At 38.4% G+C, this 72,089-nt stretch overlaps 5 protein-coding genes across 6 annotated transcripts; 4 read left to right on the top strand and 1 right to left on the bottom strand.

Moving 5' to 3' along the window:
• Positions 1–8,307: 8,307 nt before the first annotated feature.
• LOC137718312 (long chain base biosynthesis protein 1-like) lies at positions 8,308–14,195 on the top strand. 2 transcript variants are annotated; one of them, XM_068457835.1, is made up of 13 exons: positions 8,308–8,509; positions 8,957–9,152; positions 9,273–9,367; positions 9,990–10,081; positions 10,364–10,457; positions 10,547–10,619; positions 10,715–10,847; positions 11,392–11,572; positions 12,658–12,798; positions 12,899–12,994; positions 13,205–13,346; positions 13,507–13,637; positions 13,724–14,195. In XM_068457835.1, exons 2-13 carry the CDS (start codon positions 9,047–9,049, stop codon positions 13,898–13,900), a joined length of 1,461 nt encoding a protein of 486 aa, XP_068313936.1. In that variant the 5' UTR covers positions 8,308–8,509; positions 8,957–9,046; the 3' UTR covers positions 13,901–14,195. The 2 variants fall into 2 exon arrangements, with proteins under 2 accessions (XP_068313936.1, XP_068313937.1); XM_068457836.1 differs by lacking the exons at positions 8,308–8,509; positions 9,273–9,367 and having other exon boundaries at positions 8,963–9,152.
• A 16,238-nt stretch (positions 14,196–30,433) lies between these two features.
• On the top strand, positions 30,434–32,325 carry LOC137718175 (SUMO-conjugating enzyme SCE1-like). The gene is made up of 5 exons (XM_068457676.1): positions 30,434–30,637; positions 30,753–30,836; positions 31,557–31,709; positions 31,793–31,906; positions 31,998–32,325. Exons 1-5 carry the CDS (start codon positions 30,569–30,571, stop codon positions 32,058–32,060), a joined length of 483 nt encoding a protein of 160 aa, XP_068313777.1. The 5' UTR covers positions 30,434–30,568; the 3' UTR covers positions 32,061–32,325.
• Positions 32,326–33,509: 1,184 nt separating this feature from the next.
• On the bottom strand, positions 33,510–36,574 carry LOC137718838 (uncharacterized). The gene is made up of 2 exons (XM_068458371.1): positions 35,438–36,574; positions 33,510–34,296 (listed from the first exon to the last, which is right to left on the bottom strand). Exons 1-2 carry the CDS (start codon positions 36,372–36,374, stop codon positions 33,809–33,811), a joined length of 1,425 nt encoding a protein of 474 aa, XP_068314472.1. The 5' UTR covers positions 36,375–36,574; the 3' UTR covers positions 33,510–33,808.
• Positions 36,575–43,594: 7,020 nt separating this feature from the next.
• On the top strand, positions 43,595–45,232 carry LOC137718465 (uncharacterized). The gene has a single exon (XM_068458022.1). It carries the CDS (start codon positions 43,708–43,710, stop codon positions 44,956–44,958), a length of 1,251 nt encoding a protein of 416 aa, XP_068314123.1. The 5' UTR covers positions 43,595–43,707; the 3' UTR covers positions 44,959–45,232.
• A 6,487-nt stretch (positions 45,233–51,719) lies between these two features.
• On the top strand, positions 51,720–52,960 carry LOC137718163 (ethylene-responsive transcription factor ERF011-like). Its single transcript, XM_068457664.1, has 2 exons — positions 51,720–51,910; positions 52,033–52,960. Exon 2 carries the CDS (start codon positions 52,136–52,138, stop codon positions 52,616–52,618), a length of 483 nt encoding a protein of 160 aa, XP_068313765.1. The 5' UTR covers positions 51,720–51,910; positions 52,033–52,135; the 3' UTR covers positions 52,619–52,960.
• Positions 52,961–72,089: the final 19,129 nt, after the last annotated feature.

Genomic DNA, 72,089 nt, shown 5'->3' on the forward strand with positions numbered 1-72,089 from the left:
GCTGGGCCCCACGCTCTCTCCAGTCAGATGGCTCGGGCTCAGAACACAACACACATTCATAGACCCCGATGATGATGGTCCCAACATTTTACAGATTTTGTGGCAGCTAAGAAAAAAAAAAACTCACTTCAAGGGAGCATGTTCCGGTGTGACTTCTTAAGAAAGCCAGCGCATCGTCTCCTATTTATAGTTCATACTTAAATGGCTTAATGGGATTAATATGCGTAGTGATATGATTGTCAGAAAATAGTCTTTATTATAAAAATATATATATTAGAATTTAAGCTCATGCGGTGAGTTCAGTTACGATTTAGGTTAAAAGTTAAAAAATTCGTCAACTCTTTGTTAATTATTAGCATATGAAGTTCACATGTGAGGCTAAAAATATAAAGTCAACCTCACATGTCAGCCCACGTTCTAATAATTAATGAAGAGTTCCGGTTTAGGCTCATCTGTGTGGCCGGCATGCTAATAATTAGCAGAGAGTTTGACAGAATTTTCAACTATGAGTCTAAATCAAACAAATTTCACCACAAAGGACTTTATGGCCCGTAGGTCATGGCACAAGGTTAAAATTCAAGCTCTTCCAGAGTGATATCTCACTGATGGCTCGCCGTCCCCTGCCCCCCCGGGGAAAAGGGGCCTTATTCGCCTTCCACCTAAGTTGTGCAGGAAAAGCCCAAAGCCAATCCCAGAGATCAGTGAAGCTTCATAGGCCTACTTAAATCTCTTTGAAGAAGCATTTAGTCATGCACGTATGCATCCCCCCCCCCCGGCGGGGGGAAGGGGGCCTTATTCGCCTTCCACCTAAGTTGTGCAGGAAAAGCCCAAAGCCAATCTCAGAGAACTGTGAAGCTTCATAGGCCTACTTAAATCTCTTTGAAGAAGCATTTAGTCATGCACGTATGCATCCAAGATTTTGTATTTAAATCTTTTTTCGTGTGATGGAAAATACAAAAACAAGACTCGAGAGAGTATGAAAAAAAAATTAACACATTACATGCAAGTTTCTCTTTGTACTATTAGCGATAGCGTTTGCATGATCGTGGTCGAACAGCTTCAGCAGTCTAAAGTCTGGTAAACAGTAATGCACATTACTTAGGCAGGGGTTAAAAGCCCTCGGGGTGGTTGCATTGTTGATTTATAAATTTTGATGGATTTAAAGAAACTGTTCCAAAGTAGATGAGAAAGAGCCAATGGCTTCAAAGGTAAGAATTATTGAACGTTTGCATTCTGATTTTGATGGTAGATATTGATTAATTATCAACGGTACATTTAAAAATGCAAATTTGTTGTTAGTACATCATTGATATTAGGATTTACGCATAAACTTCGATATTAGGGTTTAAGTCTCAACTTATGTCGATATTAGGGTTAATGACACAAAAAATGTCGAAATATAGTCAATAGACTCAACTTTACTTTTTTAAAAGCGCAATCAACCTTAACGGAAAACTGAGATTGTGATAGTTGTATTATTGGGTTAAATTGATCAAATCAAAGAACCAAACATGGAAATCGGGATCAAAATATCCAATACATATTGTGATAGTTGTATTATTGGGTTAAATTGATCAAATCAAAGAACCAAACATGGAAATCGGGATCAAAATATCCAATACATATAAAACATAAAATGTTTTAGACAAAGGAGGTCGGCTAGATTATCCTAGTCAGAAATCCATGGCACCACCCCATATTCTGCAGCGTGCGAAACATTTTTTTTGGTGGGCCAAAACTGAGATATAATGTCATTTTTCCATTTTTGTAGGAATTTGCAGTACAGTAGTTTGAACACAAATGTGTACAGTCCCATGGCATAATGTGGACAAATAAGAGGGATCCTAAGCCAACAAGGATTCTCGCTTTTCGTCGGGGGAGGGAAGGAAGGAATTTTATTGTACATATCCTTATCCTTACTTTGTAAAGCGGTTGTTTCCACGACTTAAACCCGTGATCTTTCGATCATAAATGAATAGCTTTTCCGTTGCAACAAAGCTCGCCCTCATAATGTGGACAAATATTTTTGCTAAAACATTATTCTGTATTATTAATCGGGATGTCACGATTGTGATCGGTGTAGGTACATTCCTTTATCTTTTAGACTATTTTTGAAATTACCAAAAACAATTTCATACAATCAAAAGCGTTTCTTACTAACTCAAAAGTACTACCGAATCATAGAAGCGTTTTTTTACGGGATCACCTAATTCAGCACTTTGTAGCAGCAGCGTTGGTGCTTTTTTCTGAAATGGTAGACTGCAAGTTAAGCAAAAGCAGTTGTTTCTGCAGTTCCACAACTTCTCCTTTAGTGAGAATGAAGGCAAGAAGGGGAAAATAATAAAATAAAATAAAATGATCATCACAACACACAAGTTTGAAGTTTCCTCTATCTGTTCCAAACCTAACTTCCCAACTATTCAATTTTCTGAATTCGACCGTTGGGTTTGGATGCAGACCAAGCAACTAGAACAAGGTCCCACTAGTACAGTTTGTTGATTAACTGTGGTGATCTTAATCTCAATATTCCTACCTAGAAGATGATCTTAATCAACATCGAAAAATATGGATTAAGGTAGCTTAATTACCTCACTCTAACGAATTTGAAGTCTAAACAACTTTACTTTTGATGGATACTGATATTTTGAGTGCTAAACCAGGAATTTGAGGTAACAAGAACTCAACTCACCTGCCAATATGGAAATGAGTCTGTGGATGAAACATGATGTGTTACTTGCATTTAAACAAGGCACCTAACATGCATCCCCATCAAAATAAAGTTTCCAACACTAGCTAGCTTTTCGTTGTTATGCAACGGACCTACATTGATTTATTTTACTGGTCGGATAGACCAAACCAGTTTTCAAGCGTAAGGTTTTATCATAAAAGATGTTGAACCTTTTAGCAATGAGTCACCAACATCTACGGCTTGTATCAATCCACGAAACTCCAACACTCTTAAACCATCATAAGAAAACAAAATTACAACGAAAAGCACCATTAAGACAAGCAATCTCAATGGCAAGCTAACTCAGCTGTCTCCGGAGACTGCAACCACCTAAAAGCACCATAAGCATTTTGACCAACGATCGCAAGAGTATCAACAATAAAATTCGCCTCTCTACAGATATGAGAGAAATGAATGAACTGAAATTGGCCAGCCACATGGTTGGAGAAAACTAAATGCATTCTTTAATTATTTCAATAATTTTTAACATTTTTTTTTTTATTTTCACACAAATTGTTCCTAAAATTGACTCACACAATTAAGATGATATCTAAAATTGAAAATCGATTAATATAATCCTTGAAAATAGGTGTTGCAAATCAATGTGATCATTATGTGACAATTCAGTAAAAAAATTTGTTATGTGCTGATATGGCACATAAATGAGCCCCGTAAGTTTTTATTTTTTATTTATCACAAATGGTCCTTGAAATTGACCCACACCATCAAAATGATCTCTGAAATTGAAAATCAATCAATGTAGTCGTAGAAATAGGTGTTTCAAGTTAATGTGATTCTTCCATCACAATTTTGTAAAAAATTATGTTATATGTTTATGTGACATATAAATGGGTCCTACAAGTCTAATTAAATTAAAAATACATTTAATGGGCACTCCCCGGGAGATCTTGGTGACAAGAAGAATAGCAAGCTTTGCCTTGAGATGATTTCATTGTGCAAAAAGGTCTTTTGACAACTTTTTTAATTAATTATTAAATTATTAAAACCACATTAGCACATAACCAAATTTTTGATAAAATTGTGACAGAATGACCATATTGATTTGTGACACTTATTTTCAAGGACTACATTGATTGATTTTCTGTCACATCCCGGCCCGGGGCGGATCACTTCCCGGGCCCGCTCCACCACTGTAGCACGATATTGTTCGCTTTGGGCTTACCATTCCCTCACGGTTTTGTTTTTGGGAACTCACGAGCAACTTCCCAAAGGGTCACCCATCATGGGATTGCTCTAGCCCCCTTCTCGCTTAACTTCAGAGTTCCTACGGAACTCGAAGCCAATGAGCTCCCAAAAGGCCTCGTGCTAGGTAGGGATGAGAATATACATTTAAGGATCACTCCCCTGGGCGATGTGAGATGTTACAATCCACTCCCCTTAGGGGTCCGATGTCATCGTCGGCACACACGCGGCCAGGGTTAGGCTCTGATACCAAATTGTCACATCCCGGCCCAAGGCGGATCACTTCCCGGGCCCGCTCCACCACCGTAGCACGATATTTTCCGCTTTGGGCTTACCATTCTCTCACGGTTTTGTTTTTGGGAACTCACGAGCAACTTCCCAAAGGGTCACCCATCATGGGATTGCTCTAGCCCCCTTCTTGCTTAACTTCGGAGTTCCTACGGAACTCAAAGCCAGTGAGCTCCCAAAAGGCCTCGTGCTAGGTAGGAATGAGAATATACATTTAAGGATCACTCCCCTGGGCGATGTGGGATGTTACATTTTCAATTTCATGGATCATCTTGATAGTGTGGGTCAATTTCAAGAACCATTTGTGATAACACCCATAAGTCTTGTGGGACCCATTTATGTGCCACATCAACATATAACAGAATTTTTGACAAAATTGTGAAGGAATGACGACATTGATTTGCAACACCTATTTTTAGAAACTACATTGATTGAATTTCAATTTTAAAGAACATCGTAATAGTGTGGGTTAATATCAGAAATCATTTGTGATAAAATCCCTTTATTTTTCATCCATATGCTTCATAGGTTGCAGCAGCCTAATTTTACTGTGTGTCCCTCTCACCCCCTCACCTTTATATCCTTGTGCTTTCTACCATGTGGATGTGGGAGCTTTGCATCACATGCTTCCACCACCTTTACATCACATAGTATTCCCAATCCTTTCTTTTTATCCCAATCTCCCTATTTTTCTTCACCTCACAAGTCACAACCAATCCTCCTCTGAGTCCTCTCTTAATTTACAAAATCATTAACCACAATAATTATCCTGATTTTGGACTATCTTACGCAGTCTAATCAGTCACTTCTTAGTTGCTAAACAGTGAGATTATGTACATTAGTAGTTGAATTATGGTTTCATACATAGCACAATTATTAGTGTGGCCCTCTTGTCTTCTCAAAGTGAATATCCAAATCCTAATTGTGCTTTGCAATCCCATCATATTTTGTCTTGGATAAAACCTGCAATTTCATGCCCTTTAAGTTGTAAAAAAAAAAAAAAATGGAAAAAAAAAAGAAAAAGAGAGAAAGGGCATTTGGGAGTGGAGGAGGAGACAAAGCATGTGGAGTTTTGCAAATTTTTCATCATTAGCTTTCCATCAAAGTTTGGTCTTAGTTAGAAATGGTTAATGGATGACACTATGCATCTTTTTTTTTAGGTGGGTTTTGGGGTTGTGGGCAAATCCTCTTCACTGGTATCCATTCACGTTAAAATGTTAATGATTGGTGATGCAATTTGATTACTTTTTTGCTTGGATATGTTAAAATTGCATAGTTAGAATGTGTCAGAGTTTAGAAAGATAGATCAGTAATTTATTACTAATTATATTGATACTATATTTTCATTTGTATTTATTATAAGCACATCACGACAAGGGTAAATATTTTATCACAAAAAGAGCTTGGTGCAATTAGAAATAGAACCGCTGAGTATAAGTACATGTCATTCAATCAATTTGTGATTTGAGATCTTCGTATTCTTCAACCATAGTTGTGCTCTAACTTATAAGGCAATAGAAATCTAATCTTGTAAAAAGCGAAGAAAGTAGAGATTTCACTATAGAACTAATTGACAATATGAAGATTAACTCAATTACCTTATAAACACATATAAGATCTTTTTTCGATGTGTGATTAATACTCTCAACAAAAGACTTATAGCTCAATAAATTACGAACATTTAAGTGCAGAGTTCGTTTTCCAATTTCACAATATCACTAGGAATTGTGGTCCTTTTTCTTGCCATCTCTTCATGCCATGGTTTTCCAAAGTCAATTGTTTTCACTGGTGCCATGGGCCAAGGCTTGGGGAGAGGAGGCAGAGACAAGTAAAGTTGTATATTTTAGACCAAGAAGAAATCTAGTTCAGGCTTTTGTCATCTTAGCTCGCCCTATGCTATTGGGTCAATTAGCTAGGATGCAAGTTGATTACTTTTTTGCCTGGATATGTAAAAATTGCACAGCTAGGATGTGTCAGACAGTCGAAGTTTAGAAAGATAAATCAGTAATTTACTAGTAATTATACTAATATTATCTTTTCATTTGTATTTTTACAAGCACATCATGACAAGGGTAAAGATTTTATCACAAAAAAAGCTTGGTGCGTTAGAAATAGAACAGTTAAGTATAATTACATGTCATTATATCAATCTGCGATTTGAGATCTACGTATTCTTCAACAAGAGTTGTGCTCTAACTTGTAAAGGTAATAGAAATCTAATCTTGTAAAAGACGAAAAATGTTGAAGTTCCACCGTAAACCTGATTGACAATATAAAGATTAGTTCAACTAGCTTATAAGCACATACAAAATCTTTTTTTTGATGTGTGATTAATACTTTTAACAAAAATATTATAGCTCAATAATTTATGAATATATAAGTGAAGAGTTCGATTTCCCATTTCCCAATATCACTAAGAATTGTGGTCTTTTTTCTTGCCATATCTTCATGTCATGGTTTTTCAAAGGCAGTAGGATTCTCTCCCCTCTTTTTTTTTCCCTTCTCTTCCTTCCCCTTCTATTTGTATGGTCACGGTTAAATCACGTCAATATCTTATATTAATTTTTTTTTATAGAAAAAGAAAGACAAAATAGAGAATGTGAAAAGAGAGGATGAAGGGAGATGAAAAGATAAGTAGAGAGAATCCTAATCCTTTCCAAAGTCAATTGTTTTCACTGGTGCAATGGGCCTAGGCAAAAGTTGTATATTTTAGGCCGAGAAGAAATCTAGTTCAGGCTTCTTATCATCTTAGCTCGGCCTATGCTATTGGGTCAATTAGTTTTGGTGCAATGGAGGCCCATCCCTCATACTGCAAATCCAACTAATCAAGAAAAGCCCCTAGTCGATAACAGCCCACTGGAGAAATTTTACAGCAATTATAGTTATATCGTTGCGTGTTATTATTAACCGCGTCAAGACGTAGATAAAGTCGATAAGTGGATCCACGAGTTATGATATAAAGCTGCACTCTCACTTCCAATCACACATCCAGCTCCCATTGCATTGGGAAAAGCCTAGCATTAGGTTTTAAGGTTTTGTTAGGAATAATAAGTGTTAGTGCAATGTTGATAGAACAAAACTATGTGTTGTGGGATTCGTTCACTAAGTTACCGTTTGGTACGCAGATGAGACGGAACAGAAAGGAACAAAACGGAGGTTCCAAGTTACGTTTAGTGTACGCTCAGGTCGGAATGGAACAAATGATTAAATGACAATTGTACCCTTCATAGATTACCCATTACCAGTTTGCATCTCTTCCTCTTCTTCCTCCACTTTCTCTCATAACTCTTGTCGTTTCACCGGCTTTCCCTGGTACCCTTATGTTCTTCCTGTTTGTTTTCCCATAAAATTTCCTCTCTTAGGCTTTCTCAGGAACCCTTTATCCGATTTGGATTTCTTTGTTTTGCTGTTTTTCTTCTTTGAATATAGAAATCAAACGCACAGAAGGTTGCTTTTTGTTGGATTTTTGTCACTCAGTTTCCCAGAAAATTTGAAGTGCCATCAAAGAAGCTTGATATCATAGAAAAAACAAGAGAACTCAGTTTTTGAGTTTATCTGTTGAGGTAAATTTTGATTTTTAATGAATATTTTATGCTAATTGTGCATAAATGGAGAGATATCTGGAATTTGGATTAATTTTCAAAGTGAAATTAATGAAAAAGAGGAGGGGGTATTGTTGTTCAAAAAGTTATAATTTTGTGTTTCGTTGGCAAATTGGCGCACCAAACGTGGGACTAGTGCGTCTCGTCCCACTGCGTTCCGTCTCATCCCATGTACCAAATGGTACCTAAGAGACGTGACAAGGTACCAATGAGGGTTGACTTAATTTATAAGGTCCTTGCTTTATATGTCGCTTCACTGATATTCGAATCTCACTACCAGCAATTTTTGTAGTTGCGTAATTTATAAATTTCTACGTAAATCTACACTTGTGGCAACCGGTGGTTAATGTGCTACATGCCTGCTAATACAATGATTTACAAATTTAAATCATGAGATTAGTGGGGCATCGTCAACCTTTAATATATTTTATTCTTTTTCTGTCCTTGTACGCGCCAAACGGTCCCTACAAAAATACCAACGACGAAAAATAAAATCACAAAAAATATTGTCTGGCAAACGAATAATCAACTCGGTTGACCCCCGTGCCACTAATTTTCATCTGAATCTGAGAGAGAAAGAGAAGCGGAGGAAGAGGAAGAAGAACCACATCCGATCCTCGTCTTCCGTTGCTCCGTCGTCCCAACTGTCACCACCTCTGCCGTCTCACCCGCTCTCAATCATCGTCAGGTACTAATCTCACGCATCTCCTCACTGTCTCCGTCCATTGATTTACACACACGCACATATATATATATATATATATATATATATATATATATATAGATTACGCGAATGATATTCATATTAATCAGAACACAGCTCACAGTTTTGAGAATTGTTTAGAATTGCGAACCGAAAAGGCCCCGAATTTCTGGTTTATTTATTTTAGGAGGCGACTTTAGGGTTTTGTTGGCTGTTGGATCTAATTGATCACCGTGTTTCTGGCAATTCCGTGGACGATGATAAAGAAAATATATTTATATGTAAATTTGATTTTTTGCGGAGTTTCGAACTTTCAATTCTGCTAATGCTAGTTTTAGCTCATTAGGAAAACTTGGAAGGGTTTTAGTTCATAACATTGTAAATTTTTGTTACTGGATTAGTAATTGGTGAATAATCGGTATTTATGTGCAGCGAACTTGGTCTCGATGATGGAAGTGCTTTAGTTTCTAGACAAGTGATGTTTGAGGCCCATTTGTGAATTGAATCGAGATATCGAGTAAAATGTCATCAAGTATTCTGAACATAGTGAATGCTACTGTAGATTGGGTGACGGCAACTTTAGATGCTCCCTCTTCTCGAGCTGTTATTTTCGGATTTCCAATTGGCGGTAGCTCACCGGATCCTTATTACTGCCTCTATTGTTTGTCTCCCTTTTATGGCTATTATTGCTTACTATCGAAAACTAATGTTTGTGTTAATAAAGTTTTGTTTAACCTTTTTATTGCAGGACATTTATTTGTAGAAGTTCTGCTTTTCTTAGTCATCGTTTATTTATTTTCCCAGAACAGTTACAGACCGCCTAGGCGGCCTTTAACAGAGCAGGTTTGTGTTACAGATTGCAACCCTAACCCTTTGTCTCCTTGAATAGGACTCTCTCTGATAGATGATACTATTATTTAGTACTCTTTGAGATAATATGTCCATCTCTATTGATTAGGTTTATCTAGTCTTAGACTCCTTTTCCATGTATAGTTAACGCCTTACGGAGAGCATCTGAGGCTTAAACCCAAAATCTTTGTTTTCTTATGCAATCTTCTATGTTATATAACAGTAAATGTAACAGTAAACTTCTCTCTGGTTGCTCTTTCATGGTAAGTGGAGCCTAACTACTAAACATCCAGTTTGCATGCATGCCTCATTTTTATTTTCCATCAAATTTTTTTTTTCAAATGATCTGTCACGGTTTCTTAGTACCTTAACTAGTGAGGGAAATTCCAAGGCATTGTTATGACTAGATTGGACTCCCTATTTATATGAAAAATATGCGATTTACAGATTTGACAAGTTTACTCGGTGAATGGAAATGTAATGATACCTCTGTGCGTGTATAGTGCTTGTCACATTTTAACTTTCCTTCTAGTATGATGTGCTTGAGTTGTGATTCGTATCTGAGGTGTGTCCTTGTTTCTCAACTGAACTTTGCTGGTGTATCTGATATATGTAGGAAAAAGATGAGCTATGTGAGGAATGGGTTCCTGAACCTCTTATTCCTTCTATCACTGAAGAGAAGCTGTATGAACCCCCAGTGTTGGAAAGGTTCGTGAGATTAATTCTAATCTTATCATAAATTGATCCCATGTTTTTCTGGTCGAAATGTTTTCCCCATACAAAATGGTCCTGGCTATCTTCTGTATGTTTAGCCTGGAGTTCAATGATGGTCCCACTTATGTTTAGTCATTTTTCCCTCATTGTGGAAGATTTTGTGTTCGTACAAATATTGTGTAGGAAAAATCATTTTAGTGGATGTTTAATGATTTGTGTTTTAAGGTGAAAATTTACCAGTCCCTTCATTGTTCTAAATGAGTATAATCTATTCAGTGCTGCAGGGCCACATACAATAATCAATGGTAAAGAAGTCGTGAACTTTGCTTCAGCAAATTATCTGGGATTGATAGGACATGAGAAGTTACTTGTAAGACGGAGCTTTTCATAGTATCACTGAATACATTTTTCTATATGTATATTTTCTTAAATGGAGAATTTATAGCAGTGTCATCTCAGGAGTCATGTACCTCTGCATTGGAAAAATATGGTGTTGGTTCATGTGGTCCTCGTGGGTTTTATGGAACAATTGGTATTCTTCACCTACTTGAAATAAAGTTGATTTTTCTTCTTCATACATTTAATTGATTTATTTATTTCATTTCATTTCATTTTGTTTTGCATCAGATGTCCACCTTGATTGTGAGGCGAGAATAGCAAACTTCTTGGGAACTCCGGACTCAATTCTATATTCTTATGGACTGTCTACCATGTTCAGTGCAATTCCAGCATTTGCCAAGAAAGGGGATATTATTGTTGTGTGAGTAATAGTATGCATAATCTTGATCATCGTAATTATTGCAGTCTTTTCCTCCCAGTGTAGAACTTGTTTCGTTGCAAATGTATTATACGTTAAGAAAATGCTTGGATCGTTTAACAGTTATCTTTGATTATGATTCAAAATGACGATGAAATGACTTCTGAAATTACCGAAGTGGTAATCATGAAAGTTATGTTTTACTTCTGCCTTTATTTCATTACTTTTGTTCCTTTTTGCTGATGTAAAGCTGTGACAGTATTTCTTTTGTTTGATGTATTTGCATGACATGGAATAAATTTTAGTGAAATTTTATTCCCACACGGTTTGTATGACCTTGTTCATATTCATATGCATGGAGTTCAATACGCTAGCTCTTGCTTTCATATTTTTCAAATACTATTTATGTTTTCGTTCTATTTTTACACGAGTCTATACTTTTGATCTTGTGCCTTAGTATCGATGGACCTTATGCTGCTAAAAAGATTTCACGAAAATTTCTATTCACATATATTCATGTAAGGCGGTTTCTTTTTCATTTTTCTAGAGATGAAGGTGTCCATTGGGGAATACAAAATGGTCTTCATCTTTCTAGGAGTACAATCAAGTATTTCAAGCACAATGACATGGAAGATTTAAGGAAAATTCTGGAGGAACTCACTTCAAATAAGAAAAGTGAGCGAGTTAAGAAATTGCGGCGCTACATTGTAGTTGAAGCTGTATACCAGGTATCCCATTCTCTTCGATAATATCAAAATTTATTTGATTATTATTTTTATATGTTGTGAACTCTTTTATGATTCAATCCAGCATCATCCACTTTCACAAAATAGGTTGCTTATACTTCAGCACACACAATTTAACACAGCTAATGGTCTTACGCAGTGGCGAAGCCAGGAATTTACAGCAATGGGGTAATAAAATAGCTTTCAAAAATCGATCATACTTTCATTTAAAAATAGATTTCAAACTCAAATCCCAAATCCCAAATCCCACATACACCCATAGCTCTCACTCAAACAAAGAACAAGTAGATACGAAAATACATAACAAATTTCTCTAGCACTAATATGAGTGATTGCTCAAGGGAGAGCAAAAAATGAAGCAATCAGCTGCTGCCTTCTCTAAATGGTGCCCCATGTTTGTCTCACTCTCTGCGTCTGCTTCTCTCTCAAAATGGTAGACCCGACTGCACTCTTTTTCAAATGGAAGAGCTGAATGCTCTCCCTCGTATGGCTCTCATCTCTCTCCTCTGCTCACAAATTGGAGCTGTCGACAGACAGCTCTTCTCTCTTCTGCTGCTGCTCAAAACCAAAAGGCATTACAAATGCCTTAATACATATTGGATGCTGCCAAAACAAAAGGCTCTGCCTTCTCTCCCATTATAAAACCAAAGTCATCAGCCTTTCCTTTTTCTTTATTCTTCAAAAAACCAAAGCAATGCCTCTTCCCATTTATTCTCTTCTTTGCACCAAAAGAAAAATAGTGGCCGAACAAACTTTTTTGGGGTCAATGAATCCCATTGCATCCACCTTGGCTCCGCTAGAGGTCTTAGGGCTTATGAAACCTTCACCCTTTTAATAGCGGTGGAAGATGGTTCTTGAAATCAATCCTCCTGGTATGGTTGTAATTTTTTCAAGGTTTTACATAAAATCTTGGCGTCATGTTACGTTTTGAGGAAAACTTCTATCTCTACATGAAATTCATGAATCACTGGCAAATAGAAAAGCAAACTGTCTTTTCTGCCTTCAACGCTGTCATTAGCATGTTGATATTATATGACTTTTTTTGCTTCTTTTAATAAAATTTGCAGAATTCTGGCCAAATAGCCCCCTTGGACAAGATTGTTGAATTGAAGGAGAAATATAAGTTTCGTGTTTTATTGGATGAGAGTAACTCGTTTGGCGTGCTTGGAAAATCCGGAAGAGGTCTCACTGAATACTGTAGGATTCCGGTATTTTTAGAAACCCTTCTTTTTTTTTTTTCCAATCTCTCGTAACTATTGAGTATTGATCCATTACCTGTTTGTGATTTCTGGTGGTGTGGTTTTGCAGGTTGAAAAAATAGATATTATTACTGCTGCAATGGGACACGCATTAGCCACAGAAGGGGGATTCTGCACTGGAAGTGCTAGGGTCACTGATCACCAAGTAGGTTACTGAATACATACTACTAACAAGTTATTATATGATGTCTGTGTTGACAGATGGAATTTGTAACAAGAAAATCACTGTCTTATCCTCTATATTAATAAATTCTTATAACTATGTGCTCATGAACACTTCTATATACGTGCATATATTAAACAAAAATATTCAAAAGGTATCTAAATGATAAATTTTGGATATGGTATTTGGCAGCGATTGAGTAGCTCTGGTTACGTCTTTTCTGCTTCTTTGTCCCCATATCTTGCGAGTGCTGCCATTACTGCTATTGATATCCTCGAGGAAAACCCTGATCTGATAACGAAGCTGAAGAAAAACATTGCCGTATTATGGAAGGGTATGTTCTTGATCTCCTATTCATGTGCATATATGTCCATGTGTTGTGGTTTACTCATCCCTTGATCAATTTCCTTGGTATCTCCTTTACTTTGTCAGAGCACTTACCGCCTGCCTTGCATTGTGATGCTCTTGATTGAGAAATATGATGTGATGTGCAGGATTGTCAGGTATACGGGGCCTCTCATTTGCGAGCAGTCCAGAATCACCAATTGTCTTCCTCAGACTAGAGAAAGCAGACTCTTTGAAGAATGAACTGCAACTCCAGCTCCTTCAAAATATTGCTGACAGTGTAAGTAAATGGTTATCTTAATTACACTTTTCTGAATCAATTTCTGCTACTCTTCTTTCTTAACCGTAAGGGTTGCGGTTTTGCAGTTGTTAAAGGAGCATTCCATTTTCGTGGTCACCTCCCAAAAGTCAACACTTGATAAATGCCGTCTTCCATTAGGAATTAGATTGTTCGTCTCCGCTGGGCATACAGAATCCGATCTGCTCAAGGCAGCTGCATCACTGAAAAGCGTTGCAGAATTGGTACTGAAGGATCATATTTGACTGGTGGATCCCAGAATTCTCTCGCTCTCGCATCCACATGGACATGATCATGGTGCAGGAGCACGTCCAGCATCTTTACGAAGCCCTTCGATGGCTGATCATTTTTGTGATGCAGGCTAACAAAGAAAGGCAGCGTATTCGGGTGTCGATAGTTTATGCCATACTGATACGATTAAATTATAATTGCGTTTTGACTTGTGAACGAGATTAGCATGAAGTTTAGTCGATAACATGAGTGTATATTTGATTTGTTGGAAATGACTGTAGATGAAATGTGATGTGTTGCTTAAATTTATGTAAACCATGAATTTCGGATCCTAACACGCCTGTCCATCAAAATTGACTTTACCCCAACACTAACTGCGCATTATTGAAGGAATTAATCTGTCCACTCGGAACATCATCCCATGGTATGTATGATTTGTCCGTTACAATGTCAGACATGTGTTTGTTTTGTTTTATTAACTATTGATGTATCGTCACATGTAATATGAGCGGACGACGCAATTGATATCAAAACCTAAATGTAGTATCGACAAGTAAACCCACACGTTACAACATGAACATGCTCTTTTAGTGTTGTATTCATATTAAATTTGTTCGCTAAGGTGTTGTGATAAGGTAACATTTATCCAAATACGAATGGAATGTTATCATAATCCGGACATCCTTGGACTTGCTTAGTTATATCCTAAATTCAAGTCAGAGTTAGGGTAAAATTCGAGGAAACATAAGAACTTGAATTATACAAAACATAGTAATTGGGAGTTTGATACAGGCTAGAATTGCATGTTTCAGTAAAGTCCTGATATTTTGACATTATTTTTGTTATCAGAAATGCCATCGAAGAAAACAAAACACGAAAAGAAGAGAAGGGAGAGGAAGAAACAACCACTTGTGAGTCCTCTTCCGTTGCTCCGTCGCCCCAAACCGTCACCAACTCTGCCGTCTCACCCCCTTTCAATCATCAGGTTCTACTCTCTCTCCATCGTCTCACTGCCCATTTATATACATACATGTTTTTGTACTTGTCACAATTTAACTTCCGTCCCAAATGATTTAGTATGATATGCTTGTGATTTCCTGGTTTCTTAACCGACCTTTGCAGGTGTATGTGAACCTCTTATTCCTATTAGTGTATAAGCTGTGAGCTAAGTAAAGTTAAAGTAAATAAGCCTTGTTTCTAATTGTGTATTCACTTAGTCTTAGATTATGACAAGTGTAAGGCTGAGATTGTATTGTTGGTTGTGTGTGTATCCAGCTAAGCCTTGTTAACAAAGTTATTCCCTTTTGCACGAGTGTGTGTGCTGAGTGGAAGATATACTTTACAAAGAAAAAAAAGGTTCCTCTGTAACTTGCAGAGAGAATAGCAGCATTTCTATATTTTCAGTGCATTTTTTCCTTCTTCCATTTTACAAAACGCTAACATGGCCTCAGAGCCAGGATCGATTGTTTGAGATCTGGGCGTAAAACCAATCGAGCTACACTCGAACTCGTTCCGGGTTGGGTGACGTTGCTGGAAATTTACAAAACTCGATTTCGATTTGTATTCGCATCATCAAAGCTCGAAGATGGCTGGACCTGGAAGTTCTGAGGTGAGAACTCCGATCTTCTCCGGTGAGAACTACGAGTTCTGGAGAATCAAGATGGTGACGATCTTCAAATCTCATGGGTTATGGAAATTAGTTGAAAACGGGATTACGATCTCAGAAACAAAGAAGAAGAAGAAGGCTGAAGGAAGCTCAGAGGAAGAAGAAGATGATGAGAAAATGGTCGCAGCATATATGCAAGATGCAAAAGCTCTGGGTATTATTCAGAACGCAGTCTCAGATCAGATATTTCCTCGGATTGCTAATGCAGATTCTGCGAAGATGGCTTGGGATCTGTTATATGGCGAGTATCATGGTGGTGATCAGGTGAGATCTGTGAAACTACAAAATCTGAGACGTGAATTTGAGTATGCTAGGATGCGTGATGATGAAACTCTGTCTGGGTATCTTACTAGGCTAAATGAATTGATCAATCAGATGAAAACATTTGGTGAGAATCTGTCTAATGAAAGGCTTGTACAGAAAGTGCTCATTAGTCTCAGTAAACCATATGATCCCATATGTCTAGTTATTGAAAATACCAAGTGCTTAGAAACTGTAGAACTGCAGGAGGTTGTAGCAATTTTGAAGAGTCAAGAACAACGATTTGATTTGCATAGTGTTGATGTCACTGAAAAGGCTTTTGCCTCATTCTCTGTGAGTTCAAAAGGACAAACCAGTGGAAATGCTCAATCTGGTACATTCAAATCCTATAAGCACTTGAATTCGAAGGGAAAGAAATGGGAATCTAAGCCTAAGTTTCAACAGAGGTCATTCACTAATCCTACACAGAACTCAAACTCTTCTGGGTATGTGAAGCAAGATATAGTTAAACCACAGTGTAAAGTGTGCTATAAGTTTCACTTTGGAGAATGTCGATACAAGGGGCAATCCAAATGTCACAACTATGATAGGTTTGGACATTGGGCTAGAGAATGCACAGCAAGCAAGGTTGTTAAGAAGGCAAACTGTGCTGAAGTGACAGGTAATCTGTTTTATGCTAACAGTGCAATTACTGAGGTCAAGGTGAATGAAAACTGGTACATTGATAGTGGTTGTAGTAACCACATGACTGGAAATGCTGAGCTACTTAGGGATGTAAGGACAAATGTCACTGGAAAGGTACAAATGCCCACTGGAAATCTGGTAGATGTTACTGGAATAGGTTCACTTATGATTGATACAAATTCTGGTAGTAAATGCATCAAGGAAGTCATGTTTCTACCTGGTTTGAAGGAAAATCTGTTGAGTGTGGGACAGATGGACGAACATGGATATTATTTGCTATTTGGTGGAGGAGAGTGTTGTATCTTTGATGGTCCTTCACTTGATTGTCTGGTTATCAAGGTTAAGATGAAAAGTAATAGGTGCTACCCTTTGTTTTTAATGCAAACTGATCAAGTTGCATTGAAAACTAGTGTAGCTGAATGTACCTGGACTTGGCACAAGAGACTAGGACACCTAAATCTTAGAAGCCTCAAGCAGCTTAGAGAAAAAGAAATGGTTCATGGTCTTCCGCACCTTGAAAATGTTGATGGTGTGTGTGCAGGATGTCAAATGGGAAAACAACACAGAGATTGGTTTCCAAAAGGACAAGCTTGGAGAGCCAAGAATCCTCTAGAATTGATACACACAGATTTGTGTGGTCCCATGAATAATGAATCAATTGCTGGGAATAAATATTTCATGTTGTTTATTGATGATCACACAAGAATGTCATGGGTTTATTTCCTACGACATAAGTCTGAGGCACTAATCTGTTTTAGAAAGTTCAAAACAATGGTGGAGTTACAATGTGGATTTAAAGTGAAATGTCTAAGAAGTGACAGAGGGGGAGAATTTCTCTCAACTGAATTCAGCAAGTTGTTGGAATCTGAAGGCATACAAAGACAGTTATCCATTGCTTATACTCCACAGCAAAATGGAGTAGTGGAGAGAAAGAATAGAACAGTTGTAGAGATGGCTAAGGCAATGCTTCATGATAAGAGCATGCCATACTTTCTGTGGGCAGAAGCTGTACATACAGCTGTTTATATTCTGAACAGATCGCCTACAAAAGCTCTTGAGAACATGACTCCTTTTGAAGCCTATAGTGGGAGAAAACCAGGAATTGGTCACTTAAAGGTGTTTGGATCACTCTATTATGTTCATGTACCGGCTGAAAGAAGACAAAAGCTTGATGCAAAGTCTGTCAAAGGTGTGTTTGTGGGTTATGCAACTTGTGAGAAAGGGTACAGAGTATTTGATCCATGTTCAAGGAAGCTAATTCTATCAAGGGATGTGGTATTCGATGAAACTATGTCTTGGAATTGGAAGGAGAATTCAGAGAAGTCTATTGCAATAACTAACATTCAAGATCAGTATAGGACTGTGAATGATTTCAGTCTACAAGAAGTGACAGAAATGGTAGACAGTAATCAAATGGAAGAACAAGATACAGATGTCTCTGAAACTGTTGAGATCACTAGTCCATATGACCATACACCAGTTAAATGGAGAAATATCAGTGATATTCTAGCACAATGCAATCTTTGTATTGTGGAGCCAGAGAAGTATGAGGAAGCTGCACAAGATAAAGCTTGGATAAAAGCTATGAAAGAAGAATTGTCCATGATTGAGAAAAATGAGACTTGGAAGCTTGTAGACAGACCAAGTGATAAGCAGGTTATTGGTGTGAAATGGGTGTTCAAAACCAAACTAAATTTGGATGGCTCAGTACAAAAGAACAAGGCAAGGCTGGTTGCTAAAGGATATGTGCAGAAACCAGGACTTGATTACAATGAGACGTTTGCTCCAGTTGCCCGATTGGACACCATCAGAACACTAATTGCACTTGCTGCACACAGAAGCTGGAAGCTATTTCAATTAGACGTTAAGTCTGCTTTCTTAAATGGAATATTGCAGGAAGAAGTATATGTCGATCAACCTGAAGGGTTTGTGATTAGTGGCAAGGAAGATAAGGTTTACAAGCTGCACAAGGCTCTTTATGGCTTGAAACAGGCGCCTAAGGCCTGGTATGGAGAGATTGACAGCTATTTTGCTAAGTGTGGGTTTGAGAAAAGCTTAAGTGAAGCAACTCTCTACACTAAGACAAGGGGAGAAAAGGATATACTAATAGTTTCCATATATGTGGATGATATTGTGTATACTGGAAACAATCAAGATATGCTGGATGAGTTCAAAGATGATATGAAGGAGAAGTATGAGATGTCAGATTTGGGTTTTCTTCACCATTTTCTGGGGATGGGGGTGATTCAAACAGAATCTAGCATCTTCATTCATCAAAAGAAGTATGCCTCTTCTCTGTTGGATAAATTTGGATTGAAAGAATGTAAATCTGTCTCTATTCCTCTTGTGGCTACTGAAAAGTTAAGTAAAGAAGATGGAAGTGGTGCAGCAGATGAAGAGAAATACAGAAAACTTGTAGGCAGTTTATTGTATCTTACTGCTACAAGACCAGATGTGATGTATGCAGCTAGTTTGTTAGCTAGATATATGCATGGCCCTTCTAACAAGCACTATGAGATAGCTAAGAGAGTGCTCAGATATATCAAGGGAACACTGGACTATGGTTTGCATTATATGAAAGGCAAGAAGGCAGTTTTGGTTGGTTTCTGTGATAGTGATTGGGGAGGATCAATAGATGACAGCAAGAGTACCTCAGGCTATGCGTTTTCTTTTGGCAGTGGAGTGTTCTCATGGGCTTCTGTGAAACAAAATTGTGTTGCACTATCCACAGCAGAGGCTGAATATATAAGTGCTGCCGAAGCAACATCTCAAGCTATATGGATCAGGTTTGTTCTTGAAGATTTTGGAGAATTACAAGCTGAGGCAACTCCTCTGCAGTGTGATAACACATCTGCAATCTCAATATCCAAGAACCCTATGTTTCACCAGAAGACAAAACACATTGACAGGAGATATCACTTCATTAAGGATGCTTTGCAGCAAGGGATAATTGACTTGGTTTACTGTCCTACCAAAGAACAAGTGGCAGACATTTTCACCAAGGCATTACCAAAGGACAGATTCAACTATCTCAGGGACAAACTTGGAGTTATATCAGCTCAAAGCTTAAAGGGGAGTATTAGTGTATAAGCTGTGAGCTAAGTAAAGTTAAAGTAAATAAGCCTTGTTTCTAATTGTGTATTCACTTAGTCTTAGATTATGACAAGTGTAAGGCTGAGATTGTATTGTTGGTTGTGTGTGTATCCAGCTAAGCCTTGTTAACAGAGTTATTCCCTTTTGCACGAGTGTGTGTGCTGAGTGGAAGATATACTTTACAAAGAAAAAAAAGGTTCCTCTGTAACTTGCAGAGAGAATAGCAGCATTTCTATATTTTCAGTGCATTTTTTCCTTTTTCCATTTTACAAAACGCTAACAATTCCTCCTATCTCTTAAGAGAAGTTGTATGATCCCAGAGCGTTGGAAAGGTTAGTGAGAATATTAAGGTTTTCAAAACTAACGAGTATTAAGCAATTTAATTACCCCCGCCTTGGTTGTTCTAAGGGATCCCACTAAAGAGAAGAATTTATTCAGTCCTGCAGGACCACATACAATAATCAATGGCAAGAAGTCGTGAACTTCGCTGCAGCAAATTATCTGGCATTGAAAGGACATGAGAACCTGCTTGTAAGACGAAGTTTTATTTTCTTTTATGTATATTTTTTTAGCAGAGCATTTGTACCTTTGTCTGATCTCAGGATTCTGGCAGTCCTCGTGGATTTTATGAAACAGTTGGTATTCCTCACTACTTGACATGAATTAGGTTTTTCTTTTCATACATCTATTTACTTCATCTCATTTCATTTTATTTTGCATCAGATTCAGATGCCCGCCTTGCTTGCGAGGCAAGAATAGCAAACTTTTTGGGAACTCCCGACGTGATTCTCTATTCTTGTAGACTGTCTGCAATGTTCAATGCCAGTGCAGCATTTGCCAGAAAAAAAAAATGATATTATTGTTGTGTGAGTATGCATGCTCTTGATCATGTGATGGTAAAAGAGTCGCACATTGATGAAAGGAGAAATTTTGTAAGGGCTTATAAGAGGTTCGACTACTCTTTATATTGCCAATTGGTTTTATGGTAAAACCCCAACTTTAGTTCGACTGCTTCCCAAGTTGCTCCACATGTGAAGCTCAACTGCCACACATGCTTCACGTTACCCAATTTGTGTTGTCCACATGTTGTTAACCTATATCAGATGATTAACATATACTGTAATCTTGTATATTGAATCAAGAACAGAGGAGAAAGAAAGAGAGACTAGAGAGAAGTTAGAGAGAGAAGAACAATCTGTTATATTTCTTGATGATTAAGGTAATTACATCATGAGTTCTTATATATACTGTTACATATAACAGCTAACTAACTAACTATAGTAAGATTGTGACAAGTGTCACAATGTTAAAACACTATACTCTAACATCCCCCCTCAAGAACATGCGGTGATGAACCAAGCATGAGATTGCGGCAATGAGTGCGGAAAAGAGGACCACTCAAGCCCTTGGTAAGAATATCGGCAAACTGCTCTTGAGAAGACACAAATTGCACTGATAGTTGTTTCTGTGAGACCCTTTCGCGAACAAAATGGACGTCGACTTCGATGTGCTTGGTCTTTTGATGCTGGACAGGGTTGAAAGACAAGGCAATGGCTGACAGATTGTCACAGAAGAGGACAGGCACACTAGGTAAGGGAATGTGCAGAAAAACTAACAACTGTTTGATCTAATCCAACTCAGCAGATGTAAACGATAAAGCTCGGTACTCAGCTTCGGTTGAGGATCGTGAAACAGTTTGCTGCTTCTTAGAGGACCAGGAAATCGGACTATTACCCAAAAAAACCACCAAACCAGTAGTAGATCGCCTGTCATTAGGGTCCCCTGCCCAATCAGCATCACTAAAAGCCTTCAACTGCAAATCTCCTTTAGTATATGATATACCAATCTGCATTGTGCCCTTCAGATAACGTAATATGCGTTTAACCGCAGTAAAATGGGACACCATTGGATTCTGCATGAACTGACACACTTGGTGCACAGAGAAAGCAATGTCAGGCCGTGTGAAAGTCAAGTATTGAAGAGCTCCTACAAGACTTCGATACAACGTAGGATTGGAATAAGGTTCCCCATCCTCCTTCAGTAACCTGTTGTAAGGAAGACAAGGGGTATCACACAATTTGGCTTCAATCATTTCAGATTTAATCAACAAATCCTCAACATATTTGGTTTGGGACAGGAACAAACCATGTGCAGTCTGAGTGATTTGAATCCCTAAGAAGTAGTGGAGTAAGCCTAAGTCCTTGATATCAAACTCAGTGGTGAGAGCACTAATAACCTGTGTAATTGCACCAGAAGCATTGCCAGTTATAATGATGTCATCCACATAGAGAAGCAACACCACAATTTCATGACCAACATGCTTAACAAACAGAGATGAGTCAGAATATGTGGTCTCAAATCCCAAAGAAGGAAGAAACTGAGTAAAGCGTTCATTCCAGGCCCGAGGAGCCTGCTTGAGACCATAGAGAGATTTATGCAGCTTACACACGAGAGAAGGATGATTTGGATCTTCAAAACCTGGAGGTTGAGACATGTAGACCTCCTCTTGTAGAAGGCCATGCAAAAATGCATTTTTAACATCCAACTGGCGAAGAGACCAATTAAACTGAACAGCAAGAGCAAGAACTAACCGTACTGTAGTAGGTTTCACTACAAGGCTAAAAGTCTCCCCATAATCCAACCCGGGTTCTTGACTGAAGCCCTTAGCAACTAATCGGGCTTTGTGTCTTGCAATAGACCCATCTGAGTGTCTCTTAAGCTTGAAAATCCATTTACATCCAACCAGGTTCTTGTTTGCTGGTAAGTGAACTAGACTCCAAGTGCCTTGAGCATGTAAAGCATTAACTTCTTCTTTCATGGCTGCTAACCACACAGGTACTTTGATGGCAGATTTATAACTAGCTGGTTCAACCAAGGATAGATCAGTGCCCCCAGAATCCTGAACACTGGCTAAGAGAGCCTTCTTTTTGAAAATCCCACTTTTGCTTCGGGTTTGCATAGGATGCAAATTAAGTGGAGGAATAGGCAAAACCACTGACAGAGTATCAGGATTAAAAACAGGTATTTTCGATGCAGAAGTGGAACTGATATCAGGTACCACAGGGATCTGAGAAGAGACTTGGATTGGAGCAGTAATGGACTGAGAACTTGGAGAGACTTCAGGCAAATCCAAGGCAGAAGGTTGATGAGGTGATTCTGGGATAAATGAGACAATTCTATTTTCGGGAGTAACTATAGGGGCATGACAATTGAAACTAGAAGATGGACAGACAATTCTATGTGAATCTGTATAGGGAAAATGTTGTTCATCAAAGATAACATGCCTAGAAACAAACACTTTCTTTGTAGACACATGATAGCACAGATAACCTTTATATTTTGTGGCATACCCTAGAAACACACACTTTGTGGTTTTTGCTTGTAGTTTGGTACTATTATAGGGTTTGAGAAGGGGAAAACAAGCACATCCAAAAATTCGAAGGTGTGTAAGCATTGGATATGTCCCAAATAGGATCTCAAACAGAGATTTGTTATGAAGGACAGCAGTAGGCATTCGATTGATGAGATAGGTGGCTGTTTGACAAGCATAAGACCAGAACTGATGTGGCAACTTGGCTGTTTGGAGCAGTGTGATAGTGGTTTCAATGATATGTCTATGCTTCCTTTCAGCGACCCCATTTTGTTCAGGGGTATAGGGACAAGATAATTGATGTGAAATGCCGTTGTCAAGAAGAAAATGTTTCAATTTGAGGCTGGTATACTCTCCCCCCCATCAGACTGAAGAATTTTAATTGAGGCAGAAAACTGAGTAACAACAAAGGAATGAAAAGCAACAAACGTAGAGAACAAATCAGACTTGTTTATTAAAGGGAAAATCCAGCAGTATCTGGTACATTCGTCTATAAAGATGGTGTAATATCTATAACCATCCACTGATATACATGGTGCAGGACCCCACAAATCTGTATGAATAGTTTCAAAAGGAATGACTGACTTATTGACATGCTTTGGAAAAGGGAGCTTGCTAAATTTGCCTTCTAGACAGGTATGACATAGCATAGGTAATGAGGATTTGGGAACAGGTACATTAGATTTATGCAACATCAGAGAGACAACATTATTTGTTGGATGACCTAACCTATGGTGCCACAGATCAGATTGAACAAGCTGTCCAAGAAAGGCCTTAGCTTGATTATTCTTCTGGAAATTGGAAGTGGACAAAGAGTGGATAGGATACAGCCCATTACTGCACAAGCCTCTGTAGAGAATCCTCCCTGTGGTTTTGTCCTGAATCTAAAAACAGAAAGCATCAAATATAAGCCAGCAATTATTGTCAAGGCAAATGCGATGTACTGACAACAGGTTCTGAGTTAATTGAGGAACACAGAGCACAGAGTTCAATTTGATTGGAGAAACTGATGTATGAATAGTAGAATGACCAACATGAGATACTTTCAAACCTTCCCCATTTGCAGTGTGAATTGTTTCATTTGATGGATATGGTGATGCCAGGGACAGATTAGTCAAATCAGCTGTCATATGATTGGTGGCCCCAGAGTCCGTGAGCCACACTTGAGAAGGACCTGAAGAACTTGAGGACTGAGGTGCAGAGTTGTGCACTGTGTGCATGGCTTGCATAGGGGGTTGCGGTGCATGAAACTGAGAAGGTGGGAATGAGGAATGCTGAGGAGGAGCTTGATAGGAAGTATACTGAACAGGCGGTGGTTGCACAACATATGAGGACTGGGGAAAAACAGAAGAAGGGTTATGCATTCCCATGTAATTGGGACCCCTATCATTATGGAAGCAATACCAAGTTGTATGGTTACTTCGACCACAAATGTGACATTTTGTTGGCTCATGTGAAGAAGCTCCACAGAATGGGGCAGTATGTCCCTCAGAATTGCATAACTGACAAATGTGAGGCATAGGTGCAGAAGGACGACCAAACTGTTGACCAGGAGATGGACCAAGAACTCCAGGATTAGAGTGAGGAAACATATGTGCCATGGGGGAAAACACTGGTCTAGAATTATAAAATCTCGAGCCCTGATTGAAACGACCTTTGCCCTTGTTCTTATTCTCATTATAGGGTCTAAAGCCTCCAGTGGCTGCCTGAGATGGACCATGATGAGGAGAGAAACCCTGAGACTGAACCGAAGCCCCTTTTGTGTAAGTGGAACCTGTATTAGCAACCATAGCTGTCATAAGAGGATTATGACCTGAATTGTCAACAATGATTTCCTCTGCAAGTAACTGTGACCGAAAATCTTTCAGTGAAATCACACTTTCATGCCCCCTGATAACACACCTGAAAGTGTTATACTCAGCAGGTAAACCATTCAAAGCAAGAATAACAATGTCTTCATCTGCAAAAAAGACCCCAGCAGCAGACAAATAATCTCGCGCTTCCTTAATGCGATGAAGATATTGAGAAATCGAATCGGACCCCTTTTTGATGGTTTACAAATTGGATTTCATCTGAAAGATGCTAGTCCGAGAAACAGTTGAGAATTGTTCCTTTAACCTAAACCACAGATCCTTGGAGCTAGTACTACCAATCGCACAAGACATGGCAATAGGAGATAAAGTGGCAGTAATCAATTGCATAATAGCTCGGTCGTGCATTTTCCATACTAGGTATTCATCATTCAAAGAAGAAGAAGAGATACCAGATTCACCGGATGACGAAGCATATTGAGACGGACAGGCAATCGAACCATCAACATACCCCATGATGCCATTGCTATCAAGCAAAAGTTCCATCTGGAAGTGCCAATTGAGATAGTTCGAATCATCAAGCTTGACATTAACCGACGTAGAAATGGAGGAAATCAGGCCCGTAATCGGAGATTGAAGGAGTTGTAGTTGTGAAGCAGTCACCATCGTGAATTCAAGATCAACTTGTCAGTGAGACAATACAACAAACACAAGGTGTGCAGAATTGAGCACGTACCAAAGAAGAGCAAAAAAAAAAAAAAACGATAGGAAACCCTAGAAATTGCAGAAATGAGAAATAGGAGAAGACGAAGTCGGATCGAGAAAGAAAAATAAGAAAACCAATCCGAATCCGAGAAGGCGGAAGCAACAGAGGATCGTATCTTCAAGCGTAAGCAACAATGGCGATTGATACCATGTTAACCTATATCAGATGATTAACATATACTGTAATCTTGTATATTGAATCAAGAACAGAGGAGAAAGAAAGAGAGACTAGAGAGAAGTTAGAGAGAGAAGAACAATCTGTTATATTTCTTGATGATTAAGGTAATTACATCATGAGTTCTTATATATACTGTTACATATAACAGCTAACTAACTAACTATAGTAAGATTGTGACAAGTGTCACAATGTTAAAACACTATACTCTAACACATGTTTGGCTTGAAATTCGCTACACATGAGGGGGCGTGTGAGGATGTGAAGGTAAAAGAGACCTACATTAGTGAAAGAAGAAACCATGCAAGGGTTTATAAGAGGTTGGGGTACTCCCATATTGCCAATTAGTTTTATATTGGAACCCCAATGTTTCCAACTTCCTTACAATCAAACTCGATCGCACAAATTACCATTTCTGGCAAGCCCAGATGCTTCCCTTGCTTCATAGCTGGAATCTCGTCTTCTATGTCGATGACACTAGCAAATGTCCTCCTGTCTTTTTCAAGGATGTTGAGGACAATCTTACTGATAATGTGGATCCCGAGTTTGAAGCATGAATTCAACAGGACGCTATGGTGTGTCTTGGATCAATAGCTTTGTTCATCCCATCATGCTCGTTGTCCGAATTAGGAAAAATCAGTTCTCATTTTGAATGAACTTGTCTGCATGAACGTTATGCTTCACAGTCCACTAGTTGTCTTCTTCGACTTCCTAGTAAGTTGATGGACACTCACCCTAGTGACTCTTCCATTACTAAGTTTCTCGATCATGGCAATTGCCTTGCTGACACCCTATCATTGTCTGGTGCTCTAGTTTCTGATTAAGAAATTGTTGCCATCATTCGCAACAATTTTGGACCTGCTTATGATAGCACTGTGGTTTTTGCTCAGGCTTGTGAAGAAGCCATCTCTTACAGTCCTTCGGAGGCCCTTGCGCTTAGTGCTGAACGTCATAAAAAATCCATGCTTTCTTCTCTGCTGATACTAGGCCTACTGCTTTAGCTCCTGCTCGTGGCGGTCATGGCTTAGGTGGTTTCCGTGGTCGTGGCCCAGGCTACGGTGGTTTTTGTGGTGGTCATAGCCCCTATAACAGTGGTTGTGGCTCCTCGATTCGTCCTTGTGGCTAGCTCTAGTTCTCACTCCCGTTCCAACAGTGTTGGACTTCTTAGCGTTGCTCCTTCTCAGATATTCAATCGCCAGTGACACTCTACCATTGACTGATTCAATCACCTCAATATGGCGTATGAGGGCTGTGTTCTTGCACAAAGTCTTCGGGCCTAAGCAACTTCTGCTCCTCTTTCCACGCCTGCCAAATGCTCATGCCTTTCCAGAATTGGTTGTTTGATTCTGGTGCGGATACTTATATAACCAATGATCTTGCTCAAGTGTCTAATCCGCGAACCTACAATGGAATTGACACGTCAATGATGTTGTTGGCAGCACATGTTTGAGAATTTCTAAAGTTGGCACTTCCTGCATTCTTACACCTCATACATCATTTACCTTATCTAACACTCTTTATTGCCGAATTGCATCCACCAATATGATATCTATTCATCGTTTAACCAATGACAATCATTGTTCCCTAACCCTTTATCCTAATTCCTATCATGTTTAGGATCTCAAAACGGGGATGACGCTTTTGCAAGGCTGGAGCAAAAACGGATTCTACCCATTTTCAAGTGTTTCCTCTGAAAAATAATGGTGTTTTTTGCTTTCTTAGGAGCTAGAGTGTCGAATGCTCTTTGGCATTTTAAAATAGGTCATCCTTATGCTTCTATTTTAAGATTTTTAATATCTAGGAATAAATTACCAATCTCTGCCTCTCTGGTCATGTAACCCAAGATTTTTGTCATTCATGTCCTATGGGCAAAAATCACAAATTACCATTTTCTTTATCAACTTACCATGTCTCCATAGGGCAAAAGCATGTCCCATAGAGCACGTCTGAATGGATTAATTCCAATGGAAAAGATGACATTGAATTAATAAAGAAAATGGTAACTAGTGACTTTTGCCCATTGGACATGAATGACAAAAATTCTGAGTTACATGATCAGAGATTGGTAACTTTTTCTTATATGGGTAATGTTAGGAAGACTAAATTTGTAAACTAAATGACATAGAAGTTGATGATTAGATTATTCTTATTGTTGATTAACGTGCTTATATGTAATTGGTGATATATAATTTAGTTTCCAAATTTAGTCTTCCTAGCATTACTCTTCTTAGATATTAAAGACTTTAAAATAGAAGCAAAAGGATGACTTAATCTAGAAACAACATTCGACACTATAGCTTTTAAGAATGGAAAAACACCATTATTTTGAGAAGAAACACTTGAAAATGGATTTTTACTCCGGCCTTGGAAAGACGTCCTCCCCGTTTTGAGATCCTGAACAAGATAGGAATTAGGATAGAGGGCTAGGGAACAATGATTGTCATTGGTAAAACGATGAATAAATATCACATTGGTGGATGCATTTGGGCAATATAGAGTGTTAGATAAGGTAAATGATGTATGAGGTGCATGAATGCAAGAAGTGTCTACTTTAGAAAATTTCAAACCTGTGCCGCCAACAACACCATAGACATGATCAGTTCCATTGTAGGTTTGCGAATTAGACACATGAGCAAGATCATTGGTTTTATGAGTATTCGCACCAATATCAAACAACTAATTCTGGAGGGCAAGAGTTGTGGCAGATGCGGAAGGAGAAGCACTAGTTGCATAAGCGTGAAGTGGTGTTGTAGGAACACGAACCTCGTACGCCATATTGAGGCGACTGAAATAGTCAATGGCATAGTGTCCATGGTGATTGCATATTTGACATTGAATAAGTCCAGAAGGGGAAAACGTAGTACATCTCTAAGAATGAGCAATTGAAAGAAATCCATCACTGCTAGAATGGGAGTGAGAGCTAGAGCTCGAGCCACCAGGATGAAATGAGGAGCCATGACCACTATAATGGGAGCCACGACCACCACAAATACCACCTTAGCCTGACCCACAAACGGAAACCACCCGTGCCACGAGTAGCAGTTGCAGTAGGTCCTATATCAGCAGAGAAGGCAACGTGCATTTTTTAACGACATTCAGCACTAAGCAGAAAGACCTCCAAAGCACTGTAAGAGATGACTTCTTCACGAGCCTGAGCAGAAGCCACATTGCTTTCATAGGCAGGTCCAATATTGTTCATAATTATGGCAACAAAGTCTGAATCAGAAATTGAAGCACCAGACAATAGGGTGTCAGCAAGGTGATTAACATGATCAAGGAACTTATCGAACTCATCAATGGAGGAGTCACCACGGTGAGCATTCATGAGCTCACTACGAAGTTGAAGAAGACGACCAGTGGACTGCGAAGCATAACCTTCACGCAGACAGGTCCATGCAAAATGGGAACTGGTTTTAGGGCAACGAGCACAGTGGGATGAACAGAGTTATTGGTCCAGGACATAACCATAGCGTCCTATTGAATCCATGCTTCAAACTCGGGATTCACATTATCAGTAAGATTGCCCAAAGCATCCTTGAGTAAGGCGGGAGGACATTTGCTAGTGCCATCAACATAGGAGATGAGATTCATGCTACGAAGCAAGGGAAGCATCTGGGCTTGCCAAAGAGGGTAATTTTTACGATCCAGTTTGATTGTAAGGAAGTTGGAAACATTAGGTAGCGTAGAAAGAGGGATAGAGGAGGAAGAGTTGGAAAAATTAGATGCCATTTTGGGAAAAAGAAGGAATACAAATGATGTCATAAGAATTTAGCTTGTTGATTATATATAGATCCACGAGTGATGAGGTTGTTACAGTATTGCGTTACCTCTAATTACAAGTTTGTAATTTCTGATGGTGTGACTGTTAAATTGAAGGAGAAATATTAGTTTTGTGTGTTTAATGGATGAGAGTCGTAACTCATTTGACGTACTTGGAAAATCTGGAATAGGTCTCACTAAATCAATTTCTGCTTATCTTGTTTCCGTTGGACATACCAGATCTTTTCAACGCAGTTGCATCACTAAAAACCAAGGTTCTAAAAAATGTTACGCGCTAGTCGGGCGGCGGGTTAAGGCCTATCGGCTAAGCAGATTGAAGTAAATCTATTATATTTTGTATAAATAAGTGTTTGGTTATACTTAAAATATATATAATTTCATCATAAACGACAAAATAGAATGACATATATATTACGAAGTATTGGAATATAATGAAAACATAGGGAACAAGATATAATGTGTGTTCATTTACAATTTATGGAAGAAAAAATGTAAAATGAAAGTTGTTTATTTTCTGTCTAAGTGAGTCGCGACTTAGGCAGGTCTGGGCGGGCTAGACGGTATAGGTGGGCATCTCAGTAGGTCTAAACATCATTTCTTAATTTTCAAACGTCTTGATATTAATTGGGACGATGACCAACCACTTAAAACATAAGCGCTAGGCAAAGATTTTTAAATCAGTGCTAAAAACCGTTGCAGAATTTGTGCTGTAGGATCATATGACTGACTGACGGACACCAGAATTCTCTCGCTTTGGCATGCATGCGGACAACTGCTTTTAAAAGTAATGGGGGGGCTAGATTTTAAATAAACTTACTTTTGGGGTCGAAGGCGAAAAAAAGAACAGGAAAACGCGCTCGCCTTTAGAAGCCGCGTAAGGAATCTTGTAGAGTACGGACCAAATGCTTTGAGCGCAGCCTGGAAGTTTCTAGAGAATTTACTCAAATCTATAATTTCGGGATTTCTGACATCATTGACCGACATACAACATAGACTCCGTCGACAATCGAAAGACTGAGTCCATCTGATCTGATTGATTGCCATACGTTAGAAGTATCAGAAACCTACAGAAAGAGAATGTCTGGAGGAATCGCGCGCGGTCGTCTCGCCGAGGAGCGAAAAGCGTGGCGCAAGAACCACCCACATGTCCGTACCGACCATCGTCCTTTGCTTCTCTCCAATGTTATTTTCGATTTAATTTTCATTCGCCGTTAATTGCATCGCCTGACGTCGTCGTTTTCGTGGTTATTAATTAAATTAGGGTTTTGTGGCGAAGCCGGAGACTGCTTCGGATGGCTCCGTCAATTTGATGGTGTGGCAGTGCATCATCCCCGGCAAACCATCTGTGAGTCTTCTTCTATTTCTTTCTCCTGGTGAGATTTTTGTAGGACAATTGAAAGATTGGGGATTTCGGGATTTTAATTCGGAATTTGACTCGCTTGATCAGTTCCCCCCTCAATCGGGGCATTAGGGTTTTAGATTTTATGGGGTTTTTCTAATTTTTTTCTTTTTTGTTTTAATTATGTTTGACTGCATAAATTTCTATAGAGAATTGCATGTGGGTTTTTTTTCTTTTCCAGAAGTTGTTTGGTGTACTGCTTTTTCGTACTACTTTTTAGTTTTGCCTGTTGGCTTGCAATTCTGGTAAAATCGGCACTTGGATACAATGCGCAATTCGGATAGTGTATATATGTAGGATTTAGCTTTCGGCACTTATATTTTAGTCAGTGTTAATATCTGAAATCAATTAGAGGGTCTATCAATGAATACTGGAGGGAGGAACGTATTGAAACTGGGCAGGTCTAGGCATGCTAGGGGGCCTCTAGGCAGGTCTAGTGCCCTTTCTTATTTCTTTAACGCCTAGGGAATAATTGTGGAGGTGGCCAACCGCTTAGCTTTGCGCCTAGGCGGGATTCTTAGAACAATGTTCAAGAGCTTCATAATGCTGACGGGAATGCTTATTTTTATGATAGACTGATAGTGGTTGCTTGATTGCTGGCGTAACATCCTTGCAAGGAATTTTTGCAATATATTGTTTTCGGTATTGATCTTGCTGGTATTGCAGACTGATTGGGAAGGTGGCTACTTTCCACTTACACTTAACTTCACCGAGGATTACCCCAGCAAGCCCCCGAAATGCAAGTTCCCACATGGCTTTTTCCACCCTAATGTGTATCCTTCTGGAACTGTTTGTCTTTCAATTCTCAACGAGGACAAAGTAAGCAATATCTCCTGCTATAGCATGTATATGGAGATTGTGTTCATTGATGAAGTCGTCCTAACATGACTTTCTTTTTTTAGGGTTGGAGACCGGCCATCACAGTGAAGCAAATCCTCATAGGCATTCAGGATTTGCTAGGCCAGCCTAATCCTGCTGATCCGGCACAAGCTGAAGGTTATCAACTCTTTATCCAGGTTTGTCTTGATCTTTAGCCATCTCTCATTCACTCCTGTGACTGTTCATGAAGTATGAACTGTGTTTGACGATTTCTATCCTGACGTGCAGGAACCAGCTGAGTACAAGCGAAGAGTGCAACAGCAGGCAAAGCAATATCCACCTGTTCTATGATGTATTGTGCTTTTACTAGATATGATTATAAACTCACTGATTTGGTCAAGAAGGTCATGCTTAAATCTCTCTGCTAGACGTGATCAACCTTATAAGTTAGTTCTCATTTGAATTGCAAATATGATACGGTGTTGTTTTTAATGTTTTATAGTCATTGCAGTTCTGGCAGTGGACATGCTGTTATGTTTGCGGCTATTCTCTTTGTATTATTGGAAGCTCTGACGCACTTCAAAATTCAAATTAATACTTCAAAACTCACTTTTTTTTCATCTCTCTCGGATGTAGCCATGATATTGACTAGTGTTCCGGATGTAGCCATGGCATGTGTTATAGTTTGTAACAGTTACGGAATAAACAAACGAAACGACAATTAAGAGATAAGAACAAGATGAGGAGTGAGTGTGAAAATCACTACCCGTGTCACAATCGGAGAAGGTGACGGAATTTGGACTTCTTCATTTCTACTCCCTTCTAGATAATTTAATGGGGCCCATATTTAGAATTGGGAGGTTAGGGGTTAGATTTTTGTTTCATAGAATTCGTGTGTTTTGTTTCTTTCCCCACTTCGGTTGTTCTCGTTCACTACTGCATGTCTGTAACGTACTCCAAGGTCCAACTGGCCATTCAAAGTCCTTTTCCTCGTTAGCATCCTTCTAGTGACTGATGAGAATCAGCATCCTTCTTCGCTTCCTCACGCTATCAGCAGCTGCACGTAATCTGCCACTACGAGAAGTACACTTCCCTATCAAGGGAGGAAAAATATTGATCCGGTTGCTTTCTAGTTAGTTGGTCCGACTATTTAACATCGACATGCATCGATGCATACGAACATGTTATTGACTATTGTCTTGTCGTTCACATGATTGAAGTTATTAATACTTTGATCACGTAAATTGTCAGCGTGTTGTCAAGAAAATCATACATCGCAAGTAACTTATGATGTGACATAACCTTAATGGCTACATAAATAACGAGATGGCCAAGCAATCTAACCCTAGTCTTGCTCCTACTACAGAGATTATCCTCTCTTTTTAACACTTACATGTCACTTGTGATGATGCATATAAAGAGAAGTATCTGGTGACGGGGAGTAGTTTTTGGTGTACCCGACAATAATCCTAAGAGCATGTCCAATGGAAATAGAATTGGGTAGCAAAGTTAAATTTGTCATGCCATGCAGGAAAAATGCATTTCTAGACGTTGTAGTAACTCTCAATTATCAAACTGAAGAATTTACGAAGTCAGTTGATACTTCTTCAAGTTAGCAAATTGGGTCCCGCAATATACTTTCTTCAAAAATATTGTTTAGTAAAGAGATTGTAAAGTGCCATAAAAGTGCCAAATGGATTAGCAAATGACACTTTTAAGAGAAATTTTGCTAACTCGTTTGGAGATGCTGAATTCTAATAATAATTTGCGAGTGAAAAGCAATGAATTAACGTGGGCTTTTGTTATAGAAGGACCTTCAATTTCATCAAAACAAGGCATATCAAATCTCAGATACAACTTGAACATAAGAAGGTTCGAAATATATACACACAAAGGGGAACAAATGGTCTCCTGCAAAAAGTAAACAAATGAATAAATCTTTAGAAGGATATCAGCCCTGTTTCTAAAATCTATCTTTGTTGATATTTACGGCACTGGTTAGTGACCTTATATATCGATCATAATATCAACATCGTATCATTGTTGATACTGTGTAAATATTGGTGTCGATATATTACTAATATGTTGTCAATAAGCTCCTACGATATCGTGTGTGGGGATCTTCCACTACTCTCCAAGACAATCTCAAACAAATCAGCTTCAGATTCATCATCAAACTCCAGTTCGTGACTACGGTTTCGGCTGCCCTTGGTTGTGCACCTGTTGAGCCACTGGGAGTCAATTGATCTGTCCATGGAGAAAAGCTCCATGCTATCTTCATAGAATGCAGCAGCAGAGGATCTCACAAGAGGGCCCACAAAGCAAGGGTTAGCTGTCCTCTGGGCATTGGCCGGGGCAAACTTGAAGGCACTTTGACCAAGGTTGACCAGGACAGTAATGTCAGTGTTTGCTGCTAGGGTTGGATAGAGAGGAGTGCCGAATTCCTCTGACTTGCAGTGGACCATATGCACTAGCTCTGATTCCGCAGTGAAGTATACCTTCTTTTGTCTGGGATCAAACCCACATCCAATCACTCTGTCTCTTTGTCCCCATGTTGCTTTTTCTGATTCAAACACAAGTTTAATCCCTGAAAAAAAAAAAAAAACCCAAGTTACTAAAAATAATCACACAAGCAACAAGGGAATGCAATGTTCTCGAAATATTTTAAAATTTTGAAGTAAACTGTAAAAATTTGGAAAAATACTTGGTTATTTAATGATGAGTATGAATTCCTACTCAAAATCGCTCATGTTCGAATCACAGAGTTTTGTACTTATGATTATAATCGTTCATAATATGAATCACTTTATAAAGATTATATCTGAAAAAAAGAAAAAAAGAAGAAGAATTAAAACTAAGGTTCTTTAATCAATCTATTGTGACAAATACATAGATTGTTCGTAATGCTTTTACCGATTATGTTTATCTATTTTTATATAGTTTGATGACAAAAGACCTTAGTTTTAATTCATTTTTTGCAGACGAGATTTTTATGGAGTGATTTACAATATAGATTGTTCTGATAATAAACACGAATTTCTATAAATCGGAAATGAACAATTTTGAGTAATAACTCCTACTTATCTTTCGAGTAGCCAAATATTATTCAAAATTGTGGGTAAAGTAAGGAATAGTGTTGCAACAAACACCTAATGCTCTATAATCTATTCCTTGGTTTCATAATTGTTTCGCTCCTTACGGTAAAGAAGTCATTTCTTACTGCCAGTCCGACACATACATAAAGATATTTATTAAAAGAAATGGCATATGTACGAATCGAAATTCTAATTTCTCTACGATGAAGAATGACTGATATGTAAGAAAATAAGTTTTTTTGTATGTTTAAGTTTTAGCAACAACTAAAAACCTACTCAGATGAAACCAAGTATATGGCAGCATGTAATGGGGTCCATACTGACATTAATTTCCAAATTTCATGACATCCTGCTGCGCGTGAAGAGGTAATATGTTGGGTCAAGGATATTAAGTTATTTTGTTCTTGTATGGTTAGATTAGTTCATCAGTCTTTCTAGGTAAAATATAAAGTTATCATGCCTTACTGTACAATTATTAGTAAAATATTCAGTTCAGAATGCAACGAATAAAGCAAGAATGTGAAAATCGCTACCCTTGATAATTTGCGCACTCATGTATTTTAACCTAGGACAATTCACAATGCAAGTGCACAGTGACATCAATGAAAAAGACGAGGGAAATTCATGAATTACCATCAAGATGGACAGAGCCATTGGAGCCGAATCCAATGCTTCCCCGATAACTTCCCGGAAGTTTGAGAGGAAGAGCGCCGCCGACGGAGAGTCCAATCGACAGCAACACAGCTTCATTTTTACCATGATGAATATCATCCTTTACTCTAATCTTCAACTCCTCAATTCTGCTAATGCTCTCACTACTACTCCTCACATGAACCAAAGAATCCGAACTCGAATTCTCATCGTATCTCTCCTGAATCAGTTTAATCTTCTCTCCTTCCTTAACAATCGACTGACTTGTTTCATCGCCGTCGTGCGAACTCAAAATTGTGATCTCGAAATAAGCTTCTTGCGGGAAGGAATTGTTTCCAAGAGGAGGGCCGGGCAGAGGAAGAGCAGTTTTCATCACAGAGGCGGCAGCAGAAGCAGAACTAGAAGCGCTTAAATTGAGCACTTTTTTCAACCCAGGATTGAGTCGAATTTTCTGCATGAAATCGGCTGATCCTTGACAAACTTCCCAGCTTATCTCCGGCTCTGCTTCCCTAACTTGATCGCCGGCCACGCACATCCCCAAAAGTCTCGACCTTGTCGAACCGGAAGATTGATAATTTGTGAAGCCGAATCGTGACCACCCGTTTTCCACGGCGTCCGTGACGGACGTCGGATGATTACCCCAGCTGAACAGCGGCTTTCCAGAAACCCCCCGGCGGTAATAGTTGTTCCTGGTCGACATGCTCTTGCTTGGTTGGTGGTGATGAAGCCTTGCAATTCCATCCTGCAGGCTCTGTGCTCTAACAACCGTCGTCGCTGCGGCCGCCGTTGTCATGCCGCCGCTGCCAGCATTTTGTTTACGTTTCTTGTAACAATTCCATCGCCATAATACGATCAAAACAACCACCGCAACAACTCCTGCGCTGACTGCAACCACCGCGGCATGCTTCAATCCGAACATGTGTTTCGATCTTCTCTCAAATGGGCTAACGAGAATTTTTGTGTTTTCGGCAAAATATTTTCTTTTGTTTAGGGCGGAGAGATTTTAAGAAGAAGCGGACGAGCCGGAAGGGAGAGGGCGTGGACTGACTGGTTCAAGAAAGGCAGGGAGAAGGAGGAGAAGAAAGAAAAGAAAATTAATGGGGTCAAAATGTGGGCATGGCATCTGTCGTACGAGTCCTAAGAGACGGGCAAAACGTTTTTTCAAAGGCAGAGACTTTTATTTCTTTATTTATTAATTTAGAAACATGTTATCTTATACTTGAACAACTATTTATCGTTCAAATTATCACATTAAAAATGGTATAAGAGGATAAACAGTTATACTTGAACAACTATGTATCGTTCAGATTATGACTTATCAATTTCAAAATATGCTCATAATTGTGTACAACTAGTTATATGATAGGTTTTCTCAAATCTACCAATGCTTAGGATCTTAGACTTATTAGATTGCCAAGTATGAAGTGTGCCGGAAACAAGGACTATTACACCAAGTATCAATAATGCAATTGGTTAGAATTTTTTTTTTCTTTTCAAATTTCCAACCGATTATGTTATCACAAACAAACCGTGTTCTCGATACGCTGAAAGATCTCTCCACCAATTATATATGTGTATCCCATACGTGAATAGTCAGACATTATTCAAATCATGACTTTATCGTTTCTGTTTTTGAAATATGTTGGTATTTGTGTATAACCGGCAAGACGATAAATTTAATTTGTCGACATAGAAAGATGCTTAGGGTCGTATCATATGTGCGTGTGTTCATTTAGCATGCTCTTCTAGAAAGCGAAAAGGTCCAAACTGTTTGCTGAGGGAGGTTTAATATTCTAGTGGTATTTTTGTTATTATTTTCTTGGCTGGTATATTTGGAGGAGAGGGGACATTGAGGCGTTGGGTACCTGAAGGGCTGAGGCTGTTAAAATGAAGTTGGAAAAGAGTTCAACTGTAGAAATTTGTAGCAGTTGGTAGTTAATTTGATTTTACTAACTTTATGCTTAGCATAGCTACAATATATGCTTATCTCCATACTCAAAAGTTAAGCCACGTTTAAAAGGTTTAAACCAGAAGGTAAAAGGTAATCAAAGATTACAAAGGAGGAGAGCTTTTCTAGTGTATCGGAAATATGATCTGGAACACCAAGTGTCATAATATATGTGGGGAGGAAATTTTTTTATAAGTTTCTATCAATTTGTAATATAATACTGGGTGTACCGAACTATGTTCCAAACACACTAAAAAATCTCTCACAAATGAAGTACTTTATTTGTAGTGGAATTAAAATTAGAAAGAAAAGTCCACATAAAATAACTTATTTGTCTCATTTTGTGGTTATTTTTGGCTTTTGAAAAAGGTTGGCAAGACTCCACAACCTCAATTAGAATGAGGGGACACCTCCTACTAGCAACTATCTTGTCTTTTGATCCAGCATGCATAATGGGTTAGTGGATTCAATATTCAACATGCATTGCACTAATTTGTATAATTGCATTTAATATATATCGACCTCCTCTTTTTCTTTCTTTCTACATTGCACTTATTTGTATAAAGTCTCGTTTGAAAGTACTTTTAAAATAATTGATAACGCTTTTGGTAAAATTGTTTTTTTTATTTCAAAAGCACTTAAACTGTTTTTTAAAATTCACTTGTATTTTTATTTTCAATCATTTTAAAAGTACTTCTAAATTAGTTGTAATTGTACTTAATACATATTGACCTCCTCCTTTTTTTTTTCTTTTTTTTTTTCTTTCTTTAAGTAGTGGTCAACCATATATTCACGGTGATAACCCTAGCTAATTCAAAACACAACTAAATCTTCTAAGCGGAAATGTCATTGAATGGATTCGATATCCATGGTACATCCAGCTGCCCACTAATGACTACCTCATTCTATATATAATCGTGTCAAAAAGGGTACTTGAAAATTGAAATCGATGTCCTTATTCTTGTCATTATGTGAGAAGTGTTCACGTGCGTGTGAGTGATTGTCAGTCGTTGATATATATGTAAAATTACAAATTGCATAGGCAACTAATCAAATTGGTGCAACAAAAGTGAAAAACCATGAACGATGAGTTATTGTCATCTGTTGATGTATATGTAACGTTACACATTTGCATAGAAAGCTAATCAAATTGTGTAAAAGTAAAAAGTTAAGAACATGCAAAATCTTAAAACTTCAAAAAACCTGATAGATAACCTGATAAGTCAATGATTTTTTTCAGCGTTTCAGAATACGGTTAACCAATATGTTAACTAATTACGATAAATTAGATCAAATTTTACAATTTTTTTCTTCTGCAGTACCTTGGCATGACATGAGTGTGAAAGGGGTTCAAGAATCAGTTTTTTATTTGCGTAAAGACTAAAAGAACTTTATCTTTACTAACCAAAAATAAAAAACAAATGGTCTGCACCCTAATGGGGCCTTATTATTCATTATTTCAGGCATGTTTTTGCAAACCGGATTGGTAGCTACTCAACTACAGAACACCCACCAAAGCTGTTCACTTAATTCCTTATCATTCATCAGAATACTTTAAATTAGTGACATAAACTATTAGTTATTATCTTGTGACTAATCATCTCAATTATGTTATTTATTTAACTTACTTTCTGACGAAACTGCCATGAATCAAGGAGGACATAATCAAAGATTAAATTGACCGTTGATGGATCCTTAATAGGATGATTGGCTTTTGTTTATGCTAAGCACACTGCGTGGATAGTACTAATTAATCCACAGTCCACTAGGACTTAACCAATGCATATTGAATTGGTGTTAGGCAACTCTCATGCCTAAAATAAATATAAAAAAGGCTTTTTAGTCAAAGTGGTTTCTAAAATTTGCATAACTTCTCACTTTGGTCTCTGAGATTTGAAATTTATGGAAATGGTCATTGAGTTTATCGACCATCAATTATTTTGGTATTTTCCGTGAAAAATTATGTTAAATAAGGACTAAAATGACATAAATACCCTCAATTTAATAAACAATGGGCCAAAATGATTTGACAAAAATTTGAGGGTATTTTTGTCATTTTATCCTTATTTAATGGAGATTTTTTACGAAATAACCAAAATGATTGATGGTGGACAAATTCAGGAACGACTTCTATCGATTTCAAATCTAAGGGACCAATGTGAAAAGTTATGCTAATCTCAGGGAATATTTTAGCTAAAAAGTCTTTAAAAATTTGAAATGTTTTATATAAGCGATATTGTACTGAGATAAATGGTAAGAAGACTCTCTTAAAGTGAGACTCATAGTCACAGTTTAGCATCAATTTCTGTACTAATATTATAAAATATTGTGCAAAAAACATGAGGTGACAAAAGTTCTACTTTTGAGAAAGTTTCCTTGGCATTTCTCTTGTACTTAAAAGTAGCTCCAGCAGGAGCTCCAGCCCGAGGGACAGGCTGAGGAATAAGGCTTGAATGCTCGAGTGATGAAGCCCAGCGTGTGTTGGCGAGCGAGCCCAAGCAGGCCCGAGCGCTCGAAGGTAGTCTGACGTGGGCTGACCTGGCGTCAGGATGCCGTCATTCTTTCGCTTTGGCTCTCTCTCTCTCTCTATCTTTTCTCACAGAGTTTTACAGAAGGTTTTGGATTTGGGTTTTCTCTGAGGAATGGAGGAGAGTGAAAGAAGAGGCTGCGTGGAGAGATTTTATGTCGGCTAGCCTTGATTTGGTGGTGTTTGGGGCTCCGTCGAAGCTCTGGATTTTAACTGTTGCTTGCTCTGCCGTTTGCTTTATGCTTCTCTGTTTTTCCAGCAGAGATTCAACCCTGTGATTCGACCTGTTTTGATGAATTTGAGACCAAAAAGGTATGTGGGTTTTTGGTTATTTTCTCTAAATCTTTGTTAACCCTTTGTGGGTTTTTCGATTTTGGGTTGATTTTTTTAGTTTTTTTAATTTAAACCTACTAGTTGTTGTTGAAATTTGCAGGATTTGTTCTAGATTGCAATATTTTGGGGCTTTTCATATTAAAATAAAAATATTTTATTATCAATTGCCAGAGTTATTCAATGTAGAGGTGGAGATGCAAAAGGCGGTAACTATTCATCAAGGGCAATTACTGTTCATTGGGTGGATAACATAGTGGATAGCCCTAGGAGGCCTCCACCACGCTGGAAGTGCTCTAAAGTGAGGATGTGAAATTCTAATTCAAAGGTATGGAGCACATATGTTCTAATCAATGTTACTTCGCTAACGAAATAATTAATGGAATGGGTAATGAAAAGATTGTTTTATGGACTTGAAAATGGCAAAAGAAGTTTTGAAAAAGGAAAAGAGAAAGTGCATTATGATAAAAGAGCAAAAGAGAAGAAGGAAAGCCACCATTAAGGATAATGACCTGCAAATAGTAAAGGCTTTTTTATGGCACGACGTTCGCAGGCAAAACCATGTAAGTAAGAGCTCATCCATTTCATTTGTCTCTCTTCTCGTAGACAAAGTTGCCACAAGCTAGGATTGGCTGGGGTTTCTTGGGAGGATAAATCTAGAACTTGGGAAAACAAGAAATCATAAAATGTTGATGCGGTTTAACCGTGATTGTTCAAAAAAAAAAAAAAAAAAAAAAAAAAAAGAAAAAAAAAAGAAAAAGAAAGAAAAAGAAGAAGAAGAAGAAGAAAGAAAAGGAAAGAATCCTACTTCGAATCCTAAACGTCAAAACTGCATCACTATGTAATCAGTACGCATAAGCACAGTTTGGCTTGGATCAATTTCACATTTAAATTACAGCTAAATCAATTACTATATAACATATTGATTTAGTCTGCTATAAGTAAACTATTCGTGAAATCAAATCAAATCAAACCATTGTGAGGCCGTTTGGTTTGATTTGCTTTGGCTGGTTTGAGTCTACGCTGCCATTTTTGTTTTCATTTTCTCTAGTTAGTCCAATTCTAGCAGTTAATAGTTACAACCCAATATTTCATATAGATACATATAAGGTTCAAGACCATGAAAACTCAGTTGTTACGACCTTTAAATATGCCAAGAAATACAAATAAAATAGGGTAAATTGCATTTTATTCCCATCAGGTTTGAGGTCAATTTCAATTCCTTACATCTTTAAAACATTGCAAATATGGGATCCACATTTATGCTAACGTGACTGCCAAATTTGTACCACGTGGCAAAACAAATAATTTTTTATACATTTAAAATATTACCCCTAATAATAATTTACCCTCTTAATAAAAAAAAAACAAAAAGAAAAAAAAAAGCCAACTACCCATCTTCTTCCCCGAGCTCTTCCCCTTCCCTGCAACCCAAACACCCCATCCCACCCCACCGCCACCTCCCCCGCAACCCCCCACCCCCGCAACCCACCACCCCACCCCACCCAAAACCCACCCGTCTCCTACCTCATCACCCCCACCCCCTGTTTCCCTTCTCGGAGGGGGTCGGATAAGTGGCGGCGAATTCGTCGAGGAACTTGTTGTCGAACATGGCGACTCCCTTGCAGTAATAAATGATCGAGATTTTTTTGTGTGCTTGAAGATAGAGAGAGAGAGAGAGGGGTTGAGGTTTCGATCTGGGTTTTTGATTGGATGGTCCGATTGAGATTTGGATCAGGTCGAAGTGAGAGAGAGATGAACGGAGTTGGGAGGCAAGGGCAAAGATCTGGTGCGGCGGGGGTGCACCGCCAGCGGCAATACTCTGATAACTTCTTGGAGACTTCGTCCAACGGGAGGTAGCTTCAGTCAGCTGGTCTTCAACACCTTCAGTCTTCCAACTCATCTGGTCCTCCTCCTCAGGTATTTTTTTGCTTTCCCAATCAAACCTATCCGAATTTAATCAAAACGTTGTACCAAATCTGAAATTTGGATACATTGTAATCAGCATTTATTGTTTTTTCCCTTGAATTTTTTATTTTTTTGAACTTTTTTGGGTACATTCTGATCAGACCCAGATGGGATTTTGATTAAAATGTTGAAGACTTGATCTTTGTACATCTGATGGTATACTTTTGTATCTAAGCTGTTTGATTGTTTGGCTTTTGTGGTTGAATTGAAAGCAGGACTATGGTTTCTATGGTGGAGGTGGAGGAGGACCGCTTTCTAGAGTGTACCGGAATGCGCAGAGAGGGTACAATGAGTTTTACGCGGAGGCTCCGTCGACACCTCCCTACAATGCGACGAGGCCGCGGGTCTCGAGGGAACCAGAAGAGGAGGATGAGACACGACAGAGGTGGGAGACGTCTTTGAGAGAGCAGCGAAGGAGTCGGCGTCTTGGGGCTTCTTCGACGACATGCTGCGAGGAGAGGAGGTGTTGCAGACGGGAGGAGAGAATGAGATGTTGCAGCCGGAGGAGAGGACAAGCCTGGATTGGATTTATTGGGGTTTGGGGTTCTGTCGACAGAGAAGGGGTGGGAAAGATGAAGAATTTTTTTTGTTTGTTTTTACTTTTGATTAAATTATTATTTTTTAAATGCATAGAATTTTTTTTTTTTTTGTCACGTGGTACAAATTTAGCAGTCACATCAGCATAAATATGGATCACATATTTGCCACGTCATCACTTAACGGATTTTCTAACGGATGTATAAAATTGAAATAAAATGATAAGTAAATGTGTGAAATTGAAATGTTTTAAAGATGTTGTAAGCAGTTGAAATCGACTACAAACCTGAGAGGGTAAAATGTAATTTACCCAATAAAATATGACATGTGTAAATATAAGAAAATAAGAAAGAGGCAATTTGGTTCTACTGAAGAGTGGCAATGATACATTCTACTCATTACGTGAAAAGTGAAACCAAGGCAATGTGTAGAAACCATGGAATACCGCAACTTCTTTCCCTACAAGTCTTGTAGTGCAAGATGCAAGTAATTTCTTTGACGGCTCACTCTCTCGTTATCGCTTATATAAATAAAAAAAATGCCCTTGAAAGTGGTTGATTATCCTGGTGAAGACTACAAGGCACTATGTCTCGGGTCAAATCTTTCGTGTCTTCTGTTGTCGCTTTGAGAAGTAATATTGCGTTTGTGGTTTAAAGAGAGTTTTTTTTTTTTTAATTTTTTAATTTTTAAAAGCCATAATAATGGCCCAGCAAACTGAAGGAAAGCCCATTGTTATCTATGTGGGCTTCATTTTTCATGCTAAGTTGGAATCTCATTGGATCAAATTCGGATATACCCATAAATCCCAAACGGATCATCTGAGCTTTCTGAAGCATTCTATCCACGACAAATTCACAGAAAGCATTCAGACAATCCTAGCAACGAAGAAGAAGGCGCACTCACTCACTCACACAGTGACAGAGTTGCCGCCATAAATGAACCATGAAGCTCCTCTGCAACCCAATCCACACCTTCCCCTATAAACCCTTCCTTCCAATTTCTCTCCACTCCTCCCGCTCCCCTTTCTTTCATTCAAAACGCGCGCTTCTACCCCAACCCATCATCACCACCGCCGCAGCCTCAACCACCAGGAATTGCCGCCGCGTTGTCATCAAGTCATCCGCAAGCTCCGAAATTGACATGGTGCAAAACAAGCAGGGAATATACACGCCGAAGCAGAAGAAAGTTGTGATCTTGTGGGACCTGGACAACAAACCCCCTCGCGGGCCGCCGTACCAGGCTGCCATGGCGCTGAAACAGCTCGCCCAGCGCTTCGGCGAGGTGGTCGACGCGTCGGCATACGCCAACCGCCACGCGTTTGTTCATTTGCCGCAGTGGGTCATCGAGGAGCGCCGCGACCGGAAGCAACTGGACATTTTGGAGCGCAAGGGTGTGGTTTCGCCGCCGGATCCGTACGTCTGCGGCGTCTGCGGGCGGAAGTGCAAGACGAATTTGGATTTAAAGAAGCATTTCAAGCAGCTGCACGAGAGGGAGAGGCAGAAGAAGCTGAATCGGATGGGGTCTTTGAAAGGGAAGAAACGCCAGCGTTTTAAGGAGAGGTTTGTTTCTGGGAATCACAAGTACAATGAGGCGGCGAGGTCTTTGATCAAGCCGAAGGTTGGGTACGGATTGGCGTCGGAGTTGAGGAGGGCGGGGGTTTTTGTGAAGACGGTGGAGGATAAGCCGCAGGCGGCGGATTGGGCGTTGAAGAGGCAAATGCAGCATTCTATGAGCCGAGGGATTGATTGGTTGTTCTTGGTTTCGGACGATTCGGACTTTTCGGATATGTTGAGGAAGGCTAGGGAGGCCAAGTTGGGGACTGTGGTGGTTGGGGACATGGATAGAGCTTTGGGAAGGCATGCTGATGTTTGGGTGCCGTGGGTTGGTGTCGAAAATGGGGAGGTTTCGGAGAAAGATTTGGTACCCAGAAGGAGGATAAGTGAGTTCTTTGATGGGGATGAGGAGGAAAATGGTGATGGGCTGTTTTCGGATTTCGGTTTTGATGGTGGGAGTGGATTAGACAATGCGGTTGATGAACTAGTGAGAAGTTCTCAGTCTGGTGGACTGAGGATTTCCGCCTTTTCGGAAGGGGAACTGGAAGGAGGAGACTGGGTGGAAGACGATTCGGATAGTGAGGAGTATCTGCTTGATAGTGAGAATGAGGATTCAGATGAGGAAGATGGGTCTTTTTGATATGGAAATTTGATACAACTAGGTGAAATTGAACAACTAAGCATTGGGGTGTATAGGAATACATGGGGAGAGGAAGGATGCAATGCAACTGGTGGTTTACACAATCGAAAGTGTATGACCAGGTTTTCGTTCTTCCTCGTACACAATTCAAAGGTTCCAACTTTCTTTCATGTCACATTTAGTTTAGTATGAATTCAATACGATTGTTTGATCTAAGTGTATTTAGTAATCTAGCAACTGAGTATATCAATGCTCAGTATAACATTGCATTTCATTTGTTATTTAAGCTTTTGCATCCTGCTTATACTTTAAAAGGCCATTTTGTGAGTAATCGGAGATGATGCAATTATGTCTGTAACCTTCCCTTTTGCATACGAGTTAGGCTCACAATTTGACCAATGAATGCCTGTTGCTCAGTTGATCACAACATCGTACTTCCGATTAGATGAGCCTGTTTAGAGCTGCCCCATCTCCTAGTAAAAAACCGTACCAGCAATCATCAGTTTAAACTCCGGCTTGCCAATTAGATCCAAGCTTCGTCCCTGCTGCTTTGGTAAGAGCTCAGTGAAACTTTGGCTGCTGTAACTTCGGGCATCCTATCAGCTGTTCGAAGATAGACTACTTGTTGACATTTGCACACAATAATCCTGTTTGCAACCTAGTTTTTATTGCTCTGTTTGCCAGTTCTTTTGTGTTATCCGCGCCAATTGACTTATCATCCTTGTTTTTTCCCGATCCTTGTTGTGTACCCCTCGTCAGCTCTTCTCTTATGGCTCGGCAACCTCTCTGATTCTCTGTTTCCCTCGGTTTCTCATGTGATTTCTGTCTATCATGATCATTTCTGAGATCAAATTGCTCGTTCGATAAGCGAGCATAACAGTCTGCGAAAACTATGAAGTTTGTCCCATGAATTTCTTAACTAAATCAGTCACCACTGAGGACTTTTGCCATTTGTACTATAAAACTTGGAGCCCCTATTGAAATCCATTTGTACTATAAGCTCTTACCAAAATTTATCTCAGTCTCCACTTGTTCCTTTTTGACAACCTTTCAACTCCTGTGACAATGCACAATTCCTTTGAACTCGGGCTTTTGGAGACAGAAACATTGATCTAACCGTCTTGAAATACTGTGACAATCAAATACAATGTCCTGTCGTATGATACCACTCATAGGTAAAGAAAAATGTAGTCTTCATATCATTCATGGGAGAAAATTATAATTCAAAAAAAAAAAAACTTTGTTGATGCTAGATTTTGATGACAAATTAGTTAGCAATGCTTGGAGAAAGGGTGTCGAACAAATATTATAGTATCTACTTAGTACTACGGTCTAGTGGTATTTCTCTTCACTTGTAAGTGAGAGATCATAATTTCGATTCTCGTCAAAGATAAAGTTGGATCACATTATTACTAGCCCATTATGAGGCTACGCTCATCATCTTCACCTTAGTGTAGGAAATGACGTTTGTTGAAAAAAAAAGAAAAGGGAATATTGTAATTTTCAAGAGGTAATTTTTTATTGTTTCAACAAAAAAAAGAGGAGGAGATAATGGTTTTACTGAAATTGTTTTAATTACAGAACTATTTTATATTTTTATAGTTTGTGTTTCTGACCGCACCCGCGTGAGTTCCGCATGAGTAGTTCCACGTAAGTTTACTTTATGTCTAGTCGTGTCTAATCCCTTATCATCTCATCAAAATAAAAAATTTATTCACCGCTCTGTTCAACATATCTACGAATTATCCAATCTAGTAGCCACTTTAAAGCAACCAAGTAATGTTTGAAATGTTTTTAGTTTAAAGTTTAATGTTGAACTATCCATACAATGCAAAAAAACAAAAATACTATCCATCCAATGTTAATTGTGTGGTGTGCCAAAACAATATCATGGAATTCTGTCACGTAGCCTTGGAGAGAGATATAATTTTATGTGAGGGATGACCTTTTATATGTCTAAAAAAAAAAAAATTAAACTCGTAATATAAGTAGTTGAAGTAATATTCTCATTAAATTTAATAAAGAGAACTAAAAATTTGTGCAGTACAACTCTGTGGGAGGTGGAAAGCAGGGTAACCACTAAAAAAATTAAAAAAATGTATAGAAAGAACATACAAAAAATTTTGGTTTGCATCGTTTGATAGGAGGGAAAAAGGAGGTCTCCAATAATAGCTGATTAGGTTGCTTTAGAAATAATTTAAAGTATATTTTAAAACTCCCATCTACAAACTCATTGTTTCACTAAACTACAATGACAAAATAACAAAATTGTTAGAAAGAGAAGACGAGGATGTGGTTCCACTCAGCTTCTTCACAAGGAACAATCTATCTTCTTTTTCACGTCTCAAGGCAACTGCAGGCTTGTAGTCGCCGGGATTTTTCTTACACTGAATGAATCCGGGACCACTGTGAGCCCGGAGATAGAAACCTTAATCGGCCTAGCTAGGTTTACGGCATTAAGCTTCTGGGGTTCGATTCGGTCGACGTCGAATCAGTTGTTGATCGTTTTATTCTCGAAGAACACCTAATATATTTGTACTATAAAGAAATGAAACAGCTCAGTTGCCCTAACTGCTCTTGTAATAAGTGGCTAGGTGGGGAAATTATAGACGTAAATCTTTTCATGATTGTCGACAACTCTCTCTTTGGCTTAATTCTATACTGTTAATTAGTTGGTGATTTAAAGAATAATAGAGTAATTATCTGATACTTAAAATAATCAGAAACATGATTATTATTCCTTTCCATGACACAAACTGATATGCAGGCAGCGACAACCTCAAATTAACTTATTTATTTTTTAGTGTATTAATAATTTTTCAGATTCTTATTGGTTTCGGTAGGCAGTTTCCCACTTTTTCCATTAGTTTTTCTGCCGCCGACTCGAAATCTACCAAGTTGGCCACCTAGGTCAGCCACCACATCCCACTTATATGCATCTCTCTCAAATTTCAAAAATAAATATATATCTCTCAAATATAATATACAATTAATAATATATATAATGATAAAAAATTAGAAAATGAAGTAGAGAAACTCATTCACGCAGCCTGATAAATTTCATTTTGTAAGTGCCAAAAAAAAGTTTGTTGACTCTGTATCTTAAATAAAAAAAAAAGATGTTACTTAGTACTACGGTCTAATAGTATTTTCTCTTTATATGTATCTAAGAGGTTTTAGATTCGATTCTGGTCAAAGACAAATTTAAAACATTATTGTTAAGCCATTGTGAGACTTAGCTCACTCCCCTACTTTTTTTAGTGTAGATAATATATCATTTGTTTAAAAAAGAAAAAGATGGTATAAGAATTTACCCACTTACTTGCAACAGGAAGTTGTAACTTATAACACGTAAAATGGGCACTATTTATAGGGAAATGCCATGGATACTCTTTCATAGTAAAACTCTTTCACAATTTAACGTTAATTTTCGTGCCAATACTATACCCTCATTTTTGTTTAAATATGAGATCAGAGAAAATTTATGAAGACCCACTTTTGAAATAATATCCTTAGCATTTCACCCCACTTGATTTCATCTATGTCAAACTTGAACTAAGTTTCCCACTTTTCTCTTCACTTACTTTGCTTTTTCCAATACTTTGCTTTTTCCAACTGCCAAAATAACAAAAAAAGGAGGATGGATGCAATGAATTTGTTAGGAACAATCGTCAGTGCGAATGAGCGACTATATCCAATGCGGTTTTTAATTTCATAATGTATCAAGAATTGAAAGTTGCTGATACAGATTTTTGTAAAGTGATCACGCAGAAATAAGAAAATTTCTTATGAATAATACTTGCGTATCTATCATGTGTGGATGCACATTTTTTTATTTTTAAATTTATTAATAATGTATTATGACTAACTAAAATCAATGATCAGAACTGTTCAATTTATTGATCTTCATTTGAATACCACTCTTACAAAAACTCATTCGAATGAGAGATCATTTAATAATCTAAACATATCAAATAACCTAGACCATCGATTTGTTTTACATATTTGAATGACTAAATTACCTCCGATTGAAATAGCTTTTTGTACGACTAACCTTCAAATGAAGATTAAGAAATCGAATAGATATGAATTTTGTAACCTCGTCCTCTACTTGTATCTACAAAAGAAAAGAAAAAAAAAAAACATAAAACATCTTCCTCCATGTCCCATGGAATTTTTTACCAAAACAAACATGTCCCATGGAATCTGTGAATGAATACCCAGGCGACATTAAACCAAACTTTGTTCTTAGCTGGTCCGACTTAATTCAAAAATAAATTATTCTAATTATGTGCAACGAGAACTTACTAATCACACACTGAAATTTAAAGGAGGCCCTACATATGTGATGTAGCTATAATAATTTGTAAATTAAGTAAATTAAAATATTAATAGAGTAAAAAAGTTAAGAAAGACAAACAATAATACATGAAAACTATTATTAGCATTCTACAAATCTCATTGTACACTCATTACAAGTGTATTTATTTTCTAATTTCTAATTATAGAAAGTTCAAAATGCAAAATGAAATTCTTAGGGTGTCAATAACAATTTCTTAATTTTTTTTTGAATTTCACACTGTCATTTCACATTGGATTAATATACGTTGAATATATATAAGATATTATTTGGTACATCTCCATACTTGTTTTTAAGGCAAGAGGGGACTTGATGAACAAATGGTCCATGTCTTCAACATAATTGTGACAGAAAGCACAAAAAGGTTGCGAAGCAACTCCTTAGGGTAATGCCACCGGAACTTACCGTACCTACACTCGGGCACCGAATGCTACGAAGAAGGCAGCGAAGGTCATCGTGGACAGACAGGACGGTAACTGCATTCATCCCTTCTCTGATAAATGGTGTGGCGGTTAATTCTAATATACCGTTGTTACACATTTATTTTTACTTCTCACACATCTTTATTAATATTTAACTATTTTAACAAGATTACGTGGGAGATAAAAATTAGTTCGTGAATAGTGCTTTCTTATTCTATTGTTTCTGAATTAAGGCGGTGCCCGGTGCGTTTTTGCACACAAGTTTCTTGGCATTTGAAGTCAAAACACAATTTGACGACCCACGAATAATTTATCCACCCACAAATAATTTATCCGACACCACTGGAAACCTTACACGTGCCAGAAAAATCATTGTTTTAGGTGCCGCCCTGGAAAGTAAAGCTCTCCAATAACCTAATATAAAAGAAGGATAATATTTTACCAAAAAAAAAAAGAAGGATAATATTTTAAAACAATTTTTTGGAGGCAGTGTTTTGGAAGTTAAAAAATAATTAACTTTTAATAATACATTAATTATCAATAATATAAAAAGAGTAATACTAAAAAGATTAAAATTACAAACTAAATGATGTGTCACAAATAGAAACGAGTACATCTATCAACTCTTAATTAATAAACCAATAATCAATGTTCATATATTTTAGTTTCCAAGATTTAATCTCAAAATTTAATCTTCTTAACATTACTCATACAAAAAATATATTACATTTGACACGTGGAATAGTGTCCGTGCTCTTTCCCTTTTTTGTTGCTGCTTTGCTGCGGTTGTGTTGGCCTACGTTTTTTGATAATTTTCTTGACAGTGCTATTCACGAATATATTTTAATTTTTTAGGCACATCTCTACAAATGTATTTTCACTTTTTATTTAATTTTTAATTTTTGCCTGTCGTTGAATTAAAAATAATAATTAATAAGGATTGTAAAAAGTAAGCGGTTTGAATAGCACACTTTTTGGTGACTCCAATTCTTTACTGCTTGCTTGTAGTCTTTTTCGCTTCAATATATTTTATTTTAAAAAAAAGTGACCTAGTCGTTGGAAATAACTTGAACCAAACTTGATTATGTAGTTTTCGTTTTAATATTTCCCTATTTTCCACAATTCAACAAGTTGAGGTTACCATCCGTCCATATCCGTCACCGACCTCTTTCATAATTTTGATGGTCCTGAGTTCTTATATACTTCGCGATGCTGCGAGTGCCAACAAAAAACATAACCGACTGTGACTATTTATGTTCTAATAATATAAAATGTATGGATTTTGACAAGTAAAAAATCATTTTTCACTAACAGTTTTAAGTGTAAATAGTAAACAGCCTTGGTGAATAAGTTAGTTTTCATCGCTCATTATGTCACAAGTTCAAACTCTTGTTAACTTATTTAATTTAATTTAAAATAGTAAGCATGATGCGTAAGATTAAGAAATTGTTTCTCACCAACGATTATGATATAATAAATTGAAGAAGACGTTCTATACGTTCATAAATAACATTTCAAAACATTCTAAATTCACATTTGAGCAAAAATGCAAATTTTATTAAGCAATAAGCAGCATCGTTCACCTCACAAAGAATGAGCTCGAATTCAGATGCATCAAAACAACTTAAACGATGACTTAGCATAACCATTTGCTTCAATACGAGTACTTTTGAGTATTGGTTACACTAAAGCTCAAATTCAAAATATACTATCAATAACATTAATTATATTATTACTCGTGAATTAATAACATTAAATAACGACGTCATCGTCCAACTCATAATTTCTCCGCTTCGGCAAACAAAACCTAGAAACAATTTCATTAATAGATTTTTTAGTACTACAAAGTGGATTGCGTGTAAGAGGTGTAAACATCCGTCCACGTCGACTCTCACATGCCCACAAAACCGCTTATGTTGGTCCCACATTCGCATAAATAAACTACCAAATGCCTTTTCAGACACACTAAAAGAAAGAAGAAGGAAGAAGATAGAGAGTATAAAACGCAGTGTTTAGAGGGGAAAGCAGAAGAGGGAAAGGGTGTGGGGGCGAGAGAGCTGATGGAATATGTCGGCCATTTTTGGATTCATCTTCAAGATACATATCAACGTGGCGGCCGTGCCCTGACGACAGACTAGCAGCCAAGTGCGAAAACTAACGCCCTCTTTCTGTATGCCTTCTTATCTTTTGTATAAATTCCGCTCTGAAATATTATACAATCTTAACTCCTGGAATTTCAACTTCTTTTCTGATTTTTGTTTTCATTTGGCTTTTCTTGTTTTGTATTTTTAGGATATATAGCTTCTGAAAAAACCACAACGACATCAGAAAATCAAAGGGTTTGGAATCTTTGGATCCATATTATTCATATTTTAGATAGGTTAAATTCTTTGCCATGGAAGGAGATTACTGCTGCTCTTCGTCGTCTTCTTCCTCAACGTCCATGAGCATGGAGAAGCGCAAGCATCCCGATCACCACCAAGAAAAGCAGTACAGAGGAATAAGGATGAGGAAGTGGGGGAAGTGGGTGGCGGAGATTCGAGAACCCAACAAGCGCTCTCGAATTTGGCTCGGCTCCTACACGACCCCCGTTGCCGCCGCCCGAGCTTACGACACGGCCGTTTTCTATCTGCGAGGCCCTTCTGCCCGCCTCAACTTCCCGGAACTTGTTTTCCAAGACGACGGCCAGCAGCTCCACGACATGTCGGCGGCTTCGATACGGAAGAAGGCGACGGAGGTCGGGGCTAAGGTCGACGCTGCCCAAACCGCTCTCCACTCATCGCCGACGTCTCCATCCAAAACGGCGTCGGGCCGGGGTGGCTCTCAGAAGCCCGATTTAAATGAGTACCCAGACCCAGAAAACTCCGATGAAAGTTAATAGAAAAGAACAGAGCTTTAGAGATGAGGCCGACCGATCACCAATTGTTCATAATATTTATCTTAATTTCTAGCTCTTTTGTCTTCTTCTTTTTATATGTTTTTTTTTTTTTATTTTTTTTTTATGGGGTTTGGGTTTTGATATTTATATATCTTAGTTGATATGAATAGGTAATTAGGTGACTCTGTGTGCAATAAAGTGAAAATACAGAGGAGGTATTATTGGGTCCGATCAGGAAATGGAATCAAAAGAATTCCGTTTGATTGGTAATTTGTTATAGTTTCTCAATTGTAACAACAACAAACCAGCTGAAAGGCAATCAATATTGTTTCCTTTCTTGAAGTTCTAGTCTTTGATTTTTATGGTTCTTGCAACGGAAAACGGTGTTGCAGTATTACTTACGTGATATTACTGTTTCACTTCTATGCAATAATATTTAATTGTGGAATCGAATCGATTAATATATGCGTTAATTCTTTGGTTGCTAATCTTAAAAGATTTTTGTTAGGTATGCATATGGTTGTTAGGCCTAGAATGGTCATCGCTTTGCACGTTGCTTGCTGGGGCAGTAGGGCTTTAAGTTTTTTAGCGTAACTATCATGCCCATAAAATCAATGTATTAATTTTATGTACTGCATGGCAGTGTAACGAAATAGATGTTAAATTAACAAAATTAGTTAAGTTTTGTTTTCAACTTATTTCATGCGACCGCGTTTCAGTACTACCGTACCACACTCAATAACTTTTTCGGAGTTTGGAGTTGCCAAACAAAGAGAAGAAGATAAGGAGATAAGGAAGAGTTGGGGCACCAAGGACGGCTAACTGATGACGTGCTTGTGGTGTGAAGTATGATTGAAGGAGAAATCGAAGCTGGTCCTTCAATCAGAGAGGTTGTCACTGTCATTCTACTCAATATACTCCTTACTATAATGGAAGCTTACGACATGTTTTGTTTAATGGTGGTTGATATGTTATGATGGACGATGGAAGATGGACGATGGACGGTGGACGGTGATTCCTTTTCTCTTCTTAATTTGTTTGCCAAACCCTGCGGCTGCTCCTAACTGTCTTTTGTAATCAAATTTTGACTTTTCTCATTGTTTTTCATTTTCTTATTAGAATTAAATTTAATCTACGGTGTTTATGGATCTTGCAGGGCCAATAATCCATCGTCTTAATTGTTAATGCACCACCACTACAAATCTGCTTAAATTGTCTTTAGCCGATTGATTAAGTTGTGCTTAGTCTAATCTGATGATGAACTTTATTGGGGAATCAAAGTTCAAAGTTCACCAATTTTATTAATCACAGATGCTTTTGGGTAATTATGTATCGGTGGTACCATGTCTTAGTCAAAAGATACGACTGAAACAAATACTATGATAAGTTCTTAAGTAATTAAGAACATGAAAAATTAATTAGTGTTTTTGCGCTTCAAGTACCATAATGAACTGTTAGGAGATGCTCGTGTTATGCTTCCAAGTGTTATAATCAGAAATGCATATACGAAAAGAACTCGAAGATAATATAATTTGTCAGATATCTGATATGAATTAATGATAATTCAACGGCAAAGTGGTTACTCTTTATATATATTATATATATATATGTGTGTGTGTGTGTGTTATATGTTTTGAACAACCAATCAAGGATTCAAGATAAGCCAGTAAAACTAAGAAGAAATGAATGGCAGGATCTTCTGCAACTTCTGCTTAAACCTGATTAAATATACTATGTCTGCCCATGCCCTTTATAAAATGTTATCCCTCTTCTTCATCAGAAATGCCTAGCCATATAACTTGACTTAATAGAAAAGGAAGCATTTCAGTGGCGTGTGTGGGCAGTGGATAGACTCTCCTTTACAGATAACATGCATATTTTAATCAATTAAAACATTAATTAATTTCTAAAATAAAAACACACTTTAGTTTGCTTCTCACTCAAAACAACATTTTGTTATAAAAGCGAGAGCAACTTGTGTGGGCTAGAACATTATATGATTGTAAACTTATTTTATGTAAGTTCTCATTACAAATAGTAGAAATACAACGCTAGTATTTGGATTTTTTGCTTTTTAATTGAAGACATAAAGAAAATTTTGGTCGAGGTTCTCTTACCAGTGTGTCGTTTTACTGTAGCCAGGTTGTCACCTTTATTCACAAGTGAAAAAAACTAGACCTAATCGTTTAAGAAAATACTAGACCTCATTCATGAATCCCAAAGATATGGACAGAATATTTTGTGGATAGAGTACCCCAGCTATGTGGCAAAACCAGGTAGTGCTTCCCCACCAACAAAAGGTAAGAGGCATATAGTATTCAGTGGTCTACAAATGAACAGACATCTCCAAAGCTCAAACGAAATATCAAATATCGATCACAGCCTCATGTCCCAGGTTGATATGTTTAGAAATGGTTTTATAATTGTTAAAATCTCTTTGAGATAATTATAAGCGTTTCAAATAATATTTAAAAGTGTTTACAGGCAACAAAAGCACTTAGACTTCAGCAAAAACTTATGATAGTTGCTTCTTCAACAAACACTTTCAAGAAAGAGTGATTATATAATACATCTTGAATAAGAGTGAGATAAGTGTACTAACTAGTAAATGTATTAAAGAAAAGCTGCAATTTGCAATTGTTTATATAAAATGTTGCACTCAGATAGCCTCATCCTCATCTACAATTATACAAGGCATTATAGCTTTGAATCCTCTTTCTAACTGACAGAACAATAAAAAAAATAGCGGGATGTAATTTCTAACACATATTTTCTTCTTTTTCTTCACACTTATATTTATTTTGACCTTTAGATTGAATGTTAAGAGAAAGTAAATAAGAGCGTGCAAAAGAAGAAAAATGATGTTCAGAAGTTATATATCAAAAACTAATTTAATTGTCCCAATAATGCAAGCTAGTGGTAGCAGATGTATAGCAGTTGAGCAAAACTAAAATACAGAAAATGACCCCCAAGAGAGGGATAGATACTAAATGCCAAAGCATCAACGCTGGAACTCAAAAGAATCAGCATATGTATATGGTCAGTTACCATCAACTTCTGCTTAGCATTCAAGGCAATCAAGATATACAAACCGACAAGTATAAGGACACACCATCTGTTTAGGACTTTTGCAGTATTTTCATTTTGAAGAAATCATACTCCATACAGGTTGCTTTCACCCAATGAGCGGTTAAAAATTCTAAACTTGCAGTTGAAAATCTTAAAAAGCAGTGAAAAAGTTATAAGCTGATCACCAACGGCCATATATACCAGAATCAGAATCATTTATATATTTATTTATTTGAGATAAAATCTGAACTGTTGTTTGCCACTCAAATGTGTCTGGATAGTGGATAGTGGATAGTGGATAGTGGATCAAAGAATACTAACTAGGACAAGACAGATTACCAGGCTTGATGCTTTGTTGTATGAGTAGAACAAAACAAACTGGCATCTTGTCAAGCCTAGCTGACAAGTACCAATTTGAATTTACAAACAACTTCGACATCTTTAAAACACGAAAATGGTGCTTTGGAGTAGTGAAGGAGTAAAAAATTTATAACATAGGTCACGAACAAGAAACTTCTGAAAACTAAACATACTTTCATTTGTTGTTAATGATATGTTCTCATTTTTTAAAAACGTCGTGTACAACATCATTATTAATAGAAAAAATATATATTTTTCATTGTATATAACTAAGTTAGCATTCAACTATTAATTTTTCATACGATGTGGATTCTTCACAATACTGATCACTAAAAAAGCTCTCCTATTTTGGAAAGGTTGTAGTTTTGGTATATATGTTTCAACTATAAAAAAATATATTAATAAATGGTCTCTCTATTTTGTTTACGTTAGCTATTATAGGGTCATATAAAAGGATAGTTGTTGTAGCCTATTTTATCTGACAAGGGGAAGAGGGCCGGCGGCAGAGAGAGAAAAGAGAAAGATGTGTTTGTAGAATTGCATGAAGGAATGTGTGTGTTATTTCCCCTTACATAGTGCATTTATTTATAGTAATAAGAGGGAGAAGAATTCCTTAATCCCCAAGGAATACAAGTCCATATAGGAAAGAATAATTAGAATCAAATCTAATCTAGGATTTACACAATCACACTTAAACTAGGAAAGTTTATAACACTCCCCCTTGAGTGTGTAAATACTCAATAAGGTAGGAACTTGCATAAAGATGTAGTCTCACAAAAAACCCTATGGTTATGGCAAAAACCCGAGTAGGGACAAAATCCATAGTCTAAGGACAAATGCGTGAGTAATGCAAAGTCAAAAGAAACGTCTACGAGACGTCATCAGGGATATGATCAACCCAAGGCAGGTGCCTCGTTAAAACCTAGTTAGGTAGCAAAAACCCAATGGGAAAATGCTCATAAGCGTAGGGAAAAAAGTACATTAAGATCAAGCAAGTATACTTCAAGATACTCCACTTGAGTTTGACACAATTCCAAAGAGAACTAGCAATGTTACAACTCAGAAAGTTTACGCATACCAACTCCTTGAACAAGCTTCTGAAATGTTGCCTTCGGTAATGATTTGGTGAAGAGGTCGGCTAGATTGTGTTGTGAACAAATTTGTGTGACTTCAATCTTTTGATGCTCTTGTTGTTGATGTGAGAAGAACTTCGGCTCAATGTGCCTGGTGTTGTCTCATTTGATGTAACCCTTCTTGAGTTGTTTGATGCATGTTGCGCTGTCTTCATAGATCGTCGTTGGGATATTAACGATGGGGTAAAGATCGCATGAGCTTTGAATATGGCCTACACCTGCTTTTAACCAAAAGCATTCCCGAGTTGCTTCATGTAAGGCGAGAATTTCAGCATGGTTAGACGAAGTGGCAACTAAGGTCTGTTTAGTTGACCTCCAAGAGGTTGCAATGCCTCTAACGGTAAAGACATAACTCGTTTGAGAACGCGCCTTGTGCGGATTAGATAAGTCTCCTGTGTCAACATAACCAACAAGGCGAGAATCAACTCGAGAAGCGGAGGGTGCGGCATCACTTGAGGATCCATAGGGATAGAACAAGCCCAAATCCATAGTACCCTTAAGGTAACGGAATATGTCTTTAACGCCAGTCCAGTGTCTGCATGTTGGTGCATTATTGTATGTTGCCAAAAAATTAACAGCCAAAAAGATGTCAGATCTAGTGCATTGAGCTAAGTACAATAAAGTGTCTATCGCACTTAGATAAGGAGCTTCAGGCTCCAAAATCACTTCATCATCCTTCTTCGGACGGAAAGGATCTTGTTTTGCATCTAGCGATCAAACAACCATATGAGTACTCGAAGGCTTCGCTTTATCCTCATTAAAGCGGTGCAACACCTTATGGATGTAGTTCAAATAATGTACTAAGATTCCATCCGAACAGTGCTTTATCTCGAGATCAAGATAGTATTGAGTCTTTCCTAGATCTTTCATCTCAAATTCCGACTTCAAGTGTACGGCAGTTCTCGCGAGCTCTTTAGGAGTTTCGATAAGGTTCATGTCATCGACATATACTGCAACTATCACAAAACCAGAGTGTGACTTCTTAATGAACACACAAGGGCATAGTTCGTTGTTCACATATCCCTAAATAGTCAAATACTCACTTAGATAGTTATACCATATTCTTTGGGATTGCTTCAAACCATAGAGTGAACGCCTTAGCCAAATTGAGAGCGTGTTCCGAGGTTTGGAAATATTTGATCTAGTCAATGTAAGTCTTTCAGGAACTTTCATATAAATTTCCATATCAAGATTCCCATAGAGATACGCAGTTACTACGTCTATCAGCTACATACCTAGTTTTTTGGAAACTACCAAACTGATAAGGTAGCGAAAAGTAATCATATCCATAACACGTGAAGAAGTTTCGTCATAGTCAATCCTGAGGCGTTGTAAGAAGTCTTGCGCAACAAGACGAGCTTTTTAATGCATAATTTCGTTCTTCTCATTACGTTTCTGAACAAAAACCCACTTATAGCGAACATGTTTCACATGTGGAGGAGTAGGACCTATAGGTCCAAACACCTTACGTTTCACAAGCGAATCGAGTTCGACTTGGATTACTTGTTTCTATTGTATATGCTAATGCATCATCGACGATCATCTCATTTCTACACCACACATCATCTTAGCTAGCATAATAGACTGAAATTTCATGATTTTCGGGAGGTGGATTCGTCTCTTCAAGGATGCTTCCGTATTCTAGAATTTCCTTATGAGTTGGATATAATGAGTAAGTGACAGTCGGATTCACGGTAGGCTTTTCAGGTGCCTATATCGTGGGTTTCCTCTTCTGGAGGTGTGAATCCTTTGAACTAAGAGGTCTATTACGCTTATGTGTAAGGCAAATGATTGGCTCGTCGCTAATGTACATAGATCACCAAAATTGGTGTCCTGGGCCTCTAGGAGGGAAGTTCATCACACATCTGGTACATATATCTTTCCAGGCACATTCGCAATTGGAATATATAATCTTGTCACTCAAGCTAGATCGGTGAAAACATTTGGCATGCTTTGAGCTATGCTCTAAAGATCTAATATGCGATGCATTTCAATTCAGAATGAGCAGTGCAGGGATCTAAATAAGACAAAGTGGGAGTCGTCCCTGATAATTTTCTTCATTCTTCAGGAATCTTGACGTTTTTATCTCCCCCTAATGACGGGAAGATTGTCTCAGAGAAGTGATAATCCACGAAACGAGCGGTAAACAGATCGCCTATCAAAGGTTTTAAGTAACGAATGATCGAATGAGAATCATATTCGACATAGATTCTCATCCTTTGTTGAGGCCCCATTTTTTTTACGTAAAGACGGCGAAATTGGCACATAGATCGCATAACCAAAAATGCGCAGATGTGATATATCGGGTTCGTATCCGATAACCAACTGAAGGGCACTATATGGTTGGGTCGCAACAGGTCAGACGGACCAACATGGCTGCGTGCAATATTGCATGGCCCTAAGCAACGATCGGGAACTTGGTACGTATGACCAACGATCAAGCAATCATTTGTAAACGCTTAATGAATGCCTCTGCCAGGTCGTTCTGGGTGTAAACATGGGGTACTGGATGTTCAACTTCAACCACAACCGACATGCAATAGTCATCAAAAGTTTTAGATGTGAATTCTCCAACATTATCCAATCGAATAGATTTGATTGAATAATCAGGGTGGTGAGCCCTGAGCTTGATAACATGAGCCAACAGTTTAGAGAATGCAGCGTTTTTTGTGGACAACAAGCACACGTGTGACCAACGTGCAGAAGTGTCAACCAAAACCATAAAATATATAAATGGTTCACATGGAGGGTGAATTGGTCCCCCTAATGTCCCCCTGAATCCTTTGTAGAAAAATAGGAGGATTCAAACGAATCTTGTCATAAGCTTAGTAATAAGCTTTCCCATTGAACATGTTTAACATGCGATTCCTTGAATCGAACCTAAGCTTCGGGTTAGTGGATGCCCGTATGATGATTTGAGGATATGGCGCATCGCTGTTCATCCAAAGTGTCCCAAACAATCATGCAAAAGTGTAATTTTGTGACCGATCCCAGAGGTAGGGTCGGCCATATAGTGGCTTTCTATGGGGCTTATGGTCATAGTATACAGACCACTCGGGATACGCTTCATCTTCTCTAAAATACGCTTTTGGCCATATTCATAGGAAGTTATGAACATAAATTCAACTCTGTTTTCTACATAGGTTTCATCGTGGTAATTATTATCTCTAATGTCCTTAAAACTCAACAACTTTCTTCCAGAATTCGAAGAATAAAGTGCCTTATCAATGGTCAAAATCGTACCATTAGACAACATTATACGTGTCTTACCGTATCTTTCGATTAGGTTGGATGGGCTTGAGAGGGTTGTCAGATGTGCATTCTTAGGTATGAAGTAGATGCGTTCACGTAAAACGGTTTACTTGGTTGCACTATCTGCCATATAACTAACTTCCCCACTAGTCATACCTAGAATGAAAAATTAATTTGAATTGGTCACATGCATAAAAGTTCTTAAAAAAAATATCCATTCAAAATAATTTTAAGTATTCAAGGACGGAAATTAAGTAAAAATTTAATATCTAAAAAAAAAATCACCAACAAATAATCCAGACATAAAAGGAAAATTATTCAAAACTTAACCAAAAACACAAGAAGGGTTCGGCCACTAGGTGGAATTCGGCCCTAATGTCTAAATTTCAACTAGAAAAATGGTTTATATCTAAGATCCTAATCTTTCATAGAGGTAACGGCCTCTTGAAAGTTAGAAACATCCATCTTGGTACTCTCTGGTTCATCCACTTGCACAAAGTTTGATTCAAACTTATTACGACGAGAACGATATTCAGTTACAACCTTCTGGGGAGCTCGGCAAACTTAGGACCAATGGTCATTTGAACCACAACGATAGCTCATGTTCACATCCATGGTTTTAGGTGCGTTGCCCTTATTCTTGAAGTTGAGGGCCTTGGAAGCGAGGTTAGGGCGATTCTGGACTTTGTTTCCTCCCTTAGATGGGCCTTGGCTCTGTTGACCTTGACGGGGTGGCTTCTGGCCGCCCCTATCATGCCTCTTCTGGCTTTTTGGGTGTTGGTTAGTGCTATAGTGTGCTTTAGACACAGCAATCGCCCTAGTAGGTCGAGCATGATGATTTTTCATGAACAGCTGATTCTGCTTTTCAGTGAGAAGTAAAATAGAGATTAAATTCAAAAACTTAGTGAACTTCTGAGCTCTATATTATTGATGCATGACAATATTAGTAGCAGAGAAGGTCGAATATGTCTTCTCTAGGAAATCTTCTTCGGTCAAAGTCTCGTTACAAAACTTGAGAAGTGATCGGATTTGACAAACTTCAGAATTATATTCATTCCCAGACTTAAAGTCTTAGAAACACAAATGCTGCCAATTATGTCTTGCTTCAGGCAAGAAGATGTCATTTTGGTGATCAAAACGATAAGCCAAAACGACCCATAATGTTCGTGGATCTTACTTAGCAAGGTACTCGGTTTGTAGTGTGTCATGAATATGTCTTTGAATGAATATCATGGTAGTGGCTTTCTCAGCTTCGCCAACTGGGTTGTCCATCTCCTCTTCAATGGCGGGGCGCAATTTTTTTGCAGTGAGGTGGAGCTTTACATCTTGGACCCACTTGAGGTAGTTCCTTCCAGAGACCTCTAAATTGGTGAAGTCGAGTTTGTTCAAATTCGACATGTTCCTATCACAAAATAGATGGACAAGATGTGGTTAGTGTAATGGAGAAAAAATCAATCCATTCACATATGAGTAGAACATTCAGGTTCTAATAGACATGTATTGGTTAAAATTCGCATGAAAAAACTTTGGATTTGCATGGGTGATGTTTTTATGGAAAACTTCAGGTTTTCAAACAAGGCATATTTTTAGAAACTTCTAGTTTCGTAATAATTATGAACTTCAGGTTCATATGTTCTTGCAGACAAACGCAAATATATACACAGAAATGTGCAACAAGAAAATATGTAAATAGAACTTCAGGTTTATAATTAAAATTGAATTAATTGTTTGGACTTCAGGCCAAATTTAAAGTGTGGGTGAAAAAAATATAAAGCCCATTTGGCCTAAAATATTATGCAATTAAAACTTGGGGCCCAAAAGACTTGGACCAAAGCCCACGGGTGGGCTGAGTAAAAACTGGTGTCGTGAGGTCCAGGCCCAAAACTGGACTGGGGTAGGCACGTGCTTAGTAAGCAGACTAGCCCAGCATCACAGAAAATGGGCTGCAGGTACAAGCCCAAAAATTGAGGCCCAAACGGGCTCTGATCTGATGCTTCGTAGACACATGTACTCGGAGGGAGGACACAATCATGTGCGTCGCGATACATAGGAGCCGTAAAAGCCATGCAGGCTGTGATCATCTGTGGTGCGAGACATAAGAACATCGTGGCTTAGAAAGACCTATGTTTTAGGCCGAGGAGAGCTCTAAAGCCTAACGGGCTAGTGCTCATCGAGAACGGAGGCTTGGGTTTCTAAGCAGACACCCTAGCGTACGCTGGGTGAACTTCGCCGGAGAAGACGACCGGTGCCACCGTTTCAGGAGGTCGTGTCTAATTGCAAAAATCATGGGAAAGAACCATGGGTTCGACGGCGACCCATAAAAGTAAATGAAGAGTGAAGACCTTCAACGTTTGTGTTAGAAACCCTAGGAAAATTAATCAAAATTTCGAAGAAAAACCGATGAGATTCAAAACGAATCTCGGCCAAAAACTCATCCTAAGGGGGGAAATACGATCTGTAGGTCGTCACATTGAGGAAAGAAAACACCATGGATGGCGTCGGGTATATTTTGGGTTTCAAACCAAAAGCCCACGGCTCAGGTATATGGTCTTGCGACTTGGCCATACAGGCTACAAGCATGGGTGAGCAGCTCAAGTAGTGGCACAGGTCATGGGTTCGAAGAACCTTATTGTTTTCTGATTTTTTTTTTCAATTAATTCAAAGCATAAATAATGTGAATGAATGAACATATATTTGATGCAATTCATGGCAATATCAAATTCACATAATTCAACAATTATGAATATAACGCATACACAATTTATGTAGAATCTAAAATTTGAAAAACGTAAAGTTGAGTTATGCGTTATGATGAATGTTCATGCTATCAGGGCTGCAAAAATATCGAGATAAAAATTGTTGTTTTGGGAGAACCTGATTGCATGATGATATGGATGAATTGGTTTGATGCAGAATGCTTCCACGTCAGATTTCTAAGCGCAGCGGTAGGAGCGTGCTGATAACGTGTTGTAACCTATTTTATCTAACAAAGAGGAAGGGGGCTGGCGGCAGAGAGAGATGTGTTTGTAGAATTGTATAGAGGAATGTGTATATTATTCTCCCTTACATAATGCCTTTATTTATAGTAATAAGAGGGAGAAGAATTCCTTCATCCCCAAGGAATATAAGTCCATATAGAAAAAATAACTAGAATCAAATCTAATCTAGGATTCACACAATCACACTTAAACTACGAAAGTTTATAATAGTAGTGGTATTCTCACACCCATTTTTATTTCTCTCACACCCCTCTCAAGCCATCAGAAATGATGAATTGAAGAAAATTAATGGAAAAAAAATTAGTAAAGGTATATAGAACGTAAAAATGGGTTTGTGAATAGGACTAACCTATAAAATTTCAAATGAGAGATATTTGAAGTTGTTGGGATTAGTGGCAACTAATGCTCTCATATTGGCTCCACCACTGCTTTGGAGTATCTTATGTACTTCAAACATTTTAATCGTTAGTTTTAGTTAGTGTACATGCATTTGATTAATGATATGATGGTTAAAAACTCCAAAATACATAAGATCCAAAAATATAGTAGAAATTTTTATGTAAAATGAGTTTTCAGTATCTAATAGATGGCTAATTCATACAGAATGACGTGGAGTAATGTAGGACAGTTAAGTCTGACACATAGACGAACAAGTTGAAAAATGATTGATTGACACTCTTAACAACTTTTTTTGCGTATATTGATGAAATTTAACGATTGATTCCAATTTCCCACACTTATTCAGAGAAAATAGCTCAAAATGCTAAGATCTAAACACAAGTTTGTAGATATATTTATGTGACTTTTGCAGTAGCTATTTCATGTATTTGTTTCGTCTCAGTACACCAGATTCAATTCCCAAAAGTAGATGCAGACACAATGCATTAGCCAATGCACGTAAAAAGCAAACCTTGAAATTTAAATGAATTTGTCTTCTGTCAGCAATATTAGACTTCTACATTAATCTTTACCTCTTTGTCAATGTTTCTTACTAAATACCACCCAACTTTGAATATCATACACCCTATATAACCATACACGTGCCAACGATCACGCAACTCTAGTTCTATAATCTATAGGGAGAGAATTCCAACTTGGTTGACGGGCGAGCATGTTGCAATTGTCTTGTCCAACTAGCTTAATACGTCACTCTAATTAACTTGTTAGATGATATAGATATTATTAAATTGAAATGATTAAAAGATGAAGATGCAATTTCGTAGATTCAGCTCAGTTGGAACAAGGAAACAAAAATCATGAATTGAAAAAAATTTGAAAATTATGACCCGATCGATTAAGCTTAGAGCAACTACAATGTGGGAGCCCTCCCCCCAGGCTATTCACTATTCAATCCACCTGGTGAACAGTAACTGCCGTTAATGAACAGTAATTGCCTTTTGCATCTCTACCGTTACACTTCAATAGCCCTGCCAATAGGCAATAAAATATTAGTATTTTTTTTATTTATAAAATAATACAAAATAATTTTAATTGTAATTTCGGATAAGATTTTTAATCGTTCTCGTTGCGCCACGTGTCATTATCCGAAGTATTATTAAATAATACAAAATAATGTGATTGAAAGTAGTTGAGAAAATATGAAATTGTGGTGTAAGGTAGATGATAACGAGAATGTATTTATAGAAAAATAAAAACATTTTTTTTTTAAAAAAATTCAGATTTTATTTCGAATTTTTTACAATTTTTTTTTGAATTTTTATTCAACTAATTAATCTCTGTTGTTGGATATAAAAAAATTTGAATTCCAACACTCCAGATTGTGGCACATGACACAACAGTAACTTTTCTTAATTTTAAAACTATTTTTTCTTTTATTTATTTATTTATAAAGCATATTAATATCGACCGTTGATCTCAGATCGAACGGTGGATATTAAATAAGACTTTTTTTTTTTTTTTTTTACTGTTGAGTTCGAACGGTCCAAGTTAAAGAGTCGTTAAGATCGAACGGACCGTGGGAAGTCACGTGGCTTCCCAACGGTAACATTTGAATCTGAAAAAGTGGGCTGATTTTTCTGAAAATATGTCGGCGACGCGCCCCCACGCGCGAGTGGGTTGCACGCGCTTGACAGAAAAAAAATAAAAAAAGACCTGACACCAGGCTGACGTCAGCCCTGGTGTCACATCCACTCGGGTTCTCGGGCTGACAATTCTTCACAGGTCCAGAGCTCGGACCTCCACCTCTACTCGGGCTCTTTCACACTGGAGTCGATCCACAGGGCCTCAGGCCTTTTCTCTGGGCTGTCCCCCGAGCAATCCACCATGGTGGAGTTGCTCATAACCATGCAATCGGGTGCAAATCGAAAAGTAGAGCCGAGGAGTTGAACAAACAAACTTGTGTATTGATTATTTATTTTTTATTTATTTTTTGAAAACACCCGTGTATTGATGTGGTCATTAGCCCTCGAGCCAACAACTGAAAATTTGAGGCCCAATTAAACTCCTTTTTATTATTATTATTATTTTTCGGTTACATATTTTTTTTTGTCACACATAAACTTCACCAAAATAAGGGATCCCCAAGAAATCAAAACATAACCACAGAATATTAGGCTCAAGGAAGAAACTTTTACCAAAAATTTATAAGGGATATCAATTTCCAATCGACTAGGAGTATTGTGTCGATTCTTTTCGGTGATATATCTGAAAATGCCCATTGATTCCTCATTAACTCGATTTTAAACAAAACTGATAAATTCTAAAATAACGTTTATTGAGACATGATTAACTCATGGTGTGACTTTAGTCAAAATTTCACACCACTCAATAGAAATATATTGTTGCATAAAAATATTCGTTTGAATAAATCTCTATTTTTTCTAAATTAAATTAATTCCATTCATCTCTATAAAATTGTGTTGTACCACAAAAAAACTTATACAATTTATTTACTCTACTCCATAGATAAAATATGATGCATATGATGCGATTATTATGAAATATGAACTTGTTGACCCTAACAATTACCAAGTGTATGTGGCCTGCAAGCTAAGTAACTAAGAGCTAACTACGTCATTCTTGTGGTTGATGCGAACATGCCAATTAGCCGTCGAGGTGAATCGGATGATGAGATGAATGTGGTGATGGTGTCAAATCGCGTTGTTGACTTCGGGACCAAGTGACTATGGTTGAGAAAGGAACACTCTCAGCCTAGGGTTCTGCAAACATGAAGACAAGGTTGCTAATTTGGCCACGAAGTTCAATAAATGATTTGACGTTCATTGTGCTGAACAAGGGACAACCTAAGAACAACTTACTTGGCCGAGACTGATGAGATGACCTTTTGAGACAAAAGAAGAGAGAATCCCTCGTTCACCAAAACTTGGATAGATAACTGTTTGGGCCCAAAATAATATTATTGGGCCCAGTGTAGGTTTATGTTCGGCCCAAAGCTGTTTCAAATATACTATGGGCTACCTGGTGGTCCCGGGCCATTCAACAAGGATGGTCGAGTCCTATCGTAAGAATGAGTGGTTTGGATGAGCAAATGGGTTGAAGAAGTCCTAGTGCAATTTGGATTCTTGACCAACAATGAATATGGCCTCAAAAGGGGGTGAGTTCAAAGTCCTAATAGAAGTGGGATTGGCCGAGATAAGATGGATTAGGGTAAGGAGTCCTAGTTCGAGTATGGTTAGGATTAGGTTTTGTTGCTATAAATAGAGAAATGAGGATGCAATTCAGGGACCTCCAATTGAACACACAACTGCCCTACGCAAAACCTCTTAATCATCTTGAGATTTTTTATTTTCTTTTTCTCGCTGACACATCTTCAGTTTGGATAAACAGCACTGTGAAGGCAACCGGCGAACACCTTCAGTTTGGATAAACAGCACTGTTGCCGTAGAATCAACCGACCGAGGAGCACCTTCAGTTTGGATAAACAGCACTGCGTTGAGGCCGACTGGTTACCTATCCAAGTCTCGGTCGAGAAGGGTTTCTGAATCCTTATTGACAGAGGTCATCTTATTAGCCTTATCGGCGAAGTAAGGTGTTACGAGTTACGACATTCGACGCATTGAACGCCGAGTGATTTTATGATTGGATACTCACAAGTAAGTTTCAGAGTTCGGCATTCTGACAGCCAGACCACTTTCACCATCAAGACATATATCACATTTGAATACTTGTGTCCGTACAATCTGGTGTCGATTCGACTTGCTTATACTTTCACGAATTTAATCACTATGACTGAATCCGGCGCTGACGATTTGTGAACTTCGCAGAACTAGCAACCTTGTCATCAGGCTCAAGAATCCAAAGGCCGAGATTTGTTCCTTCCTTGGTCGCAGTAGCAAGATAAAGAAGTCAGCAACGCGCTCAACGCAACATCAACAAATTTTACTCTTCGGCCGACGAGTTGGCACGCCTGCATTTAACCGAAAGACGTAGTTAGCTTATTAGTTACTCGGCCTGCACGCCACATAGGCTTTGTAATTTTTAGGGTCAACATTTTGGCACGCCTAGTGAGACCTTATGCTAGACTTTTGGAGTTTATGACCATTGAGACACGGTCCGTAAAAAAGAAAACAATAATGGGAAAGTCAACAACTGACTTACCAGTGCAAGGCCCTGGACAAGATTTGTCTGAGGCACAAAATCCCATCATTGTTGCACCACCTGAGGTTACAAGTGCGACACGCCGAAAGAAGGAAATTTGTCTCAGCGGATAGCCACGCAACCCAGAAGTACTTAACCAAACGGCAGGCATTTTTGTCGAATGAATAGTGGAAGATTACGACGAAGATGGTGGGGAAGGTTCTGATCTGCCAACTAGGTCGTTTCTTCGAAGACAACTTGATGAACAATCTCAGCAAGTCGAGCAGTCGATTAGCCAGAAAATGAATGATTTACTAGACATAATACGAAGCAATAGTGATACACAGACCATGATGCTTGAACTATTGATCAGTAAAGCCTTCGAAGATGGCCACGTCGGCCAACCTCGACAGCCTTCTGTTAAGAATGTTCCATTACAAGCCGAAAAAGGGTCTGCTCAACTACAACTAATTGACTTGGAGAAAAGAAGCAGATCAAGCAGTAGATCTGATGGACTTGACCAGGGAGTAAAAGCAGCATCCGTCAATATGACCAAGGCCCAAAGAATGATCGATTCGGCCTTAAAAAAAAGGCCGAAGTTCCCAAAATTCATCTATCCATACCCAGCTTATGTGGAAAAGTTCGAATACCCTAAAGGCTTCAAGATCCCCGACTTCAGTTTTTTCGCCGGAGAATCGTCCTTATCTTCGTTAGAACATGTAGCTCGATTCACGACGCAATGTGGGGACGTCAATAGTGACTTCTATAAACTACGGCTATTCAACTTTTCACTGATAGGTTCAACTTTTGCTTGGTACATTAATCTCCCACAAAACTCTGTCCAGAGTTGGGAGGAATTGGTCGAGAAATTCCATGAACAATTCTATTAACCAGGGATGGAAATGTATGTTTCATCGTTGGCTAGGATGGCTCAAGCTTCAGACGAATCGCCAATGGAATACTTAACAAGGTTCAAGTCGGCCAGGAATTAGTGCCGAGTACCTCTCCCTGAAGTTGAATTCGTCAGAATAGCCCTAAACGGCCTAGACGTGGAATACAAAAAGAAATTCCTGGGGGCAAATATTCGAGATATGTACGAACTTGCTCAACACGTTGAGCAGTATGATTATTTGCTCCGAGAGGAAAAAATATCAAAGTCCCCATCTCGGGGAACAATATACAAGAATCCCACGGTCAACTACGCATTGGCCGAAAGCGAGGACCCCCAATACGCCAGTGTGGACGTGGCTGAAATAGTGATAGATAAACCGTACGTTTGCAAGGCATTAGCTCAAATCAGTCCCAAAGATGCCAAGACCCGCTCGGCCTCTGAAGAGATGATTAAAACATCAAAAGTTTACACTTTTGATATTACCAAGGCTGATGCAATTTTCAACCAGTTGTTAGTAGCAAAGATCATCAAACTTCAGCCAGGACACAACATTCCTAAGGCCGAAGAATTGAAAGGCAAAACATATTGCAAGTACCATAATTCAAACAAGCATGCTACCAATAATTGCGTCATGTTCTGTGATGCGATTCAAAGTTGGATTGAGAAGGGTAAGTTAAAATTCCCTAAGAAACAGATAGCGGTTGGCGTCAATCCCTTCCCCTTGACGACAATTGGTATGATGCTCATCTCCCTAAAAACAAAGAAAAAGGAAGGCCGAATTCGTCCCGATACAACATATCCGTAAGCAAGGTGGTCAACAGAGACTTAAGATTGATTTATTTTCAAATGCACCACCCACGGAGTCTTCAGGGCCGGCCCTCGTTGAACCCATGTCAGGATCTAGTTCCGAAGAAACTGATGAATAAATGGTTTTATGTGACCATTGTAAAACACGAATTGAACTTAAAAAAATAGCATCTCCGGCACCAACTTCATGTCCGCCATTCATGGCTGCAGCAAAACCGCTGAAGGAACTCGGTGCCGGCCAATGACGGCAAGTGTTTGAGAGACTCGGCCACATGTACAAGCAAAACACCCAACCCCGGTCAGACGACATCTTGACTTTGACGCGCCATTCTTTAATGAGGATTATTACTCGCGCAACTCCGGCAGCTCGAGTTCATCAGTAAGTTGAAAAACCTTCAAGCCACCTAAGCCACGTGACTAACGTTAGTATAGTTACAATTCTCCAACTGGCCTGTATACGACGTTATCTAAGTCTCAAAAACGTCGTCGCCAACAGATAGATTGCATGGCTCAACGGCAAGAAGCATAAGCTAATTGGACTACCCGATGGCAGCCAAAAGAGGCAGTAGAAAGCAGCGACGACCGACCTAGCCTGACCATTATGGCCGAATTACTTCAAGAGAAAAAGGCAGTTGATTGCGACTTTGAAACCACCATTGAAAAGTCCGAGAAACACATCAAGCTCATTCTTCGGCCCGGAGAGATGAGAGCTCTTCTCGAGCATTTTAGACAAGAAGCTGAAAGTAAGCTTCCCCCATCACCACCGCAGAAACCGTTAGTAAAAGTACGGCGCAATATGCACCCTCCATTCCTCGAAGAATCCTTGGAGTACATGCGGGAATTTCATAAGAAATATTCCGCCAATGACTTGTACGGACTACCCAAGGCATGTCAGGAAGCCCTTGACCTAACACTAACTTGCCCTGATGCTGAGCAAATTATCCAGAAAATTACCGATCCGGCAATGAAAGCTAGGTTCTAGCATATATGCGAGGCTCTAGTTCTCGGGTTTGAGGTCGACCCATACACAGATATAGACATCGCTGAGTTACCTTTTTCACTCGAAGACTTTCAGCGTCTACGATATCATTTTGAAGTCTTCTCGACCGTGTATCTTTTCGGCCTTACGGCTGATGTGGAAAATCGTGTGGCGCGTTTAGATGCATACCTGGACACAAGGAACGCACGAATCGCTTACGAAGAACAAGCCCGTAAAGCACTACAAGAATGAAATCACTCTTCGGCAACAAACAGGCTCGAGGAAGCTGACCAGAATATAATAGATTCAATCCACTCGCCCCAAGAGCGGGTACATATCGAGGTGCTAAATGATCCAATTGAAGACACTCCAAAGACTGATACTACATCTACTAATCTGGAAATCGACGACCAAGACCCGATGGGTCATTCGATCTTTGAGCATATGGAAATCAGCATGGTCCATGTCCTACCGGCTGAATTTCAACCGAGAACCCATCAATCAAATTTTTTGGATGGGGAATTGGTTGTCGAATAACCAACACAAGTGGATTTCATCGCTACTGAGGAAGATGGGGAAATAAGTAAAGGCGACAAACTTAAGGCAGCTCTGGCCGAATTGTTTCCTCACTCTCATTCTGTTAATCTCTAACATTTAAAGCCGTTATATGTCACGGCTCATATTGAAGGATACCTCATTTCCAAGGTGTTTGTTGATTGTGGAGCCACAGTCAACATCATGTCGATTTCCATCATGAAGGCACGCAGTTTCAATGACGAGCTTATACCATCAAGGATAACGATGAACAACTTCATCGGCGACAAGTCTCAAACCAAATGAGTGCTCCCGTTAGAAGTTAGCGTTGCAGGTCGTAACCACATGACGACATTCTTTATAATTGACTCAAAGATTGACTATAATGCATTGCTCGGCCGCGATTAGATCCATCAAACAAGTTGCATTCATTCATCGTTATACCAAGTTCTCATCTTTTGGGACGGCAAATCGGTTGTAGTTCATCCAGCCGATAATCAGCTGTTTGAAACCAACATAATCCAGGCTCACTATTATGACGATCACATCGGCTACATCACCCTTCAGGGTTTTAACGAGGATAGACGACCAACTCGAATTTCAGTTCAGAAAGCTATTGAGGTAGGCGGCGAGACTGTACAACAGGATTCTGCGAGACTCGGCTTGGCAGATCTAATTACCAATGCTAATGACTGACGCCGCCAAACAAGAAAGACGTCGAGAACGTCTGCTGGCTCATTGGTATGCCATTGCCAAGCAACCACACTCGGGCATAAACTTAATAGAATTTTTGGCCGAAGCGGATAACGGCCCTGTTTTATCGTTCGACAAAGTTCAGGCCATACCGGCCGAACTCGAAGACAATCGGCCCTAGGTCAAAGACCCATTG

Source organism: Pyrus communis, chromosome 15 (assembly GCF_963583255.1).
Source record: "Pyrus communis chromosome 15, drPyrComm1.1, whole genome shotgun sequence".
NCBI lineage: Eukaryota > Viridiplantae > Streptophyta > Magnoliopsida > Rosales > Rosaceae > Pyrus > Pyrus communis.

Coding starts and splice junctions, on each gene's coding strand:
- LOC137718465 (XM_068458022.1), top strand. CDS start 43,708: ATGAAGCTCCTCTGCAACCCAATCCACACCTTCCCCTATAAACCCTTC.
- LOC137718163 (XM_068457664.1), top strand. CDS start 52,136: ATGGAAGGAGATTACTGCTGCTCTTCGTCGTCTTCTTCCTCAACGTCC.
- LOC137718838 (XM_068458371.1), bottom strand. CDS start 36,374: ATGTTCGGATTGAAGCATGCCGCGGTGGTTGCAGTCAGCGCAGGAGTT. Junction 34,297..35,437: donor TGGCTCTGTCCATCTTGATG/GTAATTCATGAA, acceptor TTTTTTTTTCAG/GGATTAAACTTGTGTTTGAA.
- LOC137718312 (XM_068457835.1), top strand. CDS start 9,047: ATGTCATCAAGTATTCTGAACATAGTGAATGCTACTGTAGATTGGGTG. Junction 11,573..12,657: donor TAGTTGAAGCTGTATACCAG/GTATCCCATTCT, acceptor TAAAATTTGCAG/AATTCTGGCCAAATAGCCCC. Junction 12,799..12,898: donor CTGAATACTGTAGGATTCCG/GTATTTTTAGAA, acceptor GTGGTTTTGCAG/GTTGAAAAAATAGATATTAT.
- LOC137718175 (XM_068457676.1), top strand. CDS start 30,569: ATGTCTGGAGGAATCGCGCGCGGTCGTCTCGCCGAGGAGCGAAAAGCG. Junction 30,837..31,556: donor TCATCCCCGGCAAACCATCT/GTGAGTCTTCTT, acceptor CTGGTATTGCAG/ACTGATTGGGAAGGTGGCTA. Junction 31,710..31,792: donor CAATTCTCAACGAGGACAAA/GTAAGCAATATC, acceptor TTCTTTTTTTAG/GGTTGGAGACCGGCCATCAC.